This window comes from Narcine bancroftii (assembly GCF_036971445.1).
Source record: "Narcine bancroftii isolate sNarBan1 chromosome 12 unlocalized genomic scaffold, sNarBan1.hap1 SUPER_12_unloc_1, whole genome shotgun sequence".
Taxonomy (NCBI): Eukaryota; Metazoa; Chordata; class Chondrichthyes; order Torpediniformes; family Narcinidae; genus Narcine; species Narcine bancroftii.
Window position 1 is genome coordinate 295922 of NW_027211807.1, and position 72089 is coordinate 368010.

The following is a 72089-nucleotide window of genomic DNA, read 5'->3' on the forward strand; positions in this document are numbered from 1 at the left end:
TAAAGCATCCTTTGGGTCACACAGACATTCAGAATGTTAAAAAAAACCACCACTGTAAGGGGAGTTCCAGCTGTAAACAAAGTAAGCTGCTCCAGAACACCACAGCTGCTTGGCATTTAAATTGTTTAATCAGACTCCAGCCTTGGAGATCATCACCGAACAGACAGTGTTGGCCCTGAATTTATGGGCTGAAGAAAAACGACAGATACGAGCCACAGGTCAACAAAACCGCCTGGCTCTCAATTACTCGTTGGCTGCTGAAGGCAGCGTTTGTGAAAGACTGGTTAAGGACAATGCTCACAACGGTCAGGCGGTTAAAGACACTTCTTCAGGAGTTTGAAAATCTTCCCATACCCAGGTTCAGACTTGGCAACCTCGGTCCGGTGTGGGATGGACTAGCCTTTCTATTGGTAACTGGAGTCTGATACCCACAGCCCTTATAGCAGCTGGACTCGCTATTTTGGCCATTATGGTGCTCCCCTGCCTAAAGACTTGTGTGGAGTGTTTAATTCAACGGGCTCTTTGGCAGGTCACTACAACCCAAATGATGTATGCTTCCCAAATTCCGTCTAATGACGCTGAGGCTGCAGTTCGTTTACTCACTCGCTGGGAAAGGGACCAAGCTTAATGGAACACTACTGAATGGGGATTTACTAAGCTTAGCGAAAGAAAAAGGGTGGATTGTAAGGGATACTGGAATGTGAGAAGTCAAGCAAGTGCTAATTAAGGATGAAGTATTATGGGTTAACTTAAGGTGAAGGGATACTGGAATGTGAGGAGTCAAGCAAGTGCTAATTAAGGATGAAGTATTATGGGTTAAATCAGGGTGAAGGAATTCTGGAATGGGAGGAAGGGTTAGGAAGGGTTATAAAAGTGTCAGAAATAGAAATATCTTAACAGAAATTGCTTGAGATAAAAATTGAGAACAAAGAACATTTATTATAACAATAATGCAAAGTAGCATACTTCCCCTTACCCTTGGAATACACACATACACTGGGGCTCACCCAACTTTTATACCGTGAATTTTGGTATCAGAATACCCTCCCCCTTACATTCTTCTGCCCCCTGGATGGGTTTGGCATAGGCAATCCTTCCTGCCTACGTGCAGTTTCAGTGGACTTGGAGGACCAGGGGGTATCCTGTCGGTGTCTTCTCATGTCATTATCCCCATTGTCCTTATTCACAACCTTGCCCTTGTCCCCATTCACACCTTACCAACTCTCAGAGCTACAGTCCCTTCATATGCAGAGTTCGCTAATCCTGTCTAGGGGTTTACTAATTAAATATGCATCACTTGATAAATCTGTGTATGGCTTACTAATTATATATGTAGAACTTGGTACTTCTGTCTAGGGCTAGGAGACCCTTATCTCATCCAGACTATCTCAACTTCCTACATTCTATTATTCCTTACCTCTCCTTATCTTATTCATACGGTGGGCTCACTGATCCTGTCGAAAGGACTAGAAAGAAGGTTCTTATCTTACATAGGCTGACTCTGCTTCCTGCATCCTAATTTCCATGCTTAGCCTGTTCATACTGGTTTAATCCATCACTCCATGTGTCTCTACTAGTTTCCCCATCTTTCATATTTTTATGTCAAGTTTACTCATCTCTCACAAAAGTATAATAAAATAAGGATATTCAAAGCAGGATAGCAAGTAAATAGCTTTAGCAAGTCTTGGGGATTGATTAATGAGTAAAGAACAAAGTCATGATATTTCCTGGTTAACAAGTTTGCAGGAAGGCACATAAACTGATAGGAAGTTAGAATCCACGTAGGCAGAATTTACCTAATGCTAAACCAATCCAGGAGGCAGAAGAATGTTAGGGGGAAGGTATCTCTGTACTGAAATGAAATGTATAAAAGTTGGGTCTGCCTCAGTGTATGTGTGTATTCCCAGGGTAAGGGGAAGCACCCAACTTTGCATTGTTGTAATAGTATAATAAAAGTTCTTTGTTCTCAATTTTTGTCTCAAGCAAATTCTGTGAAGGTACTTCTGTTTCTGTTTCTCACAAAATTAAGAATATAAACAGAAGATTGTTAAACTGGAGTTTGATATTACAAAAATAAAATCTGCAAATTAACCATATCACGGATATGAATAATATGATAGCAGATTAATTGTAAAGGTATTAAAATTGATCATTTATAGAAAAACTCTTGAAATTGAATTACTGTATTATAACATGTTATATATTGTGTATTGTTATCTCTATTGTTTTTTAAGACAGTTTAAAGGGGAAGGTGGGACAGAGTATTAGAGGTGATTTACGAAAAATTATTAGAGCAGGTTGCACACACATGTTTTAAAATAGAATTTTTGCAAGACTTTTGCAGAGTGCTTTTTGCAAACATGCAACAAAGTAGCAACATTCACCAGCTCATGTGATCTTGGCTGGCAGAGGAGAACAGCTTTGCTCTCAGAGAGGGTGGGAGTGAGAGAGAAGGTGAGACAGAGAAATTAGTTCCAGGGGGACAAGTTGGCAAACTTTGAAAGACTAACTGGTCAAAGAGAAGACCTGAAAAAAAGAGGATAATCTAGAGAAGCCTGAAGGGGGCAGGTTTTGTCAGCAAGATTGATTAGAAGGAAATCAGGAGCAGATGACCTGGAACAAAAGAAACTCTCAGAAAACCAACCAGAACGCTGTGAGTGGTAATGATTTGCCTGTTAAGCACCAAAGACTGGTAAACTTTATTAATGTGTCGGACTCTGGCTTTACCCTACCCTTAATTTGGATTATATGTCGTCTGAGTCCAGCGTGTTTGTTGAATGAAGTGATAGGAGAAGGTTTCACAATCAGTTTATTACATAGTACAAGAATAAAGAGATTTCTTTAGGCAGTCCTTGTACCTTTTCTTTGGTGCACCTCTGTCACGGTGGCCAGTGGAGAGCTCGCCATATAACACGATCTTGGGAAGGCGATGGTCCTCCATTCTGGAGACGTGACCCACCCAGCGCAGCTGGATCTTCAGCAGCGTGGACTCAATGCTGTCAACCTCTGCCATCTCGAGTACTTCGACGTTAGGGATGAACGCGCTCCAATGGATGTTGAGGATGGAGCGGAGACAACGCTGGTGGAAGCGTTCTAGGAGCCGTGGGTGATGATTCGGAGCCGAACAGGAGTGTGGGTATGACAACGGCTCTGTATACGCTTATCTTTGTGAGGTTTTTCAGTTGGTTGTTTTTCCAGACTCTTTTGTGTAGTCTTCCAAAGGCGCTATTTGCCTTGGCGAGTCTGTTGTCTATCTCATTGTCGATCCTTGCATCTGATGATATGGTGCAGCCGAGATAAAGAAATCTCTTGGTGCCTGCCACATTTACCACCGCCAGTGGGCTGATATCACCTCAAACCGTGCATCTTGGTGCCTCACAGTTTGGCGGGCAGCAACCTCCTTTGAAGAAGACCACAGAGCCCACCTCACTGACAAAAGGCAAAGGAGGAAAAACCCAACACCCAACCCCAACCAACCATTTTTCCCCTGCAGCCGCTGCAACCGTGTCTGCCTGTCCCGCATCGGACTTGTCAGCCACAAACGAGCCTGCAGCTGACGTGGACTTTTACCCCCTCCATAAATCTTCGTCCGCAAAGCCAAGCCAAAGAACAAGAATAAAGCTTAACAGAGCTCTGGTTCAGTCGTTCATTCATAGGTCACCTGCTCAGTGAGCTATTCCCCAAGATTGACTCCTACTGTCCAATCTCTTCTGTTTATATAGATCAACATTGTTACACTGAACAAAAGTTGGCTTTCTTTGATAGGCTCGTTGTCTAAGATTTATCCCAAGCAATTTCCTGCTCTGCAATTATCTATGGTGTAGCCCTCCCGTCTTAATCTCCAAGGCCAGAACATTCTGTTGTTTTAGTGTAACCTTGGGGAAAAAAGTATTTTCTCTCTTTGTATTTGGAGGCAGCAAATTCTACACATACTATAATCAGCCAACTTTTCTACATACTGTGGCTGTTACTTAATTGCATTATATTTCCCTTAAACAGTATAATGAAGTAAATAGTTAATAGTTACATAGTAACATAATGAATAGTACATAGGCATATTTTCCATTTTAACTTAACCCCTTGGTTCCAACAGATGCTAATTTGAGTGCAAAAGTACAAGAATTGTCTGCAATCAGTGAGACTGGGCTGCGATCCAAAGCTTTCCTGAGCTTAGTATGGAGGGGGGGGGGGGGTGGAATTAAGTAGATTAAGTTGATAGTAATAAGTAAAAGTTTAATTCTGTTTTCATAACATAACATAACATAACATAACATAACAATTACAGCACGGAAACAGGCCATTAGGCCCTTCTAGTCTGCACCGAACCAAACACCCCTTTCTAGTCCCACCTCCCTGCACAATGCCCATAACCCTCCATCTTCTTCTCATCCATATACCTGTCCAACCTTTTTTTAAATAATACAATTGACTCCGCCGCCACTATTTCTCCCGGAAGATCATTCCACACGGCTACCACTCTCTGAGTAAAGAAGTTCCCCCTCATGTTACCTCTAAACCTCTGCCCCTTAATTCTTAACTCATGTCCTCTTGTTTTAATCTTTCCTCCTCTTAATGGAAATTGTCTATCCACATCCACTCTGTCTATCCCTTACATAATCTTAAATACTTCTATCAAATCCCCTCTCAACCTTCTACGCTCCAAAGAATAAAGACCTAATCTGTCCAATCTCTCCTTATACTCTAGATGCTTAAACCCAGGTAACATTCTGCTAAACCTTCGCTGCACTCTCTCCACTCTGTTTATATCCTTCCTGTAATTAGGCCACCAGAACTGCACACAGAACTCCAAATTAGGCCGCACCAATGTCTTATACAATCTCAACATCACCTCCCAACTCCTATATTCCATGCAATGATTGATAAAGGCCAGCATACTAAAAGCCTTCTTCACCACCCTATTCACGTGAGTTTCTACTTTCAGGGAACGATGTACCGTTACTCCTAAATCTTTCTGCTCTTCTGTATTCCTCAATGGTCTCCCATTTACCACATATGTCCTATTCTGATTCTTCTTACCAAAATGAAGCACCTCACACTTATCAGCATTAAATTCCATCTGCCATTTTTCAGCCCACTTTTCTAAGCAGCCCAAATCCCTCTGCAATCCTTGAAAACCTTCTTCATTATCCACTATTCCACCTATCTTAGTATCGTCTGCATATTTACTAATCCAATTCACCACCCCATCATCTAGATCATTAATGTATATAACGAACAACAATGGGCCCAATACTGATCCTTGAGGCACACCACTGGTCACCGGCCTCCAACCTGACAGACAATTATCCACTACCACTCTCTGGCCTCTCCCTTTCAGCCAATGTTCAATCCATTTGACTATCTTAAAATTTATACCTAAAGACTGCACCTTCCTAACTAACCTTCCATGTGGTACCTTATCGAAGGCCTTACTGAAGTCCATATAGACAACATCCACTGCGCTACCCTCATCCACAATCCTAGTCACCTCTTCAAAAAATTCATCAGATTGGTTAAACATGACCTTCCTCCCACAAATCCATGTTGAGTGCTCCTGATCAGATCCTGTCTATCCAGATGTTTATAAGTACTATCTCTAAGAATTTTCTCCATTAATTTACCTACCACAGACATCAAACTTACAGGCCGATAGTTGCCAGGCTTCCTCCTTGAACCCTTTTTAAATAACGGAACCACATGCGCAATGCGCCAATCCTCCGGCACTATCCCCATATCTAATGACATTTGGAAAGTTACCGCCAGAGACTCTGCTATTTCCTCCTTCACTTCTCTCAATGTCCTGGGGAAGATCCCGTCTGGTCCCGGAGACTTATCCACCTTTATATTCTTCAAAAGCCTTAAAACTACACCTTTTGTAATCTCTATATTCCCCATATTTACCCAATTTGCTTTTTTTATCTCACATCTCCCAATATCCTTCTCCTTAGTGAATACCGAAGAAAAGAGACTGTTAAATATCTCCCCCATTTCTCTAGGCTCCACACACAGTTTTCCGCTCTGATTTTCTATGGGACCAATTTTGTTTCTAGCTTTCCTCTTACCATTAACATATTTGTAGAACTCTTTTGGATTAGTTTTCACCCTGCTGGCCATAGTTTTCTCATACCTTCTTTTAGCTTTCCTAATTCCTCTCTTAAGATTCCTCTTACATTCAATGTATCTTTCAAACATCTCTTTAACTCCATGCTTCTTATATCTAATGTATGCCTCCCTTTTTCTTCGAACCAAGTTTCCAATATTCCTTGAAAACCACGGCTCTCTCAAACCTTTTGCCCCTCCTTTTAACCTAACAGGAACATAAAGCTTTTGCACTCTCAAAATCTGATCTTTAAAAGACTTCCATCTCTCTACTACATCCTGCCCATAAAACAAATTTTCCCAATGCACACCCTGCAAGTCCTTTCGCATCTCCTCAAATCTAGCTTTTCCCCAATCAAAAACCTCAATCCTTGGCCCTGATTTCTCTCTTTCCATAATGACATTGAAGCTGATGGTATTATGATCACTTGACCCGAAGTGCTCGCCAACACTAACCTCCGTCACTTGACCCATCCCATTTGCCAACAGTAGATCTAACACTGCTCCTTCTCTGGTCGGCACCTCTACATATTGTTGTAAAAAACTATCTTGCACACATTTCACAAACTCTAACCCATCCAGTCCTTTCACAGATTGTGTTTCCCAATCTATATGTGGAAAATTAAAATCTCCCATAATTACATCCCTGTGCTTATCACAAATATCTACTATCTCCCTACAGATTTGCTCCTCTAGGTCTCGGTCCCCTCCGGGTGGTCTATAATACACCCCTACAAGTGTAACCTCTCCTTTCCTACTCCTCAGTTCCACCCAAATAGCCTCCGTGGATGTGCCCTCTAATCTATCCTTCCTAGGCACCGCTGTAATATTTTCCCTGACAAGCAATGCAACCCCACCTCCTCTTGCCCCTCCGACTCTATCACACCTAAAACAACAAAACCCAGGGATATTCAGTTGCCAATCACATCCCTCCTGCAACCATGTCTCACTAATCGCTACCACATCATACTTCCAAGTATCAATCCACACCTTCAGCTCATCCACCTTTTTTACAATACTCCTGGCATTAAAATATATGAATTTCAGGGATTTCCCAATTTTTAATCCCTGTTTTCCCTCATCTTTAAGAACAACATTATTTACTTTTCCTGCCAATTGCCCTTCATCTTCTTCCAGAGCATTTCCCTTCTCTATCACCTGCCCATCCATATTCAAATACTTACTACAAACTCTCTTTGTTTGCATTCTAACCTTCTCCTTACTGCTCTGTACTATTTTGTTCCCTCCCCCCAACCATTCTAGTTTAAAGGATCCTGAGTAGCCCTAGCAAATACCTCTGCCAGGATTCTGGTCCCCCTGGGATTTAAATGTAACCCGTCCTTACTGTACAGGTCACATCTCCCCCAAAAAAGGTCCCAGTTATCCAGAAACTTAAAACCCTGCCCCTTACTCCACCCCTTCAGCCACATGTTAATCCTCCACCTCATTCTATTTCTATTCACACTGTCACGTGGCACAGGGAGTAATCCAGAGATTACCCCCTTTCCGGTCCTTCTTTTTAACTCCCTACCTAACTGCCTGTACTCACTTTTTAGGACCTCTTCTCTAATTCTCCCTATGTCATTGGTACCTACATGTACCACGACCTCTGGCTCCTGTCCCTCCCACTTTAGGATATCTGGGACACGAGCAGCAACATCCCGGACCCTGGCACCAGGGAGGCAAACCACCATCCGGTTCTCCTTGCTGCGTCCGCAGAATCCCTTAACCGTCCTCTTAACTATGGAGTCTCCTACCACAATTGCCCTCCTCTTCCTTTCCCTCCCTTTCTGAGCTACAGGAGCCGACCTCGTGCCGGAGGCACAGCCACTGTCACTCCCCCCAACCTTGATGTCCCCATTAACAGTGCTCAAAGAGGCGTACTTATTGCTGAGGGTTACATTCACAGGGCTCGTCTCTGGCACCTTACGTTCTTTTGTCCCTCTCCTAACGGTTACCCATTTTTCATCCTCCCGTGGCCCTGGCATGACCACCTGGCTGTAACTCCTGTCTATGACTACCTCTGTTTCCCTAACCAGCCTGAGGTCATCGAGCTGCAGCTCTAGTTCCCTAACACGGTCCCTGACAATCTGTAGCTCGACACACCTAGTGCAGATATTGACATCCGGGAGTCTGGAAGACTCCAGGACTTCCCACATCCGGCACTCCCGACAACACACAGCCTTAACACTCATCCCTTACCCCAATGAAATAGTAATGAAGACTATCCTAGCTTTCTCTCCGCCTGCTTTCGCCGAAGCCTGATGAGTCAAAGCCTGGAAGTCCCACTCCTTCACTGGGCCTGATGAGCCAAAGCCTGGAAGTCCCACTCCTTCACTGGGCCTGATGAGCCAAAGCCTGGAAGTCCCACTCCTTCACTGGGCCTGATGAGCCAAAGCCTGGAAGTCCCACTCCTTCACTGGGCCTGATGAGCCAAAGCCTTGAAGTCCCACTCCTTCACTGGGCCACTCACTCGCTGGGCCGTTCGCTGTCCCTCTTATTTATTGGCCTTTTTCCAATTAACCCCTTCACACTCTCCTGTACGCTCGCTCGATCAATGGCCGCCTCCGACGCCGACTCCTCCCCGCAGACCCTGGTAAGAGACTTTTTAAAAAGTTTTCTTACCTGCCCCGGACTCTTTTCTTTTCTGTCCTTCTCCTCTCTCCTTTTCTCTCCTCTCCTCTCCCAACTGCTAGGCTCTGTCCCCAGTAAGAGTCTTTAAAAAGACCTTACCTTCCCGTCACACTCTCCTGTACGCTCGCTCGACCAATGAGCGCCTCCGACGCCGACTCCTCCCCGCAGACCCTGGTAAGAGACTTTTTAAAAAGTTTTCTTACCTGCCCCGGACTCTTTTCTTTTCTGTCCTTCTCTCTCCTTTTCTCTCCTCTCCTCTCCTTTCCTCTCCTCTCCTCTCCTCTCCTCTCCCAACTGCTAGGCTCTGTCAGATAATAATTTCTTGTCAGATAATAATTAAAAACTACTTTTGTTTAAGTAACCCCATGTTGTGGTGCATATCTATTGCTGCTGGTTTTTGGGGTCCTCTGGCCTCCATAACAAAGCACAAACACCAATAATAATAACAACCTCAGAGAGCTGGACCTCAAATCCAATCTTTCACCACAGCGGCCAGACAAGCATCAGAAATTCAGGTAAACATGCACACAACATCTGCCATTGCATTATCTGCTACAAGCAATGGTGAACAGTTAAGGAAAGGCACTGCATTATTAATCCAGCTGCAGGGCCTCTCTCTTCCATGCTCAAGGAGATTCAAGTTTTTGATGGTGACCCACATTGGTACCAAGTGATCATTGAATCCTTTGAACACAGTATTGAAAACAAGAACAAGAACCTCAGAGATTGTCTCTATTATCTGGAACAGTACACAAGATGACAGCCAAGGGGACTTGGAAGAAGTGGCCTCGGTCTGAGGATTCCGGAAGGTTAAGTCTTTATAAGGAGCATTTTGGCAAGGAGCATAAAATTGCTACAGTATGGAGAAGGCTCTTTCAAGGTCATCAATAAAACTGGATGACACAAAGGCTCTACAAGCACACATCCTCTTTCTAAGAGGATGTTGTAATGTCATGGATGCAATTACATGCATGAGCTTGATGAGCTAGTCATCATAAGGAAGTTTCCTTACCGGCTGAGGGATAGATGGAGAATTGTGGTCTGTAATTTCTGGAACAACACAATCAAAGAGCTATTTTAAGTATATGGTGGATTTCCTTGAGTGGCAAGTGAAGATTGCAACAGATCCAGTATTTGGAGATATCAAAAATACTGCAACAATGTGCAGAAATGTGGGGAGGTCCAAGTTACAGCCTCACTCAAGAATAAGAGGAATGCTTTTGGCACCACCGTGACAGTTGCAGAGAAGGAAAATGATGGAGGTACTAAGGAAAAGGAAAGATTTTCTGCTGAGAAGAGCCGTTCTGCAGACATGGACATACTTTGGAGATGTGTCCACAGTTGGAAAAGAGGGCACATAGTGAGAAAATCGCTTTCCTAAAAGAACAGAGTCTGTTTTGGCTCTCTCTGTAAAGGACACATCAGTAAAAAGTGCAGGAAGTGACTCAGCTGTAACATATGTGGTTTGAAGCATCCCAGAACGCTGCATATCCACCAAAAGAAGAAGGAAATGGAAAATAATCAAGTGGAAAAGGAGCAGCAGAAAGAAAGGAAGCAGCTGATATCGGAGCTGTAGCCTCTGTTCAGACAGGCGGTCTTGCTGGGGTCAGTGAGGAGAACTGCAAACTCTCAAAAGTGCCTGTACAAGTCAAGGCCAGGGAGAGGAATACAACAGTGCGTTCTTATGCATTTTTTGACCCAGGTAGCACTGCATCATTTTGAGTAGTGAATAAGCCTAATCTTCAGGGAAGAAGGTTAAGGATTCTATTGAGAACTATGGGTCAATGGAAGGTCATTGAAACTAGAATTGTTTCAGGCTGAGAGGTTGCTGGACTGGACAGCAGTGATATTTGTGATTTCCCAGGCATATAAACCCAGAAGACTATACCTGTGCACATAGGGAACATCCCACATCAAAACAATATTGATTGGTTGTCTCATCTGAGGAATGTTCATCTACATGAAATTGGCTCTGAGACAGAGTTGCTGATTGGCTCAGATGTGCCAAAGGCTCTGGAACCACTACATGTAATATGGAGTGTGGGAGACAGACCTTATGTTGCTTGGTTGGATGATTAATGGATTGCTAGGAAGAAAAAATGGAAGTCATCAATAGGATATCAGTTGTGAAACTTGATGAGCTGTGGGAACAACCATTCAAGACAAACTTTCCTGAGAGTCTCATTGATGACTAAAAACCTTCAAGAGAAGACGAGCAGTTCTTGGATTTAGTCTCAAAATCTGCCATGCTAGTCAATGGTCATTATTGCATTGGATTATCTTTAAAGGAAAGTCCTATGAAGATGTTGGTTAATTCCATTAAACACAAAGTCTGATCTGGAAGTTCCAACAACTAGAAGTATTATGTGTTGTGGGGGGAGGGAGTGGCGAGATGGCATAGGAAGAAGACGTGCAGTTCCACCTCTCCCCAGTTGAACTAATTAATATCTGAATTAAAAGGTTTGGAAAGTTTTTAAAAATAGTTTTTTTAAGGTGTTTGAAGACTAAAGAATGAAAATGACTGCTAATGTGAAGAAACCAAAAGCTCAATTACAGAAAAAATTACCTTATAAAAGTGTTGAAGAATTGAGGCCTACTCACAAAGTTGAAGCCATGGAGTTGACTGACTTAGTTCCCAAGGCCCAACATACTCCTGGTCAAATAAGTATGATGCCAGTGCCTACCCTGCAGTCGCAAGATGGCACCGGCATTGTTTCTCACTTGGCTGACTCTGGTATGCACACCCATGAAGTTGGGCACATGGGTGAGTCAGCCGGGCAGTGGTTGACGCACAATCCCACTGTGGTGCTTAGCGGCCTGCACACATGCAGGGATTTGTCAGAAGATGCACCTGCAAATATCAAAATGAATGATATTTGTGAAGAAGTGTCAGCTGTAAAGAATGATATGACTGTTGTTAAAGATGACATTAATAGATGTTTGGAAGTAGTGGATACTGTACAAGATAATTTCAAAAAATTGAAGAGGCTTTTCATGATTGTAAAGATCTAGTGGAATGAAATAGAGAGAAAATGAAAAAAGTGGAAGATTCTTTTGTAGGATGAGAGATTCAGAAGAGAAAATTGCTGAAGAAGATTGATTCTTTGGAAAATCAAGGTCAACGGAATAATGTAAAAATGTTAGGACTCTCGGAGGATATTGAGGGTACAGATCCAGTGAAGTTTTTTAAAAAGTGGATTCCAGATGTATGGGGAAATTAATTTTTTCTGGATGGTCTGGAATTGGACAAAGCACATAGGGCACTGAGGAGCAAACCTTTTCTGGGTCAGCCACCACAAGCAGTTTTAATTTGGTGCTTGAGATATCAGGATAGAGGAATGATTCTATGGATTGCTGTTCAAAAAGCTCGACAGAATCAAACTCCAAAGATGGTTCAGAGCAATAGAGTTCTTTTATGCTGATTAGAGTCAGGAAATTATTAAGAGGTGTGGAGAATTTAATTCAGCAAAAGAGGTATTGTAGAGAAAGGGTTAAAATTTGCTTTTCGATACCTTGCTGAATTTTTTTTGGAATTTTAAAACTCAATTATTTGACAGTGATCATGAAGCATTCATTTTTGGTAATTCTTTGCCAGATGTGTGAGGAGCTGGTCGAACATCGTCACCTAAAAGGAAGGCATCTGATAAGTAGAAGGGGAATTAAAAGAATGGAAAGAAGGGTGAATTGACACAGAGTTTGCTCGATATTGAGGACTCAGACTCAGGAATCGTTGGGGATTTTTACAGAAGTGTGGACATTGTTGAATATGATTGAGATAAATAATTGCTGAGTATTTTGACTGGGGGGAATGGCTCTGAAGCTTTAGATAGTCATTTGCCACTAGTGGGTTTTACCACACCCAGATATTTGGGGAGTTACTATATTTGGGGATGTACATTTTTTTGTCTTTCTTTGGGGTTTTTTATATAAAGGGTTTTTTTTAAATTTTATTTAAAGGGATTTTTAAGTAAGGGGAGCTATATTTTGCTATAGTGTGAATTGTGTATTTTTTTTAGTAAAGAAATGTCTAATTTGAATTGTAATATACAGGCATTGAATAATCTGATTAAACATAAATGTGTGTTGGCTTATATTAAAAAGATGAAGGTTGATAGTGCTTTTTTGCAAGAATACATTTAACTAAAAAAATAACATTTAAAATTGAAGAGAGATTGGGTAGGGTATGTAGTTGCTTCTTCTTTTAATTCTAAAGTGTGAGGAGTGGCAATTTTAAGAAAATACCATTTGAGTTGGAATCACTTATTGAAACTGAAGGTCGAGTTTTAATGGTGAACTGTAAGATTTTTACAGAAGTGTGGACATTGTTGAATGTTTATGCACCTAATGTGGATGATGAGTGATTTATATCTGAAACATTTTTAACATTAAATCAGGCTAATGAAAACATTTTAATTGGAGATTATTTTAATTGTGTTTTAGATCCATTATTGGATAAATCTCCAAAAAGTATAAGGAAATTCAAGATGGCTGTACAGATGGGGTTTTTGATGAAAGATTTGAATTTGGTTGAAATTTGAAGATTAAATCCAACAGAAAAAGATTTTTCTTTTTATTCATCTAGATATAATTCATTTTCTAGAATAGATTTGTTTTTGATATCAGAACATCTTCAAGTTTGAATTGTTCAGGCTGTATATAAGAGTAGGATTGTGTCTGATCATTCTATGTTGTTTATATCCTGTGTTGGTTTTGAGGTTATGCAATCAACTTATCAGTGGAGATTTCATGTAATGTTATTGAAAAAAAAACAGAATTTATTACTTTTCTTAAGGAACATTGCTTCTTTTTTAAGTATAAATACTAATTCAGTATGTAGTAATTTTATTTTATGGGATGCTTTGAAAGCATATTTATGGGGTCAAATTATTAGTTATTCAGCCAAATTTTTAAAAAAACTGTATTTGGCAGAAAGTCTGACTTTGGAGAAACAGATAGCTGAGTTGGAAAAAGAATTTCAGAAGAAGGTTAGAGAAGATTTTTAAAAAAGCAGCATTAACTAAGTTGAAATTACGTTATAATACTTTGCAACCATATCAGTATGAGTGTTTAATTCAAAGATTATGAACTGGGTGATAGAGCTCATAAGGTATTAGCTTGGCAATTAAAACTGAAATGTGTCGAGAACTATTAATGTTGTGAAAAAGAATTCAATAATTACTTATAAATCTCACAAAATTAATGACCAATTTTATTTATTTTATCAGAAGTTATATACTTCTTTTTGAATTATGGTTCTATTGAATCTTTTTTTATCTGATTTACACTTGCCAGCTTTAGCATAAGAGGAAGTAAAAGAATTGCAATCTCCATTTACAGGTTTTGAGATTAAGGAAGCTATAGAGATGCCAAATGCAAAGTCACCAGGGGATGATGGATTTACAGTAGAGTTCTAAAAGGTGATTTAAGAGGACTTGTCTCCTGTATTTATGAATGTGCTTCAGCAAAAAAAAAGAACAATCATTACCAGAATTTTGTTCGAGTGCGATAATTAAATATTGGCAAATAGACTTGCTAAATATTTGCCTCAGTTAGTACATGTTGACCAAACAGGTTTTTATTAAGAATAGGTTTGCTTCTGATAATATTCTTAGACTGATAATGTTAATCAATGCATCAAGACAGCACCCAACCACTTGACGCAGAAAATGTATTTGATTGGGTTGAGTGGAATTTTTTATTTAAGGTGTTGGAAAAATTTAATTTTGGCCCTTTTTTATTGGTTGGGTTAAGGAATTATATAAAAATCCAGTTGCTAGGGTGATAACGAATGGCCATATACCTTTGCCATTTGATTTTATACTATCAACACGTCATCAGCCATTGTTTACATTGGTCATTGAACTGTTAGCCCAGGCAATTAGATAGAATGATAATATTAAAGGGATAAAATTGCAAATGATGAATATAAGATTAATTTATTTGTTGATGATGTATTGATTTATTTGACACATCCAGAACAATCTCTGATGTATTTACAAAAATGCTTGGCCCAATTTGGTATGTTATCTTGGTATAAAGTAAATTGCGATAAAAGTGAAATATTATCAATTTTGGATGGGAATTATGATGAGTGTAAACAGATTATAAAATTAAGATGGTCTGAAAAAAAATAAATATTTAGGAGTAATTGTGGATGCTGATTATCGATCTTTACATAAATTAAATTATGTGCTGTTATTGAAAAAGATTAAATGGATTTGATTAAATGGAAAGATCCCCCATTAACATTGATAGGTCAAGTAAAATGTATTAAGATTAATATTTTTCTATGTATTCAATATTTTTTTTAGTCAATTCCATGTTCACTCCCAAAAGTGTTTTTTCAAAATTTGAATGAGGAAATTTTTATGGAAGGGAAATTTAATGAGAGTAGCATTACAGAAGTTACAGTGGATTGAGAACTGGCTGGCAGGTAGAAGACAGAGAGTTGGGATAAATGGCTCATTTTCTGAGTGGCAGGCAGTGACCAGTGGGGTGCCACAGGGATCTGTACTGGGACCCCAGCTGTTTACAATTTACATTAATGATCTGGATGAGGGGATTGGATGTAATATCTCCAAATTTGCAGATGACACTAAGCTAGGAGGGGTTGTGTGCATGGAAGAGGGGGTCAGGAAGGTCCAGTGTGATTTGGATAAATTGAGGGACTGGGCAGATACATGGCAAATGCACTACAATGTTGATAAATGTGAGGTTATCCACTTTGGTAATACAAACCGGAGGGCAGATTACTATTAGATTAAGAGATGGGGAAGTGCAGAGAGACCTAGGGGCACTTGTACACCAGTCTCTGAAGATGAGCATGAAGATACAGAAGGCGGTTAAAAAGGCAAATGGTATGTTGGCATTAACAATGGCGTGAAGTAAGGCTGTGTTCTCGCACCAACCCTCTTTTCAATCTTCTTCAGCATGATGCTGAACCAAGCCATGAAAGACCCCAACAATGAAGACGCTGTTTACATCCGGTACCGCACGGATGACAGACTCTTCAATCTGAGGCGCCTGCAAGCTCACACAAAGACACAAGAAAAACTTGTCCGTGAACTACTCTTTGCAGACGATGCCGCTTTAGTTGCCCATTCAGAGCCAGCTCTTCAGCGTTTGACGTCCTGCTTTGCGGAAACTGCCAAAATGTTTGGCCTGGAAGTCAGCCTGAAGAAAACTGAGGTCCTCCATCAGCCAGCTCCCCACCATGACTACCAGCCCCCCCACATCTCCATGGCACACAAAACTCAAAATGGTCAACCAGTTTACCTATCTCGGCTGCACCATTTCATCAGATGCAAGGATCGACAATGAGATAGACAACAGACTCGCCAAAGCAAATAGCGCCTTTGGAAGACTACACAAAAGAGTCTGGAAAAACAATCAACTGAAAAACCTCACAAAGATAAGCGTATACAGAGCCGTTGTCATACCCACACTCCTGTTCGGCTCCGAATCATGGGTCCTCTACCGGCACCACCTACGGCTCCTAGAACGCTTCCACCAGCGTTGTCTCCGCTCCATCCTCAACATCCATTGGAGCACTTTCATCCCTAACGTCGAAGTACTCGAGAGGGCAGAGGTCGACAGCATCGAGTCCACGCTGCTGAAGATCCAGCTGAGCTGGATGGGTCACGTCTCTAGAATGGAGGACCATCGCCTTCCCAAGATCGTGTTATATGGCGAGCTCTCCACTGGCCACCGTGACAGAGGTGCACCAAAGAAAAGGTACAAGGACTGCCTAAAGAAATCTCTTGGTGCCTGCCACATTGACCACCGCCAGTGGGCTGATATCGCCTCCAACCGTGCATCTTGGCGCCTCACAGTTTGGCGGGCAGCAACCTCCTTTGAAGAAGACCACAGAGCCCACCTCACTGACAAAAGGCAAAGGAGGAAAAACCCAACACCCAACCCCAACCAACCAATTTTCCCCTGCAACCGCTGCAACCGTGTCTGCCTGTCCCGCATAGGACTTGTCAGCCACAAACAAGCCTGCAGCTGACGTGGACTTTTTACCCCCTCCATAAATCTTCATACGCGAAGCCAAGCCAAAGAAAAATGTTGGCTTCATATCAAGAGGGTTTGAGTATAGGAACAAAAATACCTTATTGCAGCTATACAGGGCCTTGGTGAGACCACACCTGGAGTATTGTGTGCAGTTTTGGTCACCTTATCTAAGGAAGGATGATCTTGCAATGGAGGGAGTGTAGAGGAGATTCACCAGGCTGATGTAGCAGGAATGACTTATGAGGAAAGATTGCGCAAATTGGGATTGTACACACTGGAGTTTAGAAGAATAAGATGGGATATCATAGAGACATATAAAATTCTGGCAGGACGGGACAGAACGGATGCAGATGGGATGTTTCCAATGATGGGAAAATCTAGAACCTGGGGCCATGGTTTGAGGCCATTTAGGACCGAGATGAGGAGGAATTTCTTTACCCAGAGGGTGGTGAATCTGTGGAATTCATTGCCACAGAGGGCAGTAGAGGCAGGTTCATTAAATATATTTAAGAGGGAATTAGATATATATTTCTTCAGTATAAGGGTATTAAAAGTTACAGAGAGAAGGAGGGGACGGGTTACTGAAATTTAAAATCACCCATGATCTCGTTGAATGGCGGAGCAAGCTCGAAGAGTCGAATGACCTACTCCTGCTACTATCTTCTATGTTGCTATGTAAACTAATAAGCAATGCATCACAGCCCATTTAGCTTCCAAGTGGCTTTTTTTATGGATAGTAGTCATTACGGTTAGTATCAGCAGTTTAGTACAAGCTCTTATTTTTTTAGTGAGTGTCTCTTTAAGAGTTAACAAAGGCTGCAAATCTTTCACATTAAAACTTTTCACAGTTCACAGACAGAAAAGGACCACTATATATTGACTATAGACAGCATAATGTTCTGGAAGAAGGTGTTAGAAACAGAAGTACCTTCACAAAAATTGCTCGAGACGGAAATTGAGAACAAAGAACATTTATTATACAGCAATGCAAAGTTGGGTGCTTCCTCTTACCCTGGGAATACACACATACACTGGGACTCACCCAACTTTTATACAGTTGATTTCAGTATAGGAATACCCTCCCCCTTACATTCTTCTGCCTCCTGGATAGGTTTGGCATTAGGCAATCCTGCCTGCCTACGTGCTGTTTCTGTGAACTTGGAAGACCAGGGGATAGCATGTCGGTGTCTCATCATGTCATTATCCTCATTGTTCTTATTCCCAAACCTGTCTTTGTTCTAATTTACACCTTCCCGACCCTCAGGGCTACAACCTCTTCATATGTTTCTTTGGCTTGGCTTCGCGGACGAAGATTTATGGAGGGGGTAAAAAGTCCACGTCAGCTGCAGGCTCGTTTGTGGCTGACAAGTCCCATGCGGGACAGGCAGACACGATTGCAGCGGTTGCAGGGGAAAATTGGTTGGTTGGGGTTGGGTGTTGGGTTTTTCCTCCTTTGCCTTTTGTCAGTGAGGTGGGCTCTGCGGTCTTCTTCAAAGGAGGTTGCTGCCCGCCAAACTGTGAGGCGCCAAGATGCACGGTTTGAGGCGTTATCAGCCCACTGGTGGTGGTCAATGTGGCAGGCACCAAGAGATTTCTTTAGGCAGTCCTTGTACCTTTTCTTTGGTGCACCTCTGTCACGGTGGCCAGTGGAGAGCTCGCCATATAACACGATCTTGGGAAGGCGATGGTCCTCCATTCTGGAGACGTGACCCATCCATTGCAGGCAAAATCTTCGCTAGGATTCTACTAAATAGAATAATACCTAGTGTCGCCGAGAATATTCTCCCAGAATCACAGTGCGGCTTTCGCGCAAACAGAGGAACTACTGACATGGTCTTTGCCCTCAGACAGCTCCAAGAAAAGTGCAGAGAACAAAACAAAGGACTCTACATCACCTTTGTTGACCTCACCAAAGCCTTCGACACCGTGAGCAGGAAAGGGCTTTGGCAAATACTAGAGCGCATCGGATGTCCCCCAAAGTTCCTCAACATGATTATCCAACTGCACGAAAACCAACAAGGTCGGGTCAGATACAGAAATGAGCTCTCTGAACCCTTCTCCATTCAGGGGACGGGTCCGTGAGGCGGGTTGTATCGTCGAGCTTTGCTTTGAGGTTTGCCTGGAAGTTTCCTCTCGCTTCGTCTGACTGCAGGTTTCCAACATTGAACCTCTTTCTGGGGGCTTTATTGTTCCTGGGCTTTGGCTTGAAGTGAAGGTTGAGCTTGCAGCGAACCAGCCGGTGGTCAGTGTGGCATTCCGCGCTAGGCATGACCCTGGTGTGGAGCACATCTCGTTTGTCACTTTCTCGCACCAGGATGTAGTCCAGGAGGTGCCAGTGTTTGGATCGGGGATGCATCCAGGTGGTCTTAAGGCTGTCCCTCTGCTGAAAAAGGGTGTTTGTAATGACAAGCCGCTGTTCTGTGCAGAGCTCCAACAGGAGGCGCCCATTGTCGTTGCACTTGCCGACGCCATGCTTGCCCAGGATTCCTGGCCAGGTTTCTGAGTCTTTGCCGACACGAGCGTTGAAGTCGCCCAGGATGACAACCTTGTCGGCTGTAGGGGTGCATTGGATGAGGTTGCGCAGGTCGTTGTAGAACTTGTCCTTTCTGCTGGTTCCGCCTGGAGGGTTGGAGCATAGACACTGATGAGGGTGATGTGACGCTTGTTTTGAAGGGGGAGTCACATGGACATGATTCGGTCCGAGAGGCCTGTCGGAAGGTTTTCGAGTTTGGAGGCAATGAAGCTCTTGACCATGAAGCCTACACCAGATAGGCGTCATTCATCCGAAGGCTTGCCAGACCGGTAGAGTGTGTAGCCCGCGCCGCGTTCTTGGAGGCTGCCTACATCTGCCAGGCGGACTTCACTGAGAGCGGCTATGTCGATGTCAAGTCTGAGGAGTTCATATGCAATGAGGGCAGACCGACGTTCAGGTCGGTGGCTGTCAGCCTTGTCTAGCATGGTTCTGATGTTCCAGCATGCTAGCTTGAGTTTGTGAGCATCTTTTGAGGGGGTGGACGTGGAGGGGGAGGACGTGGAGGGGGAGGACGTGGAGGGGGAGGACGTGGAGGGGGAGGACGTGGAGGGGGAGGACGTGGAGGGGGATGACGTGGAGGGGGAGGACGTGGAGGGGGAGGACGTGGACCTGTCCTCGGGCCTGCGCAAAGAGGCTTTTAGGTGGAGTGCAGTGCGCGCAGTACTGGCCCCACCCTTTACACCCATGGTTCGTGTGCTGTGGCCAAGCAAGCTGGGACGTGGCAGCGAGGTCCTTGGGTCGTAGGTTTTATATCGGAGTGGCCTTCTCCTATGCAGGTTTCTTAGCCGGGCTGGAGGGGCCTGCCTCCCCTCCTAGGTCGGTCCATACTGCCCGGATCGGGGCCGAGGCCGCCGCAGCTCACCCCGTGCCTGATACTGGCAGAGAGTTGGAGGCGGCGGCCCCAGTCCAGGCACTGGGAGAGCAGCAGCGGCCCCGGCTCCGGTCCGGGCGAAGGGTAGGCGGCGGCGGCCCCGATACGGGCAGGAGCAAGGGGGAGACGGCGGCCCCGGTCGTGTGAGGCAGGCGGAGGCCCCGATATGGGCAGAGAGTTGGAGGCGGCGGCCCCAGTCCAGGCACTGGGAGAGCAGCAGCGGCCCCGGCTCCGGTCCGGGCGAAGCGTAGGCGGCGGCGGCCCCGATACGGGCAGGAGCAAGGGGGAGACGGCGGCCCCGGTCGTGTGAGGCAGGCGGAGGCCCCGATATGGGCAGAGAGTTGGAGGCGGCAGCCCCAGTCCAGGCACAGGGAGAGCAGCAGCGGCCCCGGCCCCGGTCCGGGCGAAGGGTAGACGGCGGCGGCCTCGATCCAGGCAGGAGTAAGGGGGAGACGGCGGCCCCGGCCTCGGTCGAGTGGGGCAGGCGGAGGCCCCGATCCGGGCAGAGAGTGGGAGGCGGCGGCCCCAGTCCGAGCAGAAGGGTAAAATTGATGTTAACGCCATCCGGCTGGAGAGTAGCCAGAGGTGTGGTTCCTCCTTAACACCATTACAGAACTTGCTAATACTGTCTAAGGCTTACTAATTACATATGCAAAACCTGCTCATTCTATCTAGGGCTAGAAGACCCTTATCTTATTCAGACTAACTCTACTTCCTACATTCCATTATCTATTGTCTATCCTTATCATAAGGTGAACTTGCTGATTCTGTCTAAAGGCTAGAAGATTCTACCCCACTATGACTATACTTTATATCTATGCCCAGTCTATATTCTAAAGGTAAATAATTGTCACCTCTGCTGCCCCTATTCCAGGAGGACTTAATACATTGTGAGTAATTTAGTGATGTCCCAAAAATTGGCAACCAACAAGTAAACAATACAGTAAATGGTAAAAACAACATTACAGCACTTTTTTCCGGCGTAGTGTTACTTTCAGATCAGAAGGATGAAGGACTGCACGCCAGGTGGAGGGTAGATTATCAATGTCGTTCAGTAGCTGGTTTAATTCGTTGGATGTGGCTCCATCCTTTTTCTTTCGTTCGCACAGCAGTGTCTATAATCAAAAGTACACAATAGGGTCATCCCAGACAGGTTTCAGTTGGTGATCTTGCCATGCTTTTACATATACCCAATCACCCGGTTTAATAGAAGGAATAGGATAATCCTGGGGCGGAGTTTGAGCCAATAAAGCCTTCTGTCTTAAGCCATGGAGAGAAGTAGAAATTCCCTGTAAATATTTAGATATATATTGGTCATTAGCCTCAGGGATAGGGGTATCAGTGTGGAATCCCATGTAAGGAAGACCAAACATCATTTCATATGGTGAGACAGCAAGGTCCTTACGAGGGGCTGTGCGAGTTCTAATTAGAGCTAAGGGTAAACATTTAATCCAGGAGAGGCCAGTTTCCTCATGAAGTCGAGTGAGCTGATTTTTCAAGGTTAAATTCATTCGTTCAACACGGCGTGAGCTCTGGGGGTGCCAAGGGGTATGTAGCTGCCAGTCTATTCCCAGTCTTTGGCACACACCCTGGAGTACCTGAGAGGTAAAATGTGTACCTCGATCCGAGTCAATGGTTTGGAATCACAAATTCCATTAGTAACCTGATAACGGTGCTGGCACGATCATTAGGAGTCGGGAAAGCCTCATCCCATCATGTGAAATGATCTACCTACTATCTTAGGTAATTCTGTAAAGTCAATTTGTATTCATTGAAACGGGTATACGGCTATATCACGACCGCCAGACATTACCTGGCGCATAGATTTCTAATTTACTTTCTGACAGATTGGACAACCCCGAGTACTTCTTTGGCTAATGTATATATGCATGAGCAATAAAAGCACCGTACAAATGTATCCACAAGTGCCTATGTTCCCCAGTGTGTCTGTTGGTGTATCTGATCAAAAATTTGCTGAGCCAAGGCTTTGTTCAGCAATTTACGTCCTTCTGCCATCCACCACAACCCATCGGCAGTTTGACGCATTCCCTGGTCTTTCATAGAAACATCCTCTTCCCGTGAAAAGATGGGAGTCTTTTTAACCTCTAGTGGGGTGGGCAGTAACAGCTGCATGTCTATTTTCTCTGCTAGTGCAGCCTGTTTGGCAGCTGCATCTGCCTGTCTGTTCCCCTGGGCTTCAGGACTGTCGCCATTTTGATGGCTTCGTACATGTACTACAGCTATTTCCTCAGGTAGTGTAAGAGCGTCCAGGGATAGGACAATCAAGTTTTCATGGATCAACTTTTGTCCTTTTCCACTTATCATTCCCCGTTCTTTCCAGATCTTCCCAAAGGTGTGCCCTACACCAAAAGTGTACTTTGAGTCCGTGTAGATAGTCCCCACCTTGTTCTCTAGACCCTGGAGTGCTCTACAGAGGGCATACAATTCACAAGATTGTGCTGACCAATGACCAGGGAGGTGACTGACTTCAATCACCACTCCTTCTTTCCCATCCACTACACTATACCCGCTATAGCGAGTGCCATCAATGCAATGGGAAGATCCATCAATAAACCACCTTTCACCCTCCTGTAAAGGCTCATCACTTAAATCCTCTCTAATTTTTGTCTGTAAATCTATTACCTCTAAACATACATGCTCTAATTCATTTATGGTATTGTCAGAATTTGGAGAAACCAAGAAAGCTGCTGGATTGTGTTCTTTATTCGTAATCAGGGTCAAATCATCCCTATCCATTAGGATCGCTGCATATTTTAAAATTCTAGAGTCTGTGAGCCACCTTCCAGCACGTTGTAAGAGAATATTATGGACTGTGTGAGGGGTGTGAACCATCATCGGGGCACCAAACGCAATCTTTCGTCCTTCCTCAACTAAAATAGCAGTGGCTGCGATGGCTTTCACACATTCTGGCCAACAACGACAAACAAGGTTTAAAGCTTTTGACAGAAAAGCAACTGGCTGTCTACAGCCTGCCCTCTCTTGTGTTAGTACTCCGGTGGCTACACCTCCTTTCGCATTGGTATATAGGTCAAATGGCTTATTTAAGTCTGGTAATGCCATCACTGGGGCATTAATAAGGCTCTGTTTGACCAAGTTAAAATCTTTAATCTCTTCCTCTGTCCAGTCAACAGCTTTGCCTCCTAGAATCGCGAGTTTATCATAGAGAAATCTGACCAGGCTAGAATAATTTTCAATCCAGATTCTACAGTATCCCACTAAACCAAGGAATTTCCTAAGTTCTTGGACATTTTTGGGAGGGGAAATTTGTAGAATACCACGTATCCTCTCTGGACTTATTTTCCTAGTTCCCTGACTTACCAGATGACCTAAGTATTTAACTTCTGATTGAACAAATTGTAATTTGGATTCGCCCACCCTGAGACCCTTATTCTCCAGAAAATTCAAAAATTCAACAGTATACTGTTTAGCTAATTCATATGTTTTTTCCCGTAATTAACAAATCATCAACATATTGTATTAACTGACAATTCTCTCTCCGAGGAGCCTCATCTGGTATTTGTTCTAAGACCTGACCGAATAAATTTGGTGATTCTGTAAAGCCCTGGGGAAGGACCATCCACCGGTATTGATTCTTACGTCCAAAGGCAAACATGTCTCTGTTCTCTGTTGCTAACGGACATGTCCAGAAAGCATCTTTGAGGTCAATCACACTAAACCATTTACTCTGGGGATCGATTTTACCTGTTATTATATACGGATTAGGTACAACCGGGAGACGGGTGAGAATAATTTTGTTCAGCTCCCTCAAGTCCTGCACTAATCGATAGGTACCGTCTGGTTTTTGGACAGATAAAATTGGGGTATTAAAAGGTGACATACAAGGTTCGAGTATACCATCTTTCACCAACTGGTCAATTACTGGCTGCAGCCCCTTTCGGCCAGCTATAGGAATTGGATACTGTTTTCGCCTAATTACTTGTTCACAATCTTTTAAAGTAACTTGCAGGGGAGGAATATCTAGCACTCCTCTATTGCCTCTTTCTGCCCATACTCTATGATTTATTAGATCTCGATCTTCCTCGCTTAATACATACAATTGAACACCGATACCTGATTCCTGTGGTCTGGTGCTGATGGCCAATTGGTCCTGTAAATCTCGTCCTAACAAACAAACTCCAGCTTATGTCTCTTAATATAGGGACTGTAAAGTCTCTTCATCCTACTCCCGAAACTATCACTGTCCCCTCTATCGTAACACCCTTGGGTGGTTGTAAAGTACTAGACCGGGCTGCTCCCAGAATCTACTAAAAAGATCATCTTGTCACTGTGGGGTCCTATGCTTAAATTTACCAATGGTTTTCTGTGCAGCCCCACGGTATGTATTGACTGAGAACCGTGACCCCCCTATTCATAATCTGCTTCCATCAGGGCGTAGGATCATGTTTCCTTGGCTCGCATTGGGCATTCTTTCTTAAAGTGTCCCTCCTTTTTACAATGGTAACAAACTAATGCTCGTCTTTCCCAATTTCTACCTGGGTCTCTACAGGGTCCCGGGAATGGTCGTCATCCCCGGAATCCTCCTCTACTCCTCCATCTACTCTGGTCCCAACTTTCCCACCCCTGGCTCCCCTCCCAATGTCCAGGAGCTGGCACACAGTCCCTTCCCTTTCCTTGTTGTTCCTCCACTACTCCCTTGACTGCCTGCATCAAAATTTTAGCCTTTCCTTTCTGCTTATCCTCAGATGTCTGGACAAATGCTCTTCGTGCGATCTGTAGAAGCTGGGTTATTCCTTGCTCATGCCAATTCTCAGTCTTCTGTAATTTCCTTCTAATATCTGGGGCTCAGTTTGTAACGAAATCCATTAACACTAGTTGCTCACCTGCTGTCCAGACCCCCATATTGCTGTATGGCCGTACGCAATCTATTCAGGAATACAGAGAGGGTCTCCTCAGGACCTTGTGGAACCTCAAATGCTTTCTTAAAATTCTGTCCCTTTGGGACAGATTCCTTAATTCCTTTTATCAAATTAACCCTATATTCTTCCATTAATGTGTGACCATCATTAGTATTCTTATCCCAATTTGGTTTCGACAGGGGAAATTTAGCTTCTCCAGGCATCGCCTCTGGTCCCCCTTGGTGTTCCCTATCCCAGACTCTAATCCTTGCCTGGCGAATCATTCCACATTCATCCAAAGTAAACAGTGTTTTAAATATAGATGTTAACTCATCCCAGGTATATGTATTTGGTCCCAAAAATTGATCTAATTGTTCAGCACATCCTTGAGGATTTTCTATCAGGAGATCAGCTCTTTCTTAAAGTTACGCACTTCTGTACTGGTCAGGGGCACATTTATGAAACCAAGACCCTCTCCCATGGGAACTTCCCGCAGAGGTCTCATCCAGTTAGTTTCTGGCTTATTATGTCTAGGTTCCTGCTCTCTGGGAAATGAATCAAAGGGTTCTGCCCTTTCTTCCTGGAGGGTCTCACACTGTTCTGAATTAAAGTCACCTCAATCTCTTGTCAATAGAGGTGGTAATCGAGTACTTTGTGAACGGGTCATCATACCACCCCTACTTTCTTTTTTCTCTAGCTGTGGGGGAGGAGGGGAAGGTGCAGAAGGGTAGAGCATAGGAGGGGCGGGGAAAGATAGGAGCCGACATAGGAGGAATATATGGTGGAAGAAGGGAATGTAACACATCCCATCCTTGTGGTTCAGGGACAAAAGGTTCCTTATCTTTCTTGTCCTTGCATTCCTTTTCATTCAAAACCAGTTGATCAAATGATCCCCTGAGCCAGCAGGCTGAATATTCCCTGCTCTCAAGATTATCTCTTTGGTTTTGATAGAGCCAGATGTTCAATGCTTGACACATCCAGTCATCCTCAGATCCGAGCTTTGGCCAATATACTGAACTCCCTTTAATCGGACTTTTAAACCATTCCAAACAACAATACCTGACCATGGTCAGTTTGTCCTTCCCACGGGTTCTCTCTGCACCCCAATCAGATAACATTAATCGTAACGGACTTTGCTTGGTTATCTGATCCTACTATCCTTCACTAGGACTCTCTTCCTTACTACTCACACCTTCCATACTAACAGGTAAGTAAAATTTCGCTTACCGAGATCCAGTAGCTAGTTCTAGCGCGCTTCCTTAACATCCTCTCATTGTTTGTTCTCAATGCCTCTTCTGGGATATCACTCGCTTCATCCACTGACCAGTCACCCTTCATCCGTGAGTCCAGCTGAATCAGCTGGGGTGCACCTACCCCCATCGTCAGGCACTCTGTCAGTGGAGGGAGAGGGATCCCGGATGATCCCCATTTGTGAGAAACAGAAGTACCTTCACAGAAATTGCTTGAGACAAAAATTGAGAACAAAGAACATTTATTATACATCAATGCAAAGTTGGGTGCTTGTCCTTACCCTGGGAATACACACATACACTGGGGCTCACCCAACTTTTATACAGTTTATTTCAGTATAGGAATACACCCCCCCCTTGCATTCTTCTGCCTCCTGGAGAGGTTTGGCATTAGGCAATCCTGCCTGCCTACGTGCTGTTTCTGTGAACTTGGAGGACCAGGGGATATCCTGTCGGTGTCTCATCATATCATTATCCTCATTGTCCTTATTCACAAACCTGTCTTTGTTCTAATTTACACCTTCCCAACTCTCAGTTCTACAACCTCCTCATATGTAGAACTTGCTAATACTGTCTAAGGCTTACTAATTACATATGGAAAACCTGCTAATTCTATCTAGGGAAGGGGTGTCAAACTCAAATTCACGGAGGATCAAAATTAAAAACTTGGACTAAGTCGAGGGCCGAACTAAATAGTTTTTGAAAATTTTCAACAACATCTGTATGTTTTCTCTTCTTTCAACATATGAAATGTTAAACTTTAGGATATAACTTTAGGAGGATAATGTTACAGGTCAGGAGAAGGTAGCTCAAGTTCACCCTTTGCTTGACCTGAGGGAAACATATTTGGTCCCTGTGGAGATGTAGTCAGCATTCACAGGTTGTGTCCATTTTAGCCTGCATCAGGACTCAGCATTTCCTGCTCACTCCTCAGGCTCTAGGCCTCTATTCACCCTCGACCCACCTTCCCTCTACCTGACCAGTCCTTTACCCTACCTCTACTCACCCCTCACTCCAATCACTCTGCCTCTAACCACCCCATCCTATACACGCCCCTCTACTGCCTCTTCCCTCAACCTGTTCCTCCCTCTACCCATCTCTCACCCTCTAATCACCCCTCCCCTACTTGCCCTGCCCCTTCCCTTTTACCTCTTCCCTATCCACCCTTCATTCTACTCATCCCTCCCTCTAACTGCCCCTCGCACCACCATAACTTCCCCTGCCCATTACTCCTCACCTACACCCTCTGCCCACCCCTGCTTACCCACCCACTCAGGCCCAGTGCGCTGCCGATCAGCCTTTGTGGACAGCCACTATCTCTCTCTTCACGTGCAGGGCCGAACCAGCCGTCCATGGGGTCCGCGCGGGTGCAAGCGCTGAAGGACGTGGCGACCGGGAGAAGAGCGCTCGCGCTGTGGAAGGGCCATCCAGTGCCAGTCGCGCGGGGCTCGTGCTGCCCGGGGGCTGTGCGCAGCCTGCCATGCCCATCGCACCGACAGGAAATCACAGGCGCTCGCCAATCCGCCACACCGCTCGACAGGTGGGAGAAGTGACTGGTTGTGCGGGGAGCCTTCCAACTGGCTTGCTGGCTGATGACGTCGACAGACTTCTCGTGTTACAATTTCTCGTGTTACAATGGGGAAGGATGTACAATGAAGGGGGAGGATGGTGGGGGTGACATTACCAAAAAACAGCATCGGCTCTCGCTGCAGGGTGGGCCACCTCTAATACATTTTTGAAATGATCTTGCGGGCCAAATATAATTATATCACGGGCCAAATTTGGCCCGTGGGCCAGAGTTTGATATGTGTGATCTAGGGCTAGAGGACCCTTATCTTATTCAGACTAACTCTACTTCCTACATTCTATTATCTATTGTCTATTCTTATCTCATTCATAAGGTGAACTTGCTGATTCTGTCTAAAGGCTAGAAGATTCTTATCTTACTCAGACTGACTCTGCTTCCTACATTCTGATATCCATTTCTTATCCTGTTCATACTGGCTTTATTCATTTACCCATATATTTATATTAGTTACCTCATCTTCATATTTTAATATCAGTTTTACTCATCTCTCACAAAGGCAAAAGAACAATGGCATTTATTCAAGAGAAACAGATGAGGCATTTACAAAGAGTCATGTGAGTGGGACGTACAGAAAGTCATGTGATTGGGGCACTTGAAGAGGCAGGATTGATTACTGAGCAACCAGAGATCTGACAGACACAAAGATGGGGTGACTGTTCTGCTGTTCTGTTCTGCTGGACACTTCTGCTGTTTCTTCTTGTCAGGGGAAACATTGAACCACTGTGACCATTGTAATGGTCATTTTGATGCACCCACATCTGGACAAAGGAAGCAGGAGAATTGCTTCTTTGAATCATGACCATTATGATGGTTATTTCATTTGACATTTGCCTGGGTTTTGGAAGCATCTTGGAAGTCACACATTTTATTTCCCCTACGCAAGGAAAAGGGGAAGTGTTGCAATCATTCATATGAAAAGACATTTCTCTAGAAGCAAGGAATTAAGTTTTCAGCAATTTGATCACAGTCTCTCACACGTCCTTCGTGATTACTTTTGAACATCAGTTCATGAGATGCAATGCAGGATTTCTAAGACTGAACTTGAATTGACTTTCTAGAATTGTGCCTAAGCTGTAATGGTTTGAGTATCACACACGCGTACATACATTCATGTATATTCACATATAGTTGGGGTTAAGTTTAGTTCAGTTATATCATTGATAGCTATTAATACATATTTATTAAAAATAACACTGTCTTGGTGAATTTTTATTGTGGCTGATCTGTGATATAGCAAGTTCTTTTGGTTACTGCCAACAGGAGAAAGTTTCAATTATTTATCAGAAGTGAGTGAGAGTGGAGCTATAGTAGTGAATCATACATCATATTCAGGACAGTTTATATCATTCCAATCTGGTCAGGGGGTCCTGCAACTGGGCTGAGAGACACCATTGGCGTGGATTTACATATAAATATCATGTAAAGCTCCAATGAACTCCAGTGACATTGGTTGAGTCTACATTAAGATTTAGTTTTTATTGGGCAGTCTATGAAGAAGTGTTCTTGATTGATGCCTGATTAGGTCTTACATCGCTGGCTGCCACAGTGACATTGTGCCTCAGCTACCAGTGTGGTCATGTAGACAACGGCTGCAGTGCCATGCTCAAAGCTGACCCAGACCTACCTGGCATTACAATGAAAACCAAACAAACTGCGCTGTGATTCAATGAGTTCTCCATAGTGCAGGGGTTAAGTATGATTACGGTAACGGCACACTTCAAAATGCATTATTCAATCAAGTACTCACCTACAGCTCCTAGAACGCTTCCACCAGCATTGTCTCCGCTCCATCCTCAACATTCATTGGAGCGACTTCATCACCAACATCGAAGTACTCGAGATGGCAGAGGCCAACAGCATCGGATCCACGCTGCTGAAGATCAAACTGTTCTGGGTAGGTCACGTCTCCAGAATGGAGGACCATCGCCTTCCCAAGATCGTGTTATATGGCAAGCTCTCCACTGGCCACCGAGACAGAGGTGCACCAAAGAAGAGGTACAAGGACTTCCTAAAGAAATCTCTTGGTGCCTGCCACATTGACCACCACCAGTAGGCTGATATCGCCTCAAACCGTGCATCTTGGCGCCTCACAGTTCGGCGGGCAGCAACCTCCTTTGAAAAAGACCGCAGAGCCCACCTCACTGACAAAAGACAAAGGAGGAAAACCCAACACCCAACCCCAACCAACCAATTTTCCCCTGCAACCACTGAAACCATGTCTGCCTGTCCCGCATCTGACGTCAGCCACAAATGAGCCTGCAGCTGACGTGGACATTACCCCTCCATTAATCTTCGTCCGTGAAGCCAAGCCAAAGAAAGAAATCAGCACTTGAAGCATTAGTTAATTGGCACCAGTGGACTAAATGTACTGATCAACTAATAAATGTTTCCAAATGATTGCAGAATTTTTCCATTCATGTGGAATGTAACTTGAAATAAAAATGCTTAAAATAACTAAACATCCACCGACAAAATGCGAACAATTGTGTTGCAAATGCCATTTATAACTGAAGCATTGCATCGTCAGGTTGATCTTATTCCTTGCTGAGTTCTCGTCTTCCAGGTGGGTGACATAGTTCCACCACTACGTTGTAGGGTTTCCATTGCAGCTGACAGCAGGTGACTGGAAGGCCAAATAGTTTCCTCCTTGATGGGGCTAATTTCTGACTGCCAAGTAAGTCCAGCTTGTCCAAAACAATTTACCATGTCAACTTAGTCTGATCTCATTGATGTTTACTCAGCATCCTGTTTAAAATAGATATAGATCAATGGGGAGATTGGTGTTATTGTAAAAGGAGAGAACTTTATGAAGAAGTGCCGATATCATCTTCATGTAAAATCAAAATGACCCCATTGAGTGTGATTCCATTCAACATCATTTTCTTGAATCTTTTACAGATGTGAGAAGCTGCTGGCTGTTCTACAAATACTAATTGGAGACAGGGTCTAAGTGCTTAAAGAGATAAAGCCATGACATCCCCACAGCAGCAACTCCTATCTCCATGCAGAAGAGAGGACAGCAGGAAGAGAGAGAGCCCACATACACAGAGCAAAATTTGGGAGGTGAAATCAGCAGGAAGGAGTACTTCCGTACTTCCCCAGGAGAGAGAGGTTCCACTCCAGGGGAGAGGGGCTGTACTCCAGGGGAGAGGGATTCAACCACAGGAGTAGGGGCCTCTGCTACAGGGGAGAGGAGTTTGACCACAGGAGTCAGGCTCTTACAGCGAAGAGGGGTTTGACCACAGGAGTCAGGGGTTCTGATACAGGGGAAAGGGGTTTGATGACACAAGTCAGGGGCTCTGCCTCAGGGAAGAGGGGTTTGACCACAGGAGTGAAAGACTCTGCTCCGGGGGGAAGAAGTTCGACCACAGGAGTCAGGGACTTTGTTCCAGGGGAGAGGGGTTCAACCTCAGGAGTCAGGGGCCCTGCTACAGGGGAGTGGAGTTCAACCACAGGAGTTAGGGGTTCTGCTCCGGGGAGAGGGGTTCAACGACAGGAGTCGGGCCCTGCTACAGAGGAGAGGGGTTTGATCACACGAGTCACAGATTCTGCTACAGGGGAGAGAGGTTCAAACCACAGGAGTCAGATGCTTTGCTCCAGGGGAGAAGGGTTCAACCACATGTCAAAGCCTCCGCTATGGGGAGAAGGGTTCGACCACAGAGTCACCAGATTTGGTCCAGAAGAGAGGGGTTTGACCACAGGATTCAAGGGTTCTGCTCCAGGGGAGAGGGGTTTGACCATAGGAGTCAAGGCATTTCAGCCCCAGGAGGGAAGCACTGCTGCAGGAAAGAGAGGTTTTGATCCAGGAGAGGAAGCTCGGCCCCAGGAGAAAGAGGGTTTGTCCCAGGTGAATCTGACTCAGCCTTATGGGAGAGAGTTTCTGCCCCAGGAGAGGGAGTCTTGGCCTCAGGAGAGAGCATTTTTACCAGGAGGGGCTCAGTCTCAGATGAATGAGACAGCCTCAAAGGAAAGGATTTCTGCTCCGGGAGAAAGAAACAGCCACTGGAGAGAGAGGTTCGACCCCAGGAGAGAGAGTCTCTGCCCTAGGATCTCTGTCCTAGAGAAAAAGGGGTTCAGGTTTGGGAGGGGAGATTTCAGGAGAAATGGGCACTGCCCCAGGGAAGAGGGGCTTGGCCCAGGGAGAGGAGCTCGGCAGATGGAGAGAGGGTGTCGGCTGCAGGGGGTGGGGGTAACCACAGGAGAGAGGGTTGGTCCATTCCTTGAAGCACTCTGCATGATTATTGCTGCACTCCCCCGGGAATTATCATTGCAGGATTTCTCCTCAACTTCTTCAGAACACAGCAGGAGGGGGCTGTTCAGGGACAGCCTGCTGATGGAGTTGCTTCAACTTACCTTTTTTTTAATCCTTATATTGCTTATTGAATTTATTTATTTGGATTGATGACTTCAACTGTCTTTAACAAGACTACAGAAGTGCTAAAGATACAAGAAAAGAAGGGGTCCTTCCTGGAATCTATCACAGAATTGCTCCAAAAACATAGAAAAGAATCCTCTGATGAATTACAATACAGAAATGAGATTATGTAAAATTGGATTATTTTTAAAAAACTTTAGAAGAACATGATAAATGTATAAAGATAATGAAGCAATCACGACTTTTTTGGATGGAAGTGCATGATATGCAAAAGCTATCAAAGACGAATGAAAAATTAATGTAGAAGATTATTTACCTATAAAATAGAAATAGAATAAATAAATTACAAATTCTGGGCTTGGAAGAGTCAACTGAAGGTGGACAACCTATTAAATTCTTTGCAAGTTTTCTGTCAAAATTGTTCGGACCTGCAGTTTTGCCAATTCTCCCAATTCATGCACACAAATCGCTGGCCTCTAAACCAGCTCCTGGTCAGACATCTCAGTCATTTATAGACTTTTTTTCAAGAATTTCAAACTAAGGAACTTAAATACGTGAATCTTGTCTGTCACGGAGTCCAGAGGATCCCAAAAACCAACAGAAATAGATATGCACCACACACAGGGTTACTTAAACCAAAGTTGTTTTGAACAAGAAACAGAATTAAACTTTAACTTATTACTTAACCTACCTAACTACTTAATCCCCCCTCTAATACTCAGTGCAAGTGTGTGTAATGTATATTACAATTAGTAAAGTTCTTTGGATTTCAGTCCAATCTCACTGGTTTCAGGCAATTCTTGTACTATGCCCAGAAGTTAGCATTAACAAAGTTCACCAATCTTTGGAGCATAACAGGCTAATGGTTACCACTCAGGAGAGTTCTTGCTGGTTTTCAGAGAGTGATTCCTTTTCCAGGACATCAGCAACTGATTCCTTCTCAATCAATCTTGCTGACAAAACTTTTCCCCTTCAGGGTTCTCCAGATGATCCACTTTCAGGTCACCTTCCACACTGCTCTTTTGACTAGGGCAGCCTTCCAAAGTATGCCAGCTTGTCCCTCTGGAATGAATTTCTGTCTCTCTCCTCTCTGTTTCACATTATCCCTCTTTGAGAGCCAAATCTCTTCTCTCTGCCTGCAAAGATCACATACTCTCCCAGGCAAGCTGCTGTCCATACTTCGTTTCCTCCTGCTAAAAGCATTCTGCAAAAGTCTTGCAAATATTTTGTTTTAAAATACGTGTGTGCAAGCTGCTCTAACAATTCCTCCCAAACCACCTCTAAATACTCTGTCACACCTTCCCCCTTTAAAGGGAATTTTAACTCTTGTTAAAATTCAGTTATAACTAAACTGTCTTAAAATTACTAAAGAGATAGCAATACACAATATATAACGTTATAGTACAGTAATTCAATTTCAAGAGTATTTTTATAAATGATCAATTTTGACACCTTGACAAACAAATGGCAATCACATTATTTACATCTCTAATATGGTTAATTTTCAGATCATATTCTTGTAATATCAAACTCCAGTTTAACAATCTTCTGTTTTTATTCTTCATTTTATTCAAAAACACTGTGTTTTTAATGTTCATTTTATTCAAAAACATTGTGGTCAGTGAATATAACAATTGGTTCATGAGAGGTACCAAGATATATGTCAAAATTCTGCAGAGCAAATGTGAAAGCTAACAGTTCTTTTTCAATAGTGGAATAGTTCATTTGATGAACATTAAATTATTTTGAAAAGTAGGCAACTGGATGGTCAATTTCATTATGTTTTTGCAATAAAACTGAACCTGCTGCTCCCTCACTGGTGTCCACTGCTACAGAAAATGGACTGTCAAAATCAGGTGATTTTAACACAGGGCAATGGCTTAGCATCTCCTTTAAATTTTATAACACTGCCTTACATTCTTTATTCCACATAATTTTTTCCCCTTTCTTCTTAAAGGAAGAGCAACCTGAGCCAAATTTCTGTAAAATTTCCATTAACATCCTGCTATTCCTAAAAATCTTTCTCACTGCTTTCTTGCTAATGGGAGTAGGAAACTCAGAAATTGCATTCACTTTAGCTTGAATAGGTGCAACTTTGCCATGGCCAACTACACATCTAAGGAAAATGGACAAATTGTTTTCAAGGTTATCCAAATCAAACTTAATTGTTAATTTAGCTAAGAGTCAATTTGAAATGGCATTTTCAAATTGACTCTTAGCTAAATTAACAATTAAGTTTGATTTGGATAACCTTGAAAACAATTTGTCCATTTTCCTTAGATGTGTCCTATGTGTCACTTTTTGTGACCAAGTCATCAATATAAGCATCTGTATGAGTTAACCCTTAGATAATGAATTAGTCATCCTCTGGAATGTTGCAGGGGCATTTTTCATGCCAAAAGGTAACACAAAATACTCATATAAACTGCATGGAGTTACAAAAGCTGAAATATTCTTTCCTCTCTCAGTTAAAGGCACGTACCAGTAACCCTTAAACAAGTCCAACTTAGTAATATTTAGCTTTGCCAATTTTATTGATACAGTCATCTATTCTTGGAATAGGATAAGTATCTTGTTTTAGTTTCTGAATTAACCTTCCTATAATCAGTACAGAACCTAACAGTTCCATCTGGATTTTGTACCAGAATACAAAGAGGACTCCAATCTGAGTTTGAAGGTCTAATAATGTCATTCCTCAACATATATTCCACCTCCTGATCCATGATTTTATTCTGAATATTTATTTTATATGGGTGCTGTTTTATGGGATTTGCTTCTCCAACATCTACATCATGGTAAATCACCAAATTGAAAGCTTTGCAACACTTTACATTAAAAAAAACACCATTCAACCCTATCAAATACTTTTTCAGCATCTAATGATAAGACTATTGTTAAGATGTATTTCTCCTGTGAAACATTAATTAAACTATTTAATTTAATTATATTATATGCAGAATTACAACCTTTAACAAAAGCCACTTGATCAATATGAATAAACATTGGTAAAAATTGAACTAATCTGTTAGCTACAATCTTAGTCAAAATTTATGATCAACATTCAATAATGAAATTTCTCCATTTGACTTTGGATTCAAAGGATCCCTATCTTTCCTAAGAATAACTGTTTTAATAGCTTGCAAAAAATAGTCTGGTAAAGATTGTGTTTCTCTAGCTTGCCCTAAAACTTCAATAAACAGAGGGAACAATAACTTCTGAATTCTTCTGTAAAATTCTGTACTAAGCACATCCTCTCTTGGAGCTTTACAATTTGGCATTAGTTTAAGAGCTGCCATAATTTTCTTAAGAATTTTGAGTTTCTGCAATTCTTCCCTAATCCATTCATTCATAATGGGTAATTGTAATTTATTTTAAAATTAATATCCTGTGGATTATATGAAATGCTCAATTTTTTCAAACAGCATTTATTGTTCTACATGCTTGCTTATATTTCAATTGCCATGCCAACTTTATGGACCTTTTCCGTGAATTCATAATATTTTTGTTTAGATCTTTGCAATAAATGTTCAAACCTATAAGTTTGTAATGTATTATATTTCATTATCTTAGAAGTTAATTGTACTTTTTTTCTCTTTATCAAATAGATTTCTTTTCAATTATTTTGCAGAATATTTATTTCTTTCTCTAATGTACCCGTATCAACTAAATATTGCTTTTTAAGTTTAGATGTAAAACAAAAAGTATAGCCTGTTAAATATGCTTTTAATGCAAATTTGCTATCCACTGACTGTCTTTTATATCTATAAACTATTGTATTTGTTCAAATACACAAAATTCCTCATTTTTTTTAATAATAAAGGATTAAATCAATGATATATAGAGTTCATTTTTTCTGTTTTTGTATATGTCAATAAAACAAAAAAGTGATCTGACAAGTTTCTAGATTTGTATTCAACCAATACCACATTATCTATCAACTGAGCAGGTAACAGAAAAAAATTAGTTCAAGAATAGGTATCATATTGAGCTAAATAAAATGAATAATCCCTCTATTTCGAGTTTAATCTCATCAATCAAATTCACTTCTTTCATTAAAGATATCAATTTTTTAGCCATCTTTGTTCTACGTACCGTTTTACCAGATTTATCTACTAAAGGATCTAAAAAACAATTAAAATCACTACTCATCATAATTTGATCATAGGACTGTGCCAAATTAAGAAAAACATCTTGAATAAACATCTCATCATCAACATTTGGTGCATAAATATTCACAAGTGTCCAAGAATCTTACTACCAAAATTCTTCCTACTGATTTATATACAGATTCTGAACTAAATTATATATTTTTATTGACCTAAATTGCAACACCACTAGCTTTAGAATTGACTCAACCAATCTCTTTTAAATTTTTGATGTTCTCTTTCAGTTAAATGAGCCTCTTGCAAAAATACAGTATCAACCTTTAATTTCTTTAATATAAATTAACAATTTTTCTTTTAATCGAATTATTGAGCCCTTTCACATAAAATGTATTATCTCTTCATTTGAATAACTGTTTCTTTAATTCTCTGTAGCTGATACACTTGTTGAAACTTTTAGTGTTTAATTAATACAAGAAGGTCTTAATGGGTTAAAACCTTAAGTGTTTATACATTTTGATTAGCATTTTTTGATATTTTATTCTTTTTTAGTCATTTAGCATAAAATATCAAGCTTTTTTATTCTGATTTAACTAGTTAAATTAATATTTTTATATTTGTGCATTCTTTGCTTTAAAGATTTTCCCTTGTTAATAATGATTAACATGCATTTGTGACGGCTCACCACAAGGCAGGCGAACTGGCCCCACTTGTAAGCCACGTAGCAGGGCAACGGGCCAAAATGATGCCATCAGGGGTTTCCCTTCCTTCCAGCTCAGGGTTCACAAACCCACGTTTCGGGACCCACGTGACACCCTGGTGACATCAGTGTCCTCCAGCGTGGTTCTCAGCCAGGTCCGGGCTGGGAGTATAAATGCAGCCCAGCAGCCTGCAATAAACTAGTCTGCTCACTGAGCTGAACCCATCTGGTGGCGCGTGTTATTGCAGGAGCAGTGTAGCCGCCACTACACATTAATAATATTGTCAAAACATAATGTTTGTCTTTGTTTCTGTCCTTGGTATTAGCTGCAGTAGCTGTGTTTTGTCTCGTCTGGAAAACATTCAATGTTTCATTATACTAATGGAGTTTTGTCAGCCGAAGATTTTGGGGATGAGGAAATTAATTATTAGTGTGCCATCTGTCTATTGATTGGCTTTCTGGCTTTGGGACCAGAATGGACGGGGGAGTGAACATTTATTTGGAAGTTGGTTTGCAAAGCCTCATCTGTTTTTGGTTTTTATTTTTATTGCCTGCTTATTATTTCCTTACTTTTTTTTAGATAGTTAAAGAGGATCAAATTATTAATTTATTTAGTTTTAAATAAAGGATTTAAGCAGTCTGTAAAACAAAATGTGATTTTTGTTTACATAAAAAAATTAAAGTCCCAATTAAATTTTTGCAAGAAACACATGTACGCAGCAGTGACAAAACACATCTTTTTAAATGGTGAAACAGGATGCATTTTCATTCTCCATTTCTGGATAAATCCAGAGGGGTATCATTTTTTTATAGATCAAATAATGTTGTTCAAATAATGTTGCATCAGATAAAAACGGTTGTTCTGTTATCATGACAGGGAAAGTATATAAGAAATTGATAGTGTTAGTTAACTTTTATGCACAGAATGTGCATGACCCTGGATTCTTTGACCACTTTTTTCTCATCCTTGCCTGATATGAGCCGTAAAGGCTCATCAGTGATGGGAGGAAACTTTAATTGCTGGTTAGATCCAGTTTTGGATCGCTCATCTTTTAAACCTACCATTTTGAATAGATCAGCTTTAATCATTCAATCTTTTTTATTAATGTGTGGTATTATTGATAACTGGCATTTTCTTTCATCCAGAAGATGAGTATTCATTTTTCTCATGCTCATCATGCATATTCATGAATTGACTTTTTTTATTGACAGTTAAATTGTCCTGTTAATTCAATCTTGTGAATATAAAAATAATCATTTCTAAATATGCTCCTGTGTTCTTATCTTTAAACTCCCCTGGTCTTCCCCAAATAAACAGATATTGGTGTTTTAATTAAACCTTACTATCTGAAAAATATTTTTTCTTAAGTTCTTAGAGGAAAACATTAATCTCTTTCTGAAAATATACTGTAGAAAAGACATAATCTAATTGTCTGGGATACTTTACAGGCTTTTATTAGGGGTATGTGGACTGAGCAGTACACAGCTGGACAGGCAGAATTGCTGAACTGAGCAGCCGGCACAGAATAGTGCGGGTCCCTTTCTTTGCCCAGAGGAATTCAGCATTTGCAGACCTAAATAGGTTGATGAAGCGTGTTGCTTCCCTACTGGCAGGTTGCCAGAGAAACAATGACTCTGCAGCACGCTAACTTCACTCCCCTTATGAGGCATGTGATGTTTAAAATAAAAGGCATTTGGTAATTGACTTTTCTCTGGTAAGCCATGTTTCTTGAGCTCTGCAGTTAGTCCCACCATATTGGTGATCTCAATGGGTGCTCAACCTCTTTTGAGCCCCAATAGTGAAACATAGTGAGGAAGCCTGCAGAATGGATGTCGCTACTACACTGCATTTGGTGGCTGTGAAACTGCCCACCTTCTGGCCTCACAGACCACATCCAAGGTTCCAGCAGGATGAGGCTCAGTTCCACATTAGGAACAGAACAAATGAAGCCACCAAACTTTGGCATGTAGTCACCTCATTAGATAAAGACTCTACTTCCAAGGTAGATGATTTTATCAACAACATGCCCGAGGAGGATCAATACAGTACTTTTAAGGCACACTTCCTCATGGCTTTAGCATATTTGACCTGAAAAGAGGCATAGGCTTACTCCATTTTGACTATTTGGGGGACAGAAGGCCGTCAGAACTGATTAATGAAATGCTTACATTAGCAGACAGTCATTTCAACTGCTTATAATATTCAAGGCTGGGGGGATTCCATCCATACCTGCTGCTTTGCCACTTTTCAGTTGTTCGATTGCCTTATATGTCTCATCCAGGGTGGGAACCTCATCCAGCTCTAGCCTTAGGGGCTGTTGAGGGAGCTGGAGCAGGGCGGACCCAACAAGGTCGGGTCAGATACAGCAATGAGCTCTCTGAACCCTTCTCCATTAACAATGGCGTGAAGCAAGGCTGTGTTCTCGCACCAACTCTCTTTTCAATCTTCTTCAGCATGATGCTGAACCAAGCCATGAAAGACCCCAACAATGAAGACGCTGTTTACATCTGGTACCGCACGGATGGCAGTCTCTTCAATCTGAGGCGCCTGCAAGCTCACACCAAGACACAAGAGAAACTTGTCCGTGAACTACTCTTTGCAGATGATGCCGCTTTAGTTGCTCATTCAGAACCAGCTCTTCAGTGCTTGACGTCCTGCTTTGCAGAAACTGCCAAAATGTTTGGCCTGGAAGTCAGCCTGAAGAAAACTGAGGTCCTCCATCAGCCAGCTCCCCACCATGACTACCAGCCCCCCACATCTCCATCGGCACACAAAACTCAAAACGGTCAACCAGTTTACCTATCTCGGCTGCACCATTTCATCAGATGCAAGGATCGACAATGAGATAGACAACAGACTCGCCAAGGCAAATAGCGCCTTTGGAAGACTACACAAAAGAGTCTGGAAAAACAACCAACTGAAAAACCTCACAAAGATAAGTGTATACAGAGCCGTTGTCATACCCACACTCCTGTTCGGCTCCGAATCGTGGGTCCTCTACCGGCACCACCTACGGCTCCTAGAACGCTTCCACCAGCGTTGTCTCCTCTCCAACCTCAACATCCATTGGAGCGCTTACTCCCCTAACGTCGAAGTACTTGAGATGGCAGAGGTCGACAGCATCGAGTCCACGCTGCTGTAGATCCAGCTGCGCTGGATGGGTCACGTCTCCAGAATGGAGGACCATCGCCTTCCCAAGATCGTGTTATATGGCGAGCTCTCCACTGGCCACCGTGACAGAGGTGCACCAAAGAAAAGGTACAAGGACTGCCTAAAGAAATCTCTTGGTGCCTGCCACATTGACCACCGCCAGTGGGCTGATAATGCCTCAAACCGTGCATCTTGGCGCCTCACAGTTTGGCGGGCAGCAACCTCCTTTGAAGAAGACCGCAGAGCCCACCTCACTGACAAAAGGCAAAGGAGGAAAAACCCAACACCCAACCCCAACCAACAAATTTTCGCTTGCAACCGCTGCAATCGTGTCTGCCTGTCCCGCATCGGACTTGTCAGCCACAAACGAGCCTGCAGCTGACGTGGACTTTTTACCCCCTCCATAAATCTTCGTCTGCGAAGCCAAGCCAAAGAGAAAAGAGAATATTCAAGGCAGCCTTCTTGGAATGGCTCCTTTGTGACATCGCCCTGTTGCTCTCTTCTGTTGACTTCTCCAATCCAAGGGAAGTGATGAGGGAGGCAGACAGATTTTTAATTTTTTTTTATTTTTCACACTATAAACTATACTGACCAAAATACATAGACATTTTTTTCTCTTGAATATATAGTGTAATTTTCTCACCTTTTTCCCCCCTCCCTTCCCTCCCTCCCTCTCCCCCCTTCCCGTTTTTTCAAAGTTCAATCTATATGATACATTAAATCCATTAAACAATGTCGTCACTTAATAAAATAAACAAGAAATTTTTATCTTTTACTTTTATATATTGATTCCATTCATTTTGTTGTCTTCTCCTTCTGTCATTTTAGGAGGTGGAGGTCCGTGGTTGGATTTCTCTATTGTATTTCATGTATGGTTCCCATATTTGTTCGAATATTGTGATGTATTTCTTAAATTATATGTTATTTTTTCCAATGGAATACATTTATTTATTTCTGTACCATTGCTGTACGCTCAGGCTATCTTCTAATTTCTAGGTTGACATAATACATTTTTTGCTACAGCTAGGGCTATTATAATAAATTATTTTTGTGCTCCATCCAAATCGAGTCCAAATTCTTTATTTCTTATATTACTTAGAAAGAAGATCTCTGGGTTTTTTGGTATATTGCTTTTTGTGATTTTATTTAACATCTGGTTTAGATCTTCCCAAAATTTTTTCACTTTCTCTCATGCCCAAATTGCATGTATTGTTGTTCCCGTTTCCTTCTTACAGCAAAAACATCTGTCTGATACTGTTGGGTCCCATTTATTTAACTTTTGGGGTGTGATGTATAGCCTGTTTAACCAATTATATTGCATCATGCATAACCTCCTGTTTATTGTATTTCTCATAGTTCTGGAGCATAGCTTTTCCCATGTTTCATTCTTTATCTTTATGTTTAGATCTTGTTCCCATTTTTGTTTAGGTTTACAGGTTTAATGTGGCAGACAGATTTAATGTCATACCGCAACATCCCATGGCAAAGTTTCAAAAGGTCACCATGGACAGTCAAGTCAATGCAGCCACCAGTTCTATAGCCCTCGAGAAGCTACCAAGGAAGAAAAAGTCATTGGAGAACAGTGAGTGGTGTTTCTACCACAGAATGTGGGGCAGGAATGCACTGTGTGGCACCATGCAGTTACATGGTTGCCTCCCAGGGAAACCACAACTCCATCCACCACTGATGCCCTCGGTGAATGGCGAATAGACCGGCCTTTTATATGCCACTGATCAGTGCAAGGGATACAAACTGCTAGTCGATACTGGAGCTCAGTTCAGTATCTCCCCACCATCCTCTTACGAATGGGAATCTCAAGTGCCTCAAGCTGACTCGTGTGCCACCAGTAGCACTATGATTAGCACTTATGGTACAAAGTAGATACACTGATATTAGGCGACACACCTTATCACTGGACTTTCACACTAGCAGCCGTAAGACTGTCCATTTTGGGAATGGACTTCCTGGGGGCCTGTAACTTGTTGGTGGACGTGAAAGGGTGTTGTTTGGACCATGCCACCACATTCCACCATATGCCCACTTTCTTCATCATTGGCTGGTAACACATTTTGGCTTGGCCTCGCGGACAAAGATTTATGGAGGGGTAAATGTCCACGTCAGCTGCAGGCTCGTTTGTGGCTGACAAGTCCGATGCGGGACAGGAAGACACGATTGCAGTGGTTGAAAGGTAAAATTGGTTGGTTGGGGTTGGGTTTTTCCTCCTTTGTCTTTTGTCAGTGAGGTGGGCTCTGTGGTCTTCTTCAAAGTAGGTTGCTGCCCGCCAAACTGTGAGGCTCCAAGATGAACGGTTTGAGGCGAGATCAGCCCACTGGCAGTGGTCAATGTGGCAGGCACCAAGGGATTTCTTTAGGCAGTCCTTGTACGTCTTCTTTGGTTCACCTCTGACTCGGTGGCCAGTGGAGAGCTCGCCATATAACACAATGGTAACATTGCTACCTGTGCAAACACTGACCACTGATGATTTTGCAAACTTATTGGCAGAGTTTCCTGAACTACTTACACCAGATTTCAATTTAGTCTTTCCACATCATGGAGTTCAGCACTACATAACCACCTCTGGCCATCACCCACATTTGTAGACACGCAGACTTCCCCCTGACTGGCTAAAGAGGAATTCAAAACTATGGAAGAACTAGGCATCATCCAAAGGTCCGATAGTCCTTGGGCATCGGCACTCCATATGGTGCCCTAAGCCTCTGTGGAGATTACCAACGCCCCAAAGGCACAACTGTGCCAGATAGGTATTCAATACCACAGATTCAAGATTTTGCCACCACCCTCTATGACAAAAGTATCTTCTCGAAGGTAGACTTAATAAAAGGTTGCCACTAAATCCCTGACCATCTGGAGGACATCCCTAAAATGGCCATTATTACTCCATTTGATCTATTTGAGTTTCTGAGGATACTTTTTGGCCTTAAGAATGCGACTCAGACATTCCAACGTTTAATGGACACTGTCACGAGAGATTTGCCTTTCCTTTTTCGTCTACCTCGATGACATCTTAGTGGCTAGTGAGTCAGCACAAGAGCATAGACAACATCTGTGACAATTGTTCCAGAAGCTTTGGGATTTCGGCCTTTCAATCAATCTTGCGAAATGTGCATTTGGCAAACACACAATTGACATTTTGCGATATAGAATTTCAAATCCAGACAGAGTATCAGCCATTCAGGCCTTCCCAAAGCCGACTACAGTTAAAGGGTAATGGTTAACTTTTATAACAGGTTCATCCCAGCAGCTGCCAGGATTATGAAGACCTTGTTCCACATCCTCACCGGTAAACCTAAAAAACTGCTCTGGACTACAAAGACCACAGGAGCATTTGACAAGGAAAAGGAGGCACTTTCAAAGGTAACCATGTTGACCCACCCCCATATCCATGGCCCGCTTGCACTCACATCAGATTCAACGGACACTGCCGTGGGGGTGGTCCTAGAACAGAAAATCAGCGGTCACTGGCAATCCCTGGTGTTTTTCAGCCGCTACCTATGCCTGCCTACAGGGTGTTCAACCAGGAGTTGTTAGTGCTTTATCTAGCCAACAGACATTTCAGATATTTTCTCGACAGCAGGTATTTTACTGCATTTAAGCCTGTAATGTTTGCCCTTGCCAAGATTAAGGATCCCTGGTCAGTGTCAATAGAGGCATCTAGCCTATATTTCTGAATTTACCTCTGATGAGCAGCATTTGTCCAGTAAAGACAATGTTGTAGCTGATGCCTTGTCCAGGACAGAGGTCAATGTGGTTACAGGAGGGATGGATTCTGAGTTCTTACAATAGCCCAACAAGAAGATCAGGAGGTACAAGTTTCCTGTACAGCTATTAAAGACCTGCACTTAACTGACGTTCCATTGGGCCCTGACCAGGTGAACATACTTTGTGATACTTAACTGGCCACCCATGACCAATCATCCTATTCTCTTGGCAGAGGAAACTTTTCTACCACATTCACGGCCTGTCTGCACAACCATCAATCTTATGTCCTCAAAATATATCAAAATGTCTTAAGGAAACAGGCCACTCACTGAGCATGAACATGCCACTCCTGCCAGGCAGTTAAGGTCCAATGGCAAACCCAAAAACTGCTTCAACTATTTTACCTATGACTCAAAGGCTTTAGTAGGTAGACATAGACATTGTGGGTGTACTGCCCATGACCAGAGATCAACAGTATATACTAACAATGGTTGACCATTTTACCCACTGGCCAGAAGCTACACCAGTGATGAACATTATGGCTGCAACATGTGCTTGAACTTTTCTCTCGACCAGGTTGCTCGATTCGGAGTACCAGTCCATCTAACCTTTGACAGGGGAACTCAGTTTACTTCAACCTTGTGGACAAACCTGGTGAGACTTTGGGGTATGCAATTACACCATACTACAGAGTACCATCTGCTGTGAGCTAGTGGAACATTTCCACCAGCATCTGAAACAAGCCTTGCAGGCAAGATTTAATGGGCTTCAGTAGGCGATGGTTTACCATGGGTGCTGTTGGGTATTAGAATGACACCTAAGGATGATCTGGAGACCTCTTCAGCAGAATTAGTTTACAGTGCTCCACTCCTAGTACTGGCAGATATCACTCCTTCCCCAACTTAACTGGCCACCCAGTTAAGTTACAGAAGAATTACAAGAACTAAGAAACAAGATGTTTCCCTGGCTTCGGTTCCAGAAACTCAACATGGATCACTGCCTACACAAATTCCTGCTGCTCTTGACTACTTCTTATGTCTTTGTTCAACATCCATCCCACGCTACCCTCCTCCAGTGACCTTACCTTATCAAGTGCTGCAGCACAATGGATTTACAGTGCTTTTGGACATTGGTGGTCAACCAGAACTTTTTACACAAGGCAGACTGAAGCCTGCACACATGGACATTGCTGAACCTGTGCCTTTCCCACCTCCCAAACACTGGAGATGCTCTTCTAAAATACCCAAAGTTGTGAATTTGCAGCCATGCAATGATTCTGGTGGTGGGGTGGGGGGGGGGGTGATGTGGCAGATCAAATGGCTGCACATTTGGACAGGCAGAACCATGGCTCTGAGCGGTGTTCGGGTGTGCCGTTGGACCTTAACTACCTGAGTGCTCTGAACAGAATGGAGTGGGTTCCCCTTCTTTGCCAGGAGAAGCCCACATTTGCAGACCCATGTGGGTTGATGAAGTACATTGCTTCCCTGCTAACATATTGCTAGAGAGACAATGACTGCAGCACGCTAAACTTACTCCCCTTTCTGAGGTGTGGTGACATCACATTATGATGTGTGCTGACATCATTCCCTTTATGAGGTGTGCAATTATTTAAAATAAAAAATAGTTGGTAGTTGACTCTTCTCTAGTAAGCTGTGTTTCTTGAGCTCTGCAGTTAGTACCATTAAAGGGGACAAATATTTTTCTTATACTGCAAGTATTAAGAAAAAGGCCAGAAAACTGACTTGGCTAACCAACTGAAACAATTAGATCAAAGTATGCTCTGGCTCCAGACCTTGCTTTGCATAAACATCATGTTGAAAGTAAAAATAAATATGATCACCTTCTAATGTATCCAATTGAAAGGTAAAAGTCAATTTTATATTAATGGAGATAAAACAGATAAACTATTGGCTAATCAATTAAAAGCTTTAGTAACCAAAGGACAAATTAAAGAAATTCGTAAAGCTAATGGTGATATGAGAACTGATCATTTAGAAATAAATGAAAAGGAATTTTATTTTGAACTTTATATGATAATATTATAATGAATAATTTTTAGATGAATTAAATATTCCTGTATTTCTGCTGCAAATCAAAAGCAGTTGGATCAACCTATTTCATATGAGGAAATTGCCAAGGCTGTATGTTCATTACATTTTGGGAAGTCATCAGGTCCTGATGGATTTTATGGAGAATTTTATAAGGCTTTTTCCTCATTACTTACACCTCACCTATGCTCTGTTTTTTTTTCTGATTCTTAAGTTGGGCAAGCTGCCACAGTCTTTTTATGAAACTTCCATCTCAATTATTCTTAAAATTAATAAAAATTCATTCAACCACTGTTCATGCAGGACAATTTCTTTATTCAAGGTTAATAGTAAAATTTTAACCAAAGTTTTTGCTGATAGACCTGAAAATATTTGTCACTTATTATATCTGATGATCAGACTCCATTTATTAAAGATTGGTATTCCCATTTCAATATATGTCATATATTAAATATTAATACTCTCCTTCTAAAGAGATCCCAGAATGTGTGATATCTTTGGATGTGGAGAAGGTTTTTGACTGGGTAGAATGGAATTATTTATTTAAGACTTTAGAAAAAAATAATTTTGGAGCTGACTTTATTCAATAGATTAAATTACTATATCTATCCCCCTCTGCTTGTATTCTTACTAATTTTCAGAATTCTAAACTATTAAAACTCAGTTTGGAACCAGACAAGGATATCCTTTTTGACCTGGCTCTAGATCCCAGCTATCGCTTTTTGAGAATCTAATGATATTACTGGCATTTTAAGGAAGGGCACATCCCACAAAGTTTCACTCTATGCTGATAATTTATTGGTTTTTATTTCTAGTCTTGAGACATTATTGCTTTCCATGCTTTCTTTCCTTTCTCATTTTAGTCAATTTTCAGTTTATAAGTTGAATATACATAAAAATAAACTCTTTTCTTTGAATAATTTGGCACCAATTAATATTAATTTTATTTTTAAAATTGTAAGAAATCAATGTACTTACTTTTGGCATAACAATTGCTAAGAATTATTAAAACTTAAAGAAAGTTATCTCAATGTAATAAAATACCACTCTCATATATCTGGCTGCCCCTTTCTTTATCATCAGTTGATCAAATTGACTCTATTAAAATTAATATTTTACCTTTTATCAGACTCTCCCTGTTTTTATTCCTGTCTTTTTTTTATTCCCTTGACTCAATCTTATATTTTATATAACAAACACCCATAAAGTCCATCTTCAAAGATTTTAAAAGAATGGCAGTTTAGCCTTATTCATACTTTGAGGATAAACATACTTTGAGGATCTGGATACCATTTTGGTGTACTTAGATTTTTTCTTTCTAGTCCTATTTTTTCTAATTAATTATTTTTAAAGAATGGCTGTTTAGCCTTACCAAACTTTACATTCAATTACTGGGCAGTCAACATGTGAAATCTTATATTTTGGTCATGTTATACTCTTCTTTTTTCTTCTTTGGCTTGGCTTCATGGATGATGATTTATAGAGGGGTAATGTCCACGTCAGCTGCAGGCTCATTTGTGGCTGACAAATCTGCTGCGGGACAGGCAGACACGGTTGCAGCGGATGCAAGGGAAAATTGGTTGGTTGGGGTTGGATGTTGGGTTTTTCCTCCTTTGTCTTTTGTCAGTGAGGTGGGCTCTGTGGTCTTCTTCAAGGGAGGTTGCTGCCCGCCGAACTGTGAGGCGCCAAGATGCACAGTTTGAGGCGATATCAGCCCACTGGCGATGGTCAATGTGGCAGGCACCAAGAGATTTCTTTAGGCTAATTGTCAGTTAAATATAACTTACCAAATACTTTTATTTTTGTTATTTACAAATTAGAGATTTGAGATTACATATATTTCCTAAGAGTTTAATAGATGTAATTTTTTATTTGTAACCTTTTTACAATGGTTCAATATCTAACATTTATGACATGTTGGGAATAAGAGAGGCTTCTTTAGATAATTTTTTTTAAACCTGGGAACTGGACCTCCAGTTTTAAATCTCTGAAGAAACTTGGAATTATTTTTTTAATTGGTTAATGCCTCATCTTTATGTGTTCACCACTCCCTCCTACAATTTAAGGTATCCATAGGGGCCCAATATCCAAAGTCAAACTATTGAAGATGTATCTCCTCATTGTTATAGATGCAGCAATGGAGTTTCTTCACTAATTCATATGTTTTAGACATGTCCAAGCCTTAAAATTTACTTAAAATGTAAAGTTTCTCAAGACTTGGACATGTCTAAAACATGTGAATTAGTGAAGAAACTCCATTGCTGCATCTATAACAATGAGGAGATACATCCTCATATAATTGGAATTTCAATAACAATATTGAAAAAAAGGGACAGCCAAAGGCCTGGCTCTCCATTACCAGGAAGCAGACTGGTGTCCTGCAGGAACAAAGAGAAGTCACCATTGGGCAGCTTGGTAATCTGCAGGAACTGAGACATGTCATGCTTAAAGTCATCCTTTATCCTGAGTCCAATGGGACAAATGGTTGCCCAATGAAAATGGACTGCTGCTCTGATAGAACTCATTCTCAGATGAATTTCACCTGGAGCAGGCCACAGAATGTTAGATTTTGAGGTGGAAATGATGGGAGTGGTGTCTGAATCATTGCTAGGTGATGGGAGGTGAATAGGATGATGTAAATTTCCCCTCATGGTAGAATCTGGAGAAGCCTTTCTATCCACTGGCTTTCTGTGGAACTGCCAGCCACATCTAAGTGCATTTCCATATAGTCGTGTCTGCCCATGATCACAACCATTGTCAGGTTGCTGCACCATCAATAACTTCAAAGACTAGAAGTTGAAGAGAAACTAATAGGCTTTTATTTACAACAGAATGGATACCTGTCTTTGGTGATTGACTGTCCTGGACTGAGGAGGGGGCTTTATTCAAGGGTCAGTGGGAGGAGCCTCAGGCACAGTCAGCAAGGGGCAGATCCTAGCACATCCAAATATATATACAGTGGTTTACCACATCAGGCCAAATGTATTCATTTTCCTCCTCTATTGCTTTAAACCCAACCGAACGAACTTCAAAGTTGACAGTCTTAGGTAACCACACATCCACCTGGTTCCGGTTTCCAGCTCATCTTTAGCTACTCCAGTTCCTATTTCTCTCTCCACCTTCACCACCCACACCCCTCCCCCCCCACATCCATCCCAATGACCTCTGCTTTTACTTGTCTCTCCATTTTTCCCATCTTTTGTCAAAAACCTTGTCACCTCTGCTCTTCCCTTGCTTCTTCCCCTCTTTTATCCGCCCCCCCCCCCCTTTCTGTACAATAACTCCCTCTCTGACTTTAGTCTCATGGCGTGTTTGGCATAGTGGTTAACACTGTGAGAGATGAGTAAAACTGATATAAAAATATGAAGATGAGGAAACTAGTATAGATATATGTGTAATGAATAAAGCCAGTATGAATAGAATAAGAATAGATATTAGAATGTAGGAAGTAAAGTTAGTCTGAATAAGATAAAGGTCTTCTAGCCTTTTAGACAGAATCAGCAAGTTCACCAGTATGAATAAGATAAGGATACATAATAGATAATAGAATGAAGGAAGTAAAGTTAGTCTGAATAAGAGAAGGATCTTCTAGCCTTAGACAGAATTAGCAAGTTCTGCATGTAAGAAGTTAGTCAGCCTTGAGAGTCAGGAAGTTGTGAATAAGGACAATGACATGATGGGACACCGACAGGATACCCCCTGGTCCTCCAAGTTCACAGAAACAGCACGTAGGCAGGCAGGATTGCCTAATGCCAAACCTATCCAGGAGGCAGAAGAATGTAAGGGGGAGAGTATTGCTATACTGAAATAAACTGTATAAAAGTTGGGTGAGCCCCAGTGTATGTGTGTATTCCCAGGGTAAGGGTAAGCACCCAACATTGCATTGTTGTATAATAAATGTTCTTTTTTCTCAATTTTTGTCTCGAGCAATTTCTGTGAAGGTACCTCTGTTTCAAACAAATGGGGTCTCGTCCAGGAACCCACTCCCTCCACTGACAGAGTGCCCGATGATGGGGGTAGGTGCACCCCAGTTGATTAAGCTGGACTCACGGATGAAGGGTGACTGGTGAGTGAATGAAGTGAATGATATCCGAGAAGAGGCATTGAGAACAAACAACGAGAGTACGTTAAGGAAGTGCGCTAGAACTAGCTACTGCATCTCGGTAAGAGAAATTTTACTTACCTGTTAGTATGGGAGGTGTGAGTAGTAAAGAAGAGAGTCCTAAGGAAGGATGGGAAGATCAGATAACCAAGCAAAATCCATTAGGATTAATGTTATCTGATTGAGGTGCGGGGAGAACCCGTGGGAAAGACAAACTGACCAAGGTCAGGTATTGCTGTCTGGAATGGGTTAAAAGTCCAATTAAAGGGAGTTCAGTATATTGGCCAAAGCTCGGATCCGAGGATGACTGGATGTGTCAGGCTTTGAACATCTGGCTCTATCAAAACCAAAGAGATAATCTTGAGAGCAGGGAATATGCAGCCTGCTGGCTCAGGGGATCATTTGATCAATTGGTTTTGAATGAAAAGGAATGTACGGACAAGAAAGATAAGGAACATTTTGTCCCTGAAACTCAAGGATGGGATGTGTTACATTCTCTTCCTCCACCTTATGCTCCTCCTATGCCGGCTCCTATCTTTCCCCTCTCTCCTATGCTCTACCCTTCTTCACTTTCCCCTCCTCCCCCACAGCTAAAGAAAGGAGAAGAAAGTAGGGGTGGTGACAAAGTACTAGATTACCACCTCAAATGACAAGAGAGGGAGGAGACTTTGATTCAAAACAGTGTGAGACCCTCCGGGAGGGAAGGGAAGAACCCTTTGATTCATTTCCCAGAGAGCAGGAATCTAGACATTATAAAGGAAAGGGTAAGACAGAAATTAACTGGATGAGACCTTTACGGGAAGTTCCCATGGGAGGGGAAGTCTTGGTTTTGTAAATGTGCCCCTGACTAGTATGGAATTTTAAGAGAGAATGCCCAATAAACAGAAAGGAAAGGCTAAGATTTTGATGCAGGCAGTCAAGGAAGACTTGGAGGGACAGCAAGGAAAGGGTAGGGGCTGTATGCCAGCTCCTGGACATTGGGAGGAGCTCCAGGAGTGGGAGAGTAGAGACCAGAGCAGGGGCAAGGGTCGAGGGGAATTCCTGGGATGACGACTATTCCCGGGACCTCGTGGTAATCCCGGTAGGAATTGGGAAACAGGAGCATTAGTTTGTTACCATTGTAAAAAGGAGGGACATTTTAAGAGAGAATGCCCAATGCAAGCCAGGGAGACGCGATCTTACGCACTGATGTGTTGGAATATAGGGGTTAATTAATCGTGGGGAGTATGTGGAGTGTGTGCTTATGTACTGTTCAGTTTGTGTGCATGGATCCAGTACTATGTGGCAGTTTAATGTTTACCTCATGGTGAAGGGAAAGAGTAATGTAAGTAAGGGGCAGCCACAGTATGTAGCAAAGTTGGCTGATTACAGTAGGTTTAGAATCATCTGCTCCCAAAATACAAAAGAGAGGATATGTATGAAACAATTTAGTAGAAATGTTAAAGGCAAAAGTAGGTGTTGATTAGCACAAACAAAAAGAATCCTGACAGAGACTGTCAGAAGCAAAGAGAATGGAATCAGTAAGAAGCTAAGACAGAAGGAGGTCTTTAGTAGAACAAAGAATATGGCCAGATGAGAACAAAGAAATAATTAGTATTTCTGGGGTATGAATTGATTTCTGATCAAAACAACAGGATATTCTGACTTTGAGGCTTAAAAAAAGATGGGAGCCCTACACCCCAGATAACTGCAGAGAACAAAATTACTTGTGATAAATCTTATGCAAGAAATCTAGCAAAGAAAGCCAACTTTTGTTCTGTATGATAAGGTTGAACTATATAAACTGTAGCGACTAGACCGTAGAGGTCAGTCTTGGGGAATAGCTCACTGTGCAGATGACCTATGAACTAACGACTGAACTAGAGCTCTGTTAAGCTTTATTCTTATGCTGTGTAATAAACTGATTCTCCTATCACTTCATTTAACGAACACGCTGGAGGGGCAAAAGGTTTGAGAGGGCCGTGGTTTTCAAGGAATATTGGAAACTTGGTTTGAAGAAAAAGGGAGGCATACATTAGATATAAGAAGCATGGAGTTAAGGGGATGTTTGAAAGATACATTGAATGTAAGAGGAATCTTTAGAGAGGAATTAGGACAGCTAAAAGAAGGTATGAGGAAACTATGGCAAGCAGGGTGAAAACTAATCCAAAAGAGTTCCACAAATATGTTAATGGTAAGATGAAAGCTAGAGACAAAATTGGTCCCTTAGAAAATCAGAGCAGAAAACTGTGTGTGGAGCCTAGAGAAATGGGGGAGATATTGAACAGTTTATTTTCTTCTGTATTCACTAAGGAGAAGAATATTGGGAGATGTGAGATAAAAAAAAAAAGCAAATTGGGTAAATATGGGGAATATAGAGATTACAAAAGATGTAGTTTTAGGGCTTTTGAAGAATATAAAGGTGGATAAGTCTGCGGGACCAGACGGGATCTTCCCCAGGACATTGAGAGAAATGAAGGAGGAAATAGCAGAGGCTCTGGCGGTAATTTTCCAAATGTCATTAGATATGGGGATAGTGCCAGAGGATTGGCGTATTGCACATGTGGTTCCGTTATTTAAAAAGGAATCAAGGAGGAAGCCTGGCAACTATAGGCCTGTAAGTTTGACGTCTGTGGTAGGTAAATTAATGGAGAAAATTCTTAGAGTTAGTACTTATAAACATCTGGATAGACAGGGTCTGATCAGGAGCACTCAACATGGTTTTGTGGGAGAAAGGTCTTGTTTGACCAATCTGATTGAATTTTTTGAAGAGGTGACTAGGAATGTGGATGAGGGTAGCACAGTGGATGCTGTCTATATGGACTTCAGTAAGGCCTTCGATAAAGTACCACATGGAAGGTTAGTTAAGAAGGTGCAGTCTTTAGGTATAAATTTTGAGATAGTCAAATGGATTGAACATTGGCTGAAAGGGAGAGGCCAGAGAGTGGTAGTGGATAATTGTCTGTCAGGTTGGAGGCCGGTGACCAGTGGTGTGCCTCAAGGATCAGTATTGGGCCCATTGTTGTTCGTTATATACATTAATGATCTAGATGATGGGGTGGTAAATTGGATTAGTAAATATGCAGACGATACTAAGATAGGTGGAATAGTGGATAATGAAGAAGGTTTTCAAGGATTGCAGAGGGATTTGGGCTGCTTAGAAAAGTGGGCTGAAAAATGGCAGATGGAATTTAACGCTGATAAGTGTTAGGTGCTTCATTTTGGTAAGAAGAATCAGAACAGTACATACGTGGTAAATGGTAGAGCATTGATGAATACAGAAGAGCAGAAAGATCTAGGAGTAACGGTACATCGTTCCCTGAAGGTAGAAACTCACGTGAATAGGGTGGTGAAGAAGGCTTTTAGTATGCTGGCCTTTATCAATCATTGCATGGAATATAGGAGTTGGGAGGTGATGTTGAGATTGTATAAGACGTTGGTGCGGCCTAATTTGGAGTTCTGTGTGCAGTTCTGGTCGCCTAATTATAGGAAGGATATAAACAGAGTGGAGAGAGTGCAGAGAAGGTTTACCAGAATGTTACCTGGGTTTAAGCATAGGGAGAGATTGGACAGATTAGGTCTTTATTCTTTGGAGCGTAGAAGGTTGAGAGGGGATTTGATAGAAGTATTTAAGATTATGAAAGGAATAGACATAGTGGATGTGGATAGACTATTTCCATTAAGAGGAGGAAAGATTAAAACAAGAGGACATGAGTTAAGAATTAAGGGGCAGAGGTTTAGAGGTAACATGAGGGGGAACTTCTTTACTCAGAGAGTGGTAGTCTTGTGGAATGAGCTTCCGGGAGAAATTGTGGCGGTGGCATCAATTGTATTATTTAAGAAAAGGTTGGACAGGTATATAGATGAGAAGAAGATGGAGGGTTATGGGCATTGTGCAGGGAGGTGGGACTAGAGGGGGGTGTTTGGTTCGGTGCAGACTAGAAGGGCCTAATGGCTTGTTTCCATGCTGTAAATTGTTATGTTATGTTATAGATTAAATTAAGGGCAGGGTAAAGCCAGAGTCCGACAGATGGAAGCAGATTATGAATGGGGGGGGGGTCACGGTTCTCAGTCAATACACACCATGGGGCTGCACGGAGAACCACTGGTAAATTTAAGCATAGGACCCCACAGTGACAAGATGACATTTTTAGTAGATTCTGGGGCAGCCTGGTCTAGTATTTTACAACCACCTGAGGGTGTTAAGATAGAGGGGACAGTGATGATTTTGGGAGTAGGAGGAAGAGAATTTACAGTCCCTGTATTAAGAGACATAAGAATACAAATGGGAGAAAAGGTAATAGCAGAGGATATTTTACTAGTTCCCCAAGCTGGAGTTTGTTTGTTAGGATGAGATTTACAGGACAAATTGGCTATCAGCACCAGACCACAGGAATCAAGTATCAGGGTTCAATTGTATGTATTAAACGAGGAAGATCGAGAACTAATAAATCCTGAAGAATGGGCAGAAAGAGGCAATAGAGAAGTGTTAGATATTCCTCCCCTGCAAGTTACTTTAAAAGATTCTGAACAAGTAATTAGGCAAAAACAGTATCCAATTCCTATAGCTGGCCGAAAGGGGCTGCAGCCAGTAATTGACCAGTTTGTTGAAAGATGGTATACTCGAACGTTAAATGTCACCTTTTAATACCCCAATTTTACCTGTCCAAAAACCATACGGTACCTATCGATTAGTGCAGGACTTGATGGAGCTGAATAAAATTATTCTCACCCGTCACCCGGTTGTACCTAATCCCTATAAAATAATGGGTAAAATCGATCCCCAGAGTAAATGGTTTAGTGTGATTGACCTCAAAGATGCTTTCTGGACCTGTCCGTTAGCAACAGAGAGCAGATACATGTTTGCCTTTGAATGGGAAAATCCTTTTACTGGATGCAAGAATCAATATTGGTGGACGGTCCTTCCCCAGGGCTTTACAGAATCACCAGATTTATTCGGTCAGGTCTTAGAGCCAATACTAGATGAGGCTCCTCGGAGAGAGAATTGTCAGTTGATACGATTTGTTGATGATTTGTTAATTACGGGAAAAACGTATGAATTAGCTAAACAGTATACTGTTGAACTTTTGAATTTTCTGGAGAATAAGGGTTTCAGGGTGGGTGAATCCAAATTACAATTTGTTCAATCAGAAGTTAAATACTTAGGTCATCTGGTAAGTCAGGGAACTAGGAAAATAAGTCTAGAGAGGATATGTGGTATTCTACAGATCCTCCCTCCCAAGAATGCCCAAGAACTTAGGAAATTCCTTGGTTTAGTGGGATACTGTAGAATCTGGATTGAAAATTATTCTAGCCTGGTCAGATTTCTCTATGATAAACTCACAATTCTAGGGGGCGAAGCTGTTGTCTGGACAGAGGAAGAGATTAAAGATTTTTCCTTGGTGAAACAGTGCCTTATTAGTGCCCCAGTGTTGGCTTTGCCCAACCTAAATAAGCCATTTGACCTATATACTAATGCGAAAGGAGGTGTAGCCACCGGAGTACTAACACAAGAGAGGGCAGGCTGTAGATAGCCAGTTGCTTTTATGTCAAAAGTTTTAGACCCTGTTTGTCGTGGTTGGCCAGAGTGTGTGCAAGCCATCGCAGCCACTGCTATTTTAGTTGAGGAAGGACGAAAGATTACGTTTGGTGCCCCGATGATGGTTCACACCCCACACACAGTCCACAATATTCTCTTTCAACGTGCTGGAAGGTGGCTCACAGACTCTAGAATTTTAAAATATGAGGCAATCCTAATGGATAGGGATGATTTGACCCTGATTACGAATAAAGAACACAATCCAGCAGCTTTCTTGGTTTCTCCAAATTTTGACAATACCATAAATGAGTTAGAGCATGTATGTTTAGAGGTAATAGATTTACAGATCAAAGTTAGAGAGTATTTAAGCGTTGAGCCTTTACTGGAGGGTAAAAGGTGATTTATTGATGGCACCCACTATAGTGGGTATTGGGTAGTGGATGGGAAAGAAGGAGTGGTGATTGAAGCCAGTCACCTTCCCGGTCATTGGTCAGCACAATCTTATGAATTGTATACCCTCTGTAGAGCTCTCCAGGGTCTAGAGAACAAGGTGGGCACTATCTACACGGACTCAAAATACACTTTTGGTGTAGTGCACACCTTTGGGGAGATCTGGAAAGAGCGGGGAATGATAACTGGAAAAGGACAAAAGTTGATCCATGAAAATTTAATTGTCCAGTCTCTAGATGCTCTTACATTAACTGAGGAAATAGCTGTAGTTCATGTACAGAACCATCAAAGTGGTGACAGTCCTCAAGCACAGGGGAACAGACAGGCAGATGCAGCTGCCAAACAGGCTGCGCTCACGGAGAAAATAGACATGCAGCTGTTACTGCCCACCCCTGGAGTATCCTATTCATTCTATTAAACCTGGTAATTGGGTATATGTAAAAGCATGGCAAGATCAGCAACTAAAACCTGTCTGGAATGGCCCCTATTGTGTACTTTTGATTACAGACACTGCCATGAGAATGAAAGAAAAGGGATGGAGCCACATCCAACAAATTAAACGAGCTGCTGAACCACAGACTAACGACATTGATAATCTACCCTTCACCTGGCGTGCAGTCCTTCATCCTGAACATTACACTACGCCGGGAAAAAGTGCTGTAATGTTGTTTTTACCATTTACTGTATTGTTTACTTGTTGATTCCCAATTTTTGTGACATCACTAAATTACTCACAATGTATTAAGTCCTCCTGGAATAGGTGCAGCAGAGGTGACAATTATTTACCTTTAGAATGTAGACAGGGCATAGATATAAAGTGTAATCATAGTGGGGTATGGGTTAATATTGGATCCCAACATGGACCAGGGGAACAGAACGGCTCTAGAGGAGTAGATTTGATTTGTATTTTGGCCTCTACAGGTATTAAAAAGAGGAGTTTTAAAGGGATAGCACAAAGGAGATGGTGGGACAAAGACAGACAGAAAGTTAGTCAGGATTGTACCTGTGGCAGAGATAGAGTTAATACATATGCTAATGTTCACAGACAGGCTGCAACTCACAGGCTCAGTGATACTTATGCTAATGTTCGCAGACAAGCTACAACTCACAGGTTAAGTGACAAGAAACACCCCTCCCCAACTTGGTCTCCTGTAAAGCATCCTTTGGGTCACACAGACATTCGGAATGTTAAGAACCACCTCTGTAAGGGGAGTTCCAGCTGTAAACGACGTAAGCTACTGTAGAACATCACAGTGCCTGGCATTTAAATAGTTTAATCAGACTCCAGCCTTGGAGATCATCACCGAACAGACAGTGATAGCCCTGAATTTATGGGCTGAAGAAAAATGATAGATACGAGCCACAGTTCAACAAAACCTCCTGGCTCTCGATTAATCGTTGGCTGCTGAAGGCAGCGTTTGTGAAAGACTGGTTAATGACAATGCTCACAACGGTCAGGCGGTTAAAGACACTTCTTCAGGAGTTTGAAAATCTTCCCATACCCAGGTTCAGACTTGGCATCCTTGGTCCGGTGTGGGATGGACTAGACTTTTTATTTGTAACTGGAGTCTGATAGCCACAGCCCTTATAGCAGCTGAATTCGCTATTCTGGCCATTGTGGTGCTCCCCTGCCTAAAGACTTGTGTGCAGTATTAATTCATCGAACCCCTCATCAGAACACTATAACCCAAAGGATGTATGTTTCCCTAATTCTGTCTGATGATGCTGAGACTGCAGTTCGTTTACTGACCAGCTGGGAAAAAGACCAAGTTTGCAAGTAATACATTCCAGTTGAGAAGTCACGAAGCGTAGATAAAAGAAAAGTGAGGATTGTGAGAGTTGAGTAACACTGATCTAAAAGAAAAGTGAGGATTGTGTGAGATGAGTAAAACTGATATAAAAATATGAAGATGAGGAAACTAGTATAGATATATGTGTAATGAATAAAGCTAGTATGAATAGGATAAGAATAGATATTAGAATGTAGGAAGTAAAGTTAGTCTGAATAAGATAAGGGTCTTCTAGCCTTTTAGACAGAATCAGCAAGTTCACCATTATGAATAAGATAAGGATACATAATAGATAATAGAATGTAGGAAGTAAAGTTAGTCTGAATAAGAGAAGGATCTTCTAGCCTTAGACAGAATTAGCAAGTTTTGCATGTAAGAAGTTAGTCAGCCCTGAGAGTCAGGAAGATGTGAATAAGGACAATGACATGATGGGACACCGACAGGATACCAAGTTCACAGAAACAGCACGTAGGCAGACAGGATTGCCTAATGCCAAACTCATCCATGAGACAGAAAAATGTAATGGGGAGGGTATTCCTATACTGAAATCAACTGTATAAAAGTTGGGTGATCCCCAGTGTGTGTGTGTATTCCCAGGGTAAGGGGAAGCACCAAACTTTGGATTATTGTATAATAAATGTTCTCTGTTCTCAATTTTTGTCTCGAGCAATTTCTGTGAAGGTACTTCTGTTTCTAACAACACAATGCTGTTACAGCGGGAGCCGATCATGACTGGGGTTCAAAGCTCATGCAGTATGTAAGGAGTCTGTATGTTCTCCTTGTGCCTGCATGGTTTTCACTGGGGGCTCCAGATTCCTCCCACCCTTCAAAGCGTACCGGGGTCTGAAGGTTAATTGGATATAACTCAGTGCTCAGGCTCGTGGGCCGAAATGGCATGTTACTGTGCTCTATGTCTAAATTTAAGTGTGAGGGATCCTGACCTGAAAGGCTGACTGCCCATGGGTGCTTCCTAATCCAGTGTGTCCCTCGCTGTTTGCTCTGGATTTTAGCCTCTCCAATTTTGGTTTCTTGTAAGTGCCATCTGCCCTATTATTGACAATGTAGTACAGAGGAAATAAAAAGCCATCAGTGTTTTGGATCTGAGCCCTTCATCAGGAACATGAACCATGAGGGTGGGATTAACATAGGATTAGTCGAAGTGATGGGTGGGTTAGGTGGGCTGAAGGGCATATCTCTCTGCAACTCTATAACCATCCCTGAGAGATCTACCAGCATGACATCATGATATGTGTTCTCCTGCCACACCTGCAAATCCAGGAAATCAGCCTGTAATAAGCTCACCATTACCCCTCTCAGACTGTGGCATCATCCAGCAGATCCAGCTCCCTGAAAACTGTTCCTGTCAAAGGCAAGAGCTTCTTCCAGTCACCCAGCTGGCAACCTCTCCAAGTGAAAATGTGTAGGCTACTAGCAAGCTGCACAGTGAGGTGAGGAGGGGTTGGGGGTTGAGGGGTGGGGCATGTGAGGTTTTCCAAACCAAGGTGGAAAGTATTTTCAAAGAGATAACACTTGGGAAACCATAAATTATAAATGTCTCAGTCTGTTACTCACCCTCTATGTCTATTTAATCATGAGGTAAAAGTAACTTTTTAAAGGAAATTAAATGACTTTTAATTCCACCTTGAACATCTGACCCTTGGTGCAGCCACTCCTGAGAATGATGCAGATGGCGTTCAGGAATTATTTGTATTTTGTGGATGAAAATTAAGATGTCCCTTTTATTTATTTATTTAGACCTGCAGCACGGTGTCGTAGTGATAGATAATAGAGTTCGGTTATCAACTATACTATCTTGCATCATAATACAGACTGGTTGTCAACTGTAATGGCTGGCATGTTCCACAGGGAGTAAAAAACAGTTATGGTGGAATAAAGACTGAGCATATTTGAACTACACCTCAGAGTGTTGACTTTATTTGACCTCAGGATTTGATATTGGTGATGAGGATGAACTGAGAATCTTGATATTTAGCTACACAGGAGAAAATATGGCATTTGGAGGAATTGAAGCCACAGGAATTAAAAGTTTATCTCTATTTGACCCGACTGGAGAAGCAAGCCTAGTTAGTGCTTGCTGGGGGGCTTGGTACGAGGGGTTCGATTCATATGCCGACAGTTTGGGACTGTTAGTCGACAGGGTGATGGCAGCGGAGCTCACATGGAGAAGGGCTCTACTCTTGTATACTGCTGGGGCTGCAGTACAGAAGATTTTCAGGATGCTGGCCCACACAGGGAACAAAGCTGATTATAATAGGACTGTTGACGTTTGAAAAAGCCTTTTGTTGTGGAATCAAATGCCACATTCCAACACCATGTCTTTCGACAGATCAAATAGAGGGACATGGAAAATATTGCTCATTTGGTCACATGACTCAGGAAGGTGGCTGAAGGTTGCAATTATGGAACAGATTTGGAAAACCAGATTTGAGATCAAACAGTACAAAGTTGTACATCAAACCACTTGAGACTCAAGTTGTTGGAGAAAGGTGCAACACTCACAATGGCAGAAACATTAACTGCAGCAGCATCATTTGAAGCAGTGGAAACTCAGTTTCAGACCATGAAATTGGATGGTCCCCCAGCTGGATGTAATGGCGCAGTTTCTGGTCAAGTTCATAGATATTTACCAGTGCAAGCAAAGGATAGGAACACGGTAATCACACTAGTTATTCGGAACGTCGTGCTGTCCAGCCAGGGGTCAAGTGTGCAGAACCTGTGGTAGAAAGGGCCATTTTGCAGAGCGCCACATGGCAAGAGATGATCCCGGATGATAATTGTGGAGGAAAAAGTGGGATGAGAGGCCGAAGGGGTGAACAAAATGTATGTCATGTTGAAAAAGGCTCACATGAATGTATATACATACGTGATGAATATTAGAAAAACAAACTGAGACAAGAAATGCTTTTACCATTAACAATAAACATGCAAATGCAAAGGTGCCAGTAGTGATTGGAGGTGTGAAGGTTGACATCATGTGGTCATTGAGAGTGACACCAACATCAAAGAATATTGTGGGAAGAAATGAAAAAAGAAAAAGGTAAAATGTACAACCAGAAGATTTGAGAAAATGTTGTTTTTATACACCTCATCGAAGCCACTTCAAACAATTGGATGTTTTACAGCAGAGATGCAGGTGGATGTCCAGAGTAATCTTACACTACCTGCCTCGGTGGCAGTGTTTCTTGTCATAGAGGAATACTGAGTAGGGAGATGGTACAGACAATGGGTGTATTACATATAGGCCTGAATGTGAACTCATTGCAATCCTATATTGATCTGAAGGATTTGGAAAACTAAGGGATAGGGAGATCAAACTAAAAATAGATCCAGAGGTCAGGCCAGTAGCACAACCCATGAGAAGAACTCCATTTGGGCTGAGGGAGAAAGTAGAAGCAAAAATACACAAACTTATTCATTAAGACATAAATGATCCAACTCCTTGGGTCAGCCCAGTCACTGTAGTCCCAAAACCCAATGGAGAGATCAAACTCTATATTGATATGAGGAAAACAAATGAAGTAGTAGTGTGGGAAAGGCACCCCATTCCTACAGAGGATAAAGTCCTACATGAACAATTAACATCCAAAATCTTCTCAAAGTTGTATTTGAAATGGGGTTTCCACCAGCTATAACTAGAGCCAGAGTCAAAAACAAATCACTACATTCACCACACATTGTGGATTGTTTAGATACAAGAAGTTACTATTTGGTGTAAACACTGCTCCTGAGATCTATCAACACAAAATCCACAAAGTGATCTAAGGAGTTCCAGACACAGCTAAAATCTCAGCTATATCATTGTCCATGGTGCCACACCATGAACATGATGAGAGACTAAGATAGACATTAACCCAGATGCTGGATTGACAGTGAATGCAGACAAATGTTTGCTGGGTGAATCCAAGATGGTGTTCATGGGTCTCATGCTTACTAGTGAAGGTATCAGTCCAATTGAAGGTAAAATCAAGGCAGTTGCAGAGATTCAAGAACCAAGGAATGCCACAGAAGTGAGGAGTTTCCTGGGCCTAGTGAACTTTTCTGCCATGTTCATACTAAATCTAGCAACTATTGCAGAAACATTGAGTAGGCTAACAAGGATAAATGCTCACTTTGAGTTGGACTGAACAGAAATTGAAAGAAACCTGATGAGTGCAGATACATTGGGATATTTTGATCCAAAGGTTTAGACGTGAGTCATAGCTGATGCCAGCCCAATGAAAATAGGAGTAGTCCTAGTTTAGAAGCGGGGGAACAATGGGAGTGATTGCATATGCAAGCAAGTCACTTACTGTTGTTGAAAGACATTATTCACAAACAGAGAGTTCCAGCTCTTAACTGATCACAGAAAACTGAAAGCCATTTATTCTCCAAGATCAAAGCTGTGTGCTAGAAGTGGAAGATGGATTCTGAGACTACAACAATATCGCTACAGGGTAATTTGCATAAAAACAATTTTGCCAATTCACTATCAAGATGATGGGGTAAAGCATTCAAGGCTTGAGAAGGAGACTGAATCGTTCATGAGATTCGTTGTGATGAATGCTACACTAAGAGCAGTACAAACTGTTGGAATATAGGGGTTAATTAATCATAGAAAATATGTAGAATATATGCTTATGTACTATTCAGTTTGTATACATGAATCCAGTACTATGTAACAATTTAATATTTACCTCATGGTGAAGGGAAAGAGTAATGTAAGTAAGGGGCAGCCACAGTATGTAGCAAAGTTGGCTGATTACAGTAGGTTTAGAATTGTCTGCTCCCAAAATACAAAAGAGAGAATATGTATGAAACAATTTAGTAGGAATGTTAAGGCAAAAGGAGGTGTTGATTAGCACAAACAAAAATAATCCTGACAGAGACTGTCAGAAAAAAAGAGAATGGAATCAGTAAGATGCTAAGACAGAAGGAAGTGTTTAGTAGAACAGAAGAATATGGCCAGATGAGAACAAAGAAATAATTAGAAATATCTGGGGTATGAATTGATTTCTGATCAAAACAACAGGATATTCTAGCCTTGAGGATTAAGATGAGAGCTCTACACCCCAGATATCTGCAGAGCAGGAAATTACTTGTGATAAATCTTATGCAAGAAATCTAGCAAAGAAAGCCAACTCTTGTTCTGTATGATAATGAGATCTAGGAAAGGAAGCCAACTTTTGTTCTGTATGATAAGGTTGAGCTATATAAACTGTAGAGAATGGACAGTAGGAGTCAGTCTTGGGGAATAGTTCACTGTGTAGGTGACCTATGAACTAACGACTGAAACAGAGCACTGTTAAGCTTTATTCTTGTGCTGTGTAATAAACTGATTGTTGAACCGAATACCTTCTCCTAACACTTCATTCAACGAGCACGCTGGATTCAGACGAAACATAGACTAAATTGAGGGAAGGGTAAAGCCAGAGTCCGATAATTTGGTGACCCCAATGTGATGAAGATGGAGAAGTGACGGAACAGAAAGAGACAAAACAACGGTTGATTGTGGTGTGGTGATAACAAGTGGCCACTCAACAAAAGGAGGTAAGCAAACGGCTGTTTAAACAAAGTTCTGCTATTGGCAATGCTAAAATTTTGTGTTGTCACAACACTGCAAAAGGCCTAGTAGAAGCCAAGGAATAAAGCTTCAGGGGTTAGAGACTACTGTAAGGAACGGGGGTTAGAGTCCCCTGTAGGTAACGGGGATTAGAGCCCCCTGTAGAAATGGGGGTTAGAGACACCTGTAGAAAATGGGGTTAGAGGCCCCTAGTAGAGATCTCGAGATATTAGTGTAGACACTTGGGCAAATAGAATAGGGTACATTGTGTTATAGTTATTTGGTTTAGTAGTGTATGATAAGTATTTGTTTAAGGATCGTGTATCATAGAAGTGTATATTGAGTATTTGTTTAATGATCGGGTATCATAGTAGTGTATAATAAGTATTTGCTTAAGGATTTTGTATCATAGTAGTGTATAAAAAGTATTTGTTTAAGGATCGTGTATCATAGTAGTGTATAATAAGTATTTATGTAAGGATCGTGAATCATAGTAGTGTATAATAAGTATTTGTGTAAGGATCGTGTATCATAGTAGTATATAATAAGTATTTATTTAAGGATCGTGTATCATAGTAGTGTATAATAAGTATTTTTCAAGGATCGTGTATCATAGTAGTGTATAATAAGTATTTGTTGAAGGATCGTGTATCATAGTAGTGTATAATAAGTATTTGTTTAAGGATTGTGTATCATAGCAATGTATAAAAAGTATTTACTTAAGGATCGTGTATCATAGTAGTGTATAATATGTATTTGTTTAAGGATCGTGTATCATAGTAGTGTATAATAAGTAATGGTTTAAGGATCGTGTATCATAGCAGTGTATAAAAAGTATTTGTTTAAGGATCGTGTATAATAGCAGTGTTAAAAAGTAGTTGTTTAAGGATCGTATATCATAGTAGTGTATAATAAGTATTTGTTTAAGGATCGTGTATCATAATAATGCATAATAAGTAATTGTGTAAGAATCGTGTTTCATAGCAGTGTATAAAAAGTATTTGTTTAAGGATCGTATATCATAGTAGTGTATAATAAGTATTTGTTTAAGGATCATGTATCATAGTAATGCATAATAAGTAATTGATTAAGAATCGTGTCTCATAGTAGTGTATAATAAGTAATTGTTTAAGGATCGTGTATTATACTACTCTATAATAAGTAGTTGTTTAAGGATCGTGTATCATAGTAATGCATAATAAGTAATTGTTTAAGAAACGTGTCTCATAGTAGTGTATAATAAATAAATGTTTAAGGATAGTGTATCATAGTAGTGTATAATAAGTTTTGTTCAAGGATCATGTATCGAAGTAGTGTTAATAAGTATTTGTTTAAGGATCGTGTATCATATTAGTGTATAATATTTATTTGTTTAAGGATCGTGTATCATAGCAATGTATAAAAAGTATTTGCTTAAGGATCGTGTATCATAGTAGTGCATAATATTTATTTGTTTAAGGATCGTGTATCAGAGTAGTGTATAATAAGTATTTGTTAAAGGATCGTGTATCATAGTACTGTGCAAGCAGTATTTGTTTAAGGATCGTGTATCATAGCAGTGTATAAAAGGTATTTCTTTAAGGATTGTGTATCATAGCAGTGTATAAAAAGTATTTGTTTAAGGATCGTATATCATAGTAGTGTATAATAAGTATTTGATTAAGGATCGTGTATCATAATAATGCATAATAAGTAATTGTTTAAGAAGGGTGTCTCATAGCAGAGTATAAAAAGTATTTGTTTAAGGATCGTATATCATAGTAGTGTATAATAAGTATTTGTTTAAGGATCATGTATCATAGTAATGCATAATAAGTAATTGTTTAAGAATCGTGTCTCATAGTAGTGTATAATAACTAATTGTTTAAGGATCGTGTATTATACTACTCTATAATAAGTATTTGTTTAAGGATCGTGTATCATATTAATGCATAATAAGTAATTGTTTAAGAATCGTGTCTCATAGAAGTGTATAATAATTAATTGTTTAAGGATAGTGTATCATAGTAGTGTATAATAAGTTTTGTTTAAGTATCGTGTATCATAGTAGTATATAATAAGCATTTGTTTAAGGATCGTCTATTGTAGTAGTGTATAAAAAGTATTTGGTTAACGATGGAGCATTATAGTAGTGTATAATCTTTTTTTCTTTGGCTTGGCTTCGCGGACGAAGATTTATGGAGGGGGTAAAAAGTCCACGTCAGCTGCAGGCTCGTTTGTGGCTGACAAGTCCCATGCGGGACAGGCAGACACGATTGCAGCGGTTGCAAGGGGGAAATTGGTTGGTTGGGGTTGGGTGTTGGGTTTTTCCTCCTTTGCCTTTTGTCAGTGAGGTGGGCTCTGCGGTCTTCTTCAAAGGAGGTTGCTGCCCGCCAAACTGTGAGGCGCCAAGATGCACGGTTTGAGGCGTTATCAGCCCACTGGCGGTGGTCAATGTGGCAGGCACCAAGAGATTTCTTTAGGCAGTCCTTGTACCTTTTTCTTTGGTGCACCTCTGTCACGGTGGCCAGTGGAGAGCTCGCCATATAACACGATCTTGGGAAGGCGATGGTCCTCCATTCTGGAGATGTGACCCACCCAGCGCAGCTGGATCTTCAGCAGCGTGGACTCGATGCTGTCGACCTCTGCCATCTCGAGTACTTCGACGTTAGGGATGAAAGCGCTCCAATGGATGTTGAGGATGGAGCGGAGACAACGCTGGTGGAAGCGTTCTAGGAGCCGTAGGTGGTGCCGGTAGAGGACCCATGATTCGGAGCCGAACAGGAGTGTGGGTATGACAACGGCTCTGTATACGCTTATCTTTGTGAGGTTTTTCAGTTGGTTGTTTTTCCAGACTCTTTTGTGTAGTCTTCCAAAGGCGCTATTTGCCTTGGCGAGTCTGTTGTCTATCTCATTGTCGATCCTTGCATCTGATGAAATGGTGCAGCCGAGATTGGTAAACTGGTTGACCGTTTTGAGTTTTGTGTGCCCGATGGAGATGTGGGGGGGGCTGGTAGTCATGGTGGGCAGCTGGCTGATGGAGGACCTCAGTTTTCTTCAGGCTGACTTCCAGGCCAAACATTTTGGCAGTTTCCGCAAAGCAGGACGTCAAGCGCTGAAGAGCTGGGTCTGAATGGGCAACTAAAGCGGCATCATCTGCAAAGAGTAGTTCACGGACAAGTTTCTCTTGTGTCTTGGTGTGAGCTTGCAGGTGCCTCAGATTGAAGAGTCTGCCTTCTGTGCGGTACCGGATGTAAACAGCGTCTTCATTGTTGGGGTCTTTCATGGCTTGGTTCAGCATCATGCTGAAGAAGATTGAAAAGAGAGTTGGTGCGAGAACACAGCCTTGCTTCACGCCATTGTTAATGGAGAAGGGTTCAGAGAGCTCATTTCTGTATCTGACCCGACCTTGTTGGTTTTCGTGCAGTTGGATAATTATGTTGAGGAACTGTGGGGGACATCCGATGCGCTCTAGTATTTGCCAAAGCCCTTTCCTGCTCACGGTGTCGAAGGCTTTGGTGAGGTCAACAAAGGTGATGTAGAGTCCTTTGTTTTGTTCTCTGCACTTTTCTTGGAGCTGTCTGAGGTAAAGACCATGTCAGTGGTTCCTCTGTTTGCGTGAAAGCCGCACTGTGATTCTGGGAGAATATTCTTGGCGACACTAGGTATTATTCTATTTAGTAGAATCCTAGCGAAAATTTTGCCTGCAATGGAGAGCAACGTGATTCCCCTGTAGTTTAAGCAGTCTGATTTCTCGCCTTTGTTTTTGTACAGGGTGATGATGGTGGCATCACGAAGATCCTGATGCAGTTTACCTTGGTCCCAACAAAGCCTGAAAAACTCATGCAGTTTGGAATGCAGAGTTTTGCCGCCAGCCTTCCAGACTTCTGGGGGGATTCCATCCATACCTGCTGCTTTGCCACTTTTCAGTTGTTTGATTGCCTTATATATCTCATCCAGGGTGGGAACCTCATCCAGCTGTAGCCTTAGGGGCTGTTGAGGGAGCTGGGGGAGAATTGTGTATCATAGTAGTGTATAATAAGTATTTGTTTAAGGATCGAGTATTATAGTGGTGTATAATAGGCATTTGTTTAAGGATCATATATCATAGTAGTGAAAAATAAGTATTTGTTTTAGGATCGTGTATCATATTAGTGTATAATAAGTATTTGTTTAAGGATCGTGTATCATGGTAGTGAATAATAATTATTTGTTTGAGGATCGTGTATCATAGTAGTGAATATTAAGTATTGGTTTAAGGATCGTGTATCATAGTAGTGTATAAGATTAAGGATTGCGTATCATAGTAGTGTATAATAAGTATTTGTTTAAGGATCGTGTATCATAGTAGTGTATAAAGAGAATTTGTTTAAGGATTGTGCATTATAGTAGTGTATAATAAGTATTTGTTTAAGGATCGTGTTTCATAGTAGTGTATAATAAGTAATTGTTTAAGAATTGTGTATCATAGTAGTGTATAATTAGTATTTGTTTAAGGATCGTGTATTATAGTAGTCTACAATAAGTATTTGTTTAAGGATTGTGTATCATAGTGGTGTATAAAAAGTATTTTTTAAGGATTGTGTATCATAGCAGTGTATAAAAAAGTATTTGTTTAAGGATCGTGGATCAGAGTAATGCATAATAAGTAATTGTTTAGGAATCGTGTCTCATAGAAGTGTATAATAAGTAATTGTTTAAGGATAGTGTATCATAGTAGTGTATAATAAGTTTTGTTTAAGGATCGTGTATCATAGTAGTATATAATAAGCATTTGTTTAAGGATCATCTATTATAGTAGTGTATAAAAAGTATTTGGTTAACGATGGAGCATTATAGTAGTGTATAATAAGTATTTGTTTAAGGATCGAGTATTATAGTAGTGTAGAATAGGCATTTGTTTAAGGATCATATATCATAGTAGTGAATAATAAGTAATTGATTAAGGATAGTGTATCATAGTAGTGTATAATAAGTTTTGTTTAAGGATCGTGTATCATAGTTGTATATAATAAGCATTTGTTTAAGGATCATCTATTATAGTAGTGTATAAAAAGTATTTGGTTAACGATGGAGCATTATAGTAGTGTATAATAAGTATTTGTTTAAGGATCGTGTATCATAGTAGTGAATAATAATTATTTGTATGAGGATCGTGTATCATAGTAGTGAATATTAAGTATTTGTTTAAGGATCGTGTAACATGGTAGTGTATAAGATTAAGGATTGCTTATCATAGTAGTGTATAATAAGTATTTGTTTAAGGATCGTGTATCATAGTAGTGTATAAAGAGAATTTGTTTAAGGATTGTGCATTATAGTAGTGTATAATATGTATTTGGTTAAGGATCGAGTTTCATAGTAGTGTATAATAAGTAATTGTTTAAGAATTGTGTATCATAGTAGTGTAAAATAAGTATTTGTTTAAGGATCGTGCATTATAGTAGTCTACAAATAGTATTTGTTTAAGATTGTGTATCATAGTGGTGTATAAAAAGTATTTCTTTAAGGATTGTGTATCATAGCAGTGTATAAAAAAGTATTTGTTTAAGGATCGTGTATCATAGTAATGCATAATAAGTAATTGTTAAAGAATCGTGTCTCATAGTAGTGTATCATTAGTAATTTTTAAGGATCGTGTATTCTACTACTCTATAATACGTATTTGTTTAAGGATCGTGTATCAGAGTAATGCATAATAAGTAATTGTTTAAGAATCGTGTCTCATAGTAGTGTATAATAAGTAATTGTTTAAGGATAGTGTACAATAGTAGTGTATAATAAGTTTTGTTTAAGTTTCATGTATCATAGTAGTATATAATTTGCATTTGTTTAAGGATCGTATATCATAGTAGTGTATAAAAAGCATTTGGTTAACGATCATGCATTATAGTAGTGTATAATAAGTATTTGCTTAAGGATCGTGTATAATAGTAGTGTATAATAAGTATTTGTTAAAGGATCGTGTATCATAGCAATGTATAAAAAGTATTTGCTTAAGGATCGTGTATCATAGTTGTGTATAATATGTATTTGTTTAAGGATCGTGCATCATAGTAGTGTATTATAAGTATTTTTTCAAGGATCGTGTATCATAGCAGTGTATAAAAAGTATTTGTTTAAGGATCGTATATCATAGTAGTGTAAAATAAGTATTTGTTTAAGGATCGTGTATCATAATAATTCATAATAAGTAATTGTTTAAGAATAGTGTCTCATTGCAGAGTATAAAAAAGTATTTGTTTAAGGATCGTATAGCATAGTAGTGCATAATAAGCATATGTTTAAGGATCATGTATCATAGTAATGCATAATAAGTAATTGTTTAAGAATCGTGTCTCACAGTAGTGTATAATAAGTAATTGTTTAAGGATCGTGCATTATACTACTCTATAATAAGTATTTGTTTAAGGATCGTGTATCATAGTAATGCATAATAAGTAATTGTTTAAGAATCGTGTCTCAATGTAGTGTATAATAAGTAATTGTTTAAGGATAGTGTATCATATTAGTGTAGAATAAATTTTGTTTATGGATCGTGTATCATAGTAGTATATAATAAGCATTTGTTTAAGGATCGTCTATTATAGTAGTGTATAAAATGTATTTGGTTAACGATCGATCATTATAGTAGTGTATAATAAGTATTTGTTTAAGGATCGTGTATCATAGTGGTGTATAAAAAGTGTTTCTTTAAGTATTGTGTATCATAGCAGTGTATAATAAGTTTTGTTTAAGGATCGTGTATCATAATAATGTATAATAAGTATTTGTTTAAGGATCGTGTAACATAGTAGTGTATAAAAATTATTTGTTTAAGGATCGTATAGCATAGTAGTGCATAATAAGTATATGTTTAAGGATCATGTATCATAGTAATGCATAATAAGTAATTGTTTAAGAATCGTGTCTCATAGTAGTGTATAATAAGTAATAGTTTAAGGATCGTGTATTATACTACTCTATAATAAGTATTTGTTTAAGGATCGTGTATCATAGTAATGCATAATAACCCAAGAAAAGGTACAAGGACTGCCTAAAGAAATCTCTTGGTGCCTGCCACATTGACCACCGCCAGTGGGCTGATAACGCCTCAAACCGTGCATCTTGGCGCCTCACAGTTTGGCGCGCAGCAGCCCCCTTTGAAGAAGACCGCAGAGCCCACCTCACTGACAAAAGGCAAAGGAGGAAAAACCCAACACCCAACCCCAACCAACCAATTTTCCCTTGCAACCGCTGCAATCGTGTCTGCCTGTCCCGCATCGGACTGGTCAGCCACAAACGAGCCTGCAGCTGACGTGGACTTTTTTACCCCCTCCATAAATCTTCGTCCGCGAAGCCAAGCCAAAGAAAGAAAAAGAATTGTTTATAATCGTGTCTCAATGTAGTGTATAATAAGTAATTGTTTAAGGATAGTGTATCATATTAGTGTAGAATAAGTTTTGTTTATGGATCGTGTATCATAGTAGTATATAATAAGCATTTGTTTAAGGATCGTCTATTATAGTAGTGTATAAAATGTATTTGGTTAACGATCGATCATTATAGTGGTGTATAATAAGTATTTGTTTAAGGATCGTGTTTCATAGTAGTGTATAATAAGTAATTGTTTAAGAATTGTGTATCATAGTAGTGTATAATAAGTATTTGTTTAAGGATCGTGTATTATAGTAGTCTACAATAAGTATTTGTTTAAGGATTGTGTATCATAGTGGTGTATAAAAAGTATTTTTTAAGGATTGTGTATCATAGCAGTGTATAAAAAAGTATTTGTTTAAGGATCGTGTATCATACTAGGATATAATAATTATTTGTTTATGGATCGTGTATCATACTAATGCATAATAAGTAATTGTTAAAGAATCGTGTCACATAGTAATGTATAATAAGTAATTGTTTAAGGATGGTGTATTATACTACTCTATAATAAGTATTTGTTTAAGGATCGTGTATCAGAGTAATGCATAATAAGTAATTGTTTAAGAATCGTGTCTCATAGAAGTGTATAATAAGTAATTGTTTAAGGATAGTGTATCATAGTAGTGTATAATAAGTTTTGTTTAAGGATCGTGTATCATAGTAGTATATAATAAGCATTTGTTTAAGGATCATCTATTATAGTAGTGTATAAAAAGTATTTGGTTAACGATGGAGCATTATAGTAGTGTATAATAAGTATTTGTTTAAGGATCGAGTATTATAGTAGTGTAGAATAGGCATTTGTTTAAGGATCATATATCATAGTAGTGAATAATAAGTAATTGTTTAAGGATAGTGTATCATAGTAGTGTATAATAAGTTTTGTTTAAGGATCGTGTATCATAGTAGTATATAATAAGCATTTGTTTAAGGATCATCTATTATAGTAGTGTATAAAAAGTATTTGGTTAACGATGGAGCATTATAGTAGTGTATAATAAGTATTTGTTTAAGGATCGTGTATCATAGTAGTGAATAATAATTATTTGTATGAGGATCGTGTATCATAGTAGTGAATATTAAGTATTTGTTTAAGGATCGTGTAACATAGTAGTGTATAAGATTAAGGATTGCTTATCATAGTAGTGTATAATAAGTATTTGTTTAAGGATCGTGTATCATAGTAGTGTATAAAGAGAATTTGTTTAAGGATTGTGCATTATAGTAGTGTATAATATGTATTTGTTTAAGGATCGAGTTTCATAGTAGTGTATAATAAGTAATTGTTTAAGAATTGTGTATCATAGTA

General features: G+C 41.0%; 1 long non-coding RNA gene across 1 annotated transcript; it reads left to right on the forward strand.

The window, feature by feature from the left end:
• The first annotated feature begins 2423 nt into the window (after positions 1-2423).
• On the forward strand, positions 2424-58441 carry LOC138750120 (uncharacterized). The gene is made up of 3 exons (XR_011349077.1): positions 2424-3136; positions 49890-49978; positions 56540-58441. It is a non-coding gene; the product is annotated as an uncharacterized lncRNA (long non-coding RNA).
• Positions 58442-72089: the final 13648 nt, after the last annotated feature.